Raw genomic sequence first — 50,906 nt, forward strand, 5'->3', positions numbered from 1 at the left:
TTGTAATGATCAGAGACAGCAGTTTGGATACAGATTGAATAATTAGTGCATTCATTATGGCACAACAAGGTGAGCACATGTATAAAGGTATATATTTAGAATATAAATGATTATTATATGACTAAAGAACTGGAAGGTGAGCTTGTTCTCAAAGATGTGTTTTTAATTCAAGTAGAAGCTGATTCAGACAGGTCAGAGTCAGAGTTTAACTCAACACTTTGTGGTGTTTAATTCAATTGACTGTATTTTTGTGAAATTGCAACAACAGTTTCCCCTTAGCCCTGTTGGGATCATTGATTGAACCAAGAAAAAGTTAGATTAGCAACATTCATAGTTAATGTTGTTAATGCTAAGCACTGCTCCTAGTCATGTGTTCACTTCAAGAAACAATTATATTTACATTTGTGGGAGTGTCCTTAGTGTGGAAAGTAAGTAATGACACATATATATGTGTAATTTAGTAGATGTCTTGGGTAATGTCCTTTTTAAGAGTATTAAAGATGTACTTGTAATTCAGTATAATTTCTAAATTAAAAGTAATTTGTTACATTTAAAAACACTGGGGTTGTCTTACAGTTCTGGTTGTCTCAGAGGCTAGCAGCCTGATTCACAAGCACACACACAATGACAGAACTTGGTCCAAGCAGGACTTGATCCTGTGATCTTTGGGTTGGGGGACCAACGCTGTAACCACTGAGCCACTGTCTCCCCACTAATAACAGTACTTAGTTTGATATTTCTATTAGGTGTTATATTTGCAGAATCAGTGGTCCAGATATATGTGATTTTATTCTTGTTCTGATGCAGTGTAACTGAATTGTGAAACTATTCAGGAAAAGTAAATATTTGTTCTGTGAATGTGGCTTTTTCAGTTTTGCTACTTGTTCAAAGAAGTAGGTAAATTCTATGTTTTATAATGATTTGTATGTGATTTTAATGAGTATCATTTCTAGTTTTTTGGTATATGTGTTTTTGACTACTCTAATGGAGTAATGATTTATGTGGTTTACTGTGCTGGATTTTCCAGCTAATTATTTCAATAATCTTACCTACATTGTTTTGTTGTAGAGGTAAGATCTTAAGCCCAAGCCCAAGTCCGAGCCTGACCCGACCCGAATTTCGGGCCGGGTCGGGCCTAAAATGTCAATCATTACGTTCGGGTCGGGTCGGGCCGGGCTTCTCTCTAGCTGACTTTTTTAAAATATTCTACAGGTTCAGTGAAGAGGTTTGTGGTTTCTCTTCTGTCATTGGCAGATATTTTTAAGGAGTGGTCATTAAAAACAAAACAAAAACATGTCTTTGAAAACAAGCAGAGGAAGCAAGTGTGGTGAAATTATCTGTGCTATAAACTCAACCAAAATTAAAACGCGCACATATTGAATTTTTTTTTGCGGCTGAAAAGTGATGTACTGCGGAATTAAAGAAAAGTACATTTGTCAGAGGAATTACATTTGATGCAAAGGACCAAGGTATTAGAATGAGAAGATATCTGTGTATTCATGAAGAATACAGTATAACATTAGTCATAAGAACAAGCTACTTTGTTCTTATATGTATTTTCTTCTATGGTAGTCTGAGGTTTTCTGTTTTTTTTTAATAGTTGCATTTGATACATTTATGATGATGTCTGTACAGTGCAAAACAGAAGTGTTGACATTAAAATGTCTGGTCAATGAGAATGACTTGGGGTTGGGGGGTAGAGTTGTGATAGGGCTATTTGACTTGTACTATTCATATGTAATCAGAGTCATTACAGCTGAGAGTTTGGGCCCAACAGCCATCAGCAGAGAATACAATAACACATTAGTCTTGTTTCCATGTGAATACAGGTCAAGAAGAATGTAGCAAGCTCATCTCCAAAGAGGCTGAAACTGAATTTGATTTAAGTACTTACATTAGAGTCTATTCCTAATTACAGTTTTGTAATTTACTGTAACTTTGTGGTTAGAATTTAATCAGTTTATTAAAGGTAAGGTAACATAAAGTTGCATTATGTGGAACGGTGGTGTTCATGTAAACCTGATCCTATTATTTTATGTGTAGTATATAGTATGTCCATTTTATATCATTATTTATGAACGTTGATATTGTGAGAGCAGTAGTGTTTGAACAGAGATAAACACTGTGTTTGTAGCAGGAGGAGTTCAGAAATGAAGGGCAAACACGTGTATCTTGCTTAAATATGTTGGTGTTGTCATGGTGTTTATCTTAATAATATTAGTTATTATAAGTTTGGATTTCTGTTGTTTTATAAACTTATGAGACAAGCATTTGTTCTTTTGAAAGGGCAGTTTTTCAGGATGATATTAATAACATTAATGTTTGTAAGGATAATGAACATATTATGATTATACTATGAATGTTGGCATCTTATTTAGAGTTCAGCTCAGTTTTTGAAACATAACTATCAACATGTATTGTACATGTGGCAACGAAGTTGTTGTAGTTTGCCAGAAGAAAATAGAAGAAAAATAAATAAGACAAAGGTGGAAATTTGCACCTAAAGGCTGCAAATATCTGGAAAAAAATATCTGAAAAAATGGGGCTGGGGGAAGGGGGCTGGGTTATCTGCAAGGGGTGTGGCCACACCTGGGAAGACCAGGTTAAAAGTCAGACATTCGAAAGAGCTCGTGTCTTTGATTGGCTTGCCATTCAGAAGACTCCCATTCTGCGAGGAAGTTTACTTTTTCTCAGTTTGGATACTTTCCCACTCTACGAGGAAGATTACTTTCTTTTAGTGTGGACCATTCACTTTTACTTTTTACTTTGATATTTTTGCGACGACTACTATCAAGTCACAGCTTCTTTTGACTGCATCAAGGTATGTGTACTACTTTGAATTATATACAGTTATTATGTCTGTTTTTATGTCTAAACTGTGTTACCTTTTTAATGGTCTACTATTATTATTGTCAGTCTACTTTAAAACTTGAAAAGGAACCATAGTTATGTTTTTGGGAAAGTGCATCTGATCTCATCAGAGCCAAATAAAGAACATGATGTTTCTTGGACAAATTACTAACCTCCTAGGTGTTTAGAGTTTGTCTTGACATTATAATGTTGATTACGTACTAATTTTGTATTTTCAACCATTTAAAATGTTTTATTTTTGTTTGTTGTTTCAGATGTTTTGAACAGGTGCTCTTCAGGTGTTCTGTTCTAAGCACTGCCAGAGTTTCGTGATGTCTCCTGTGTTTGGTATGGGTTTATTTTGTATTATATTATTACTGGTTGTGTTGTGTATGTGAGCAGTTTAATTACAAGTTGTAGCGATGAAATTAAGAATACAATGTTTTTGTATCTTTACAGTGGGGATTGGGACTGGTTGGCGTCCTGCCGTGCGCCACTGGACACGCTCCTCTTTCACCGGGAAACAGCTGAGAGTCTGCATCCCACCTGAATCCCCCAACAAGGAGGTATGTCCAATTTATTTTAAAAGTTTATAGTGTGTAGACACAGTGATGTGACATTTTTAAGAGGTTATTTTAGTCTGTCAGCCAGGTGTGTAAATGCAGTGCTGCCAGCCTATGCATATTAATTGTGCACATTAACCATGGCTCAACAGCCACCATCATCTCCATTAACATATGAACTGGCATCAGCAGAGTTGCGAAATGTTGTTTTGGGAGTTGTTAAAAAAGAAAACATGGTTGTATTTCACACTGTAGCAGCAGATGCAAACACATTGTACATTTATTGGTGTAAAACAAATTATGGATAGATTATTAGTAAACTGTTAACTAAAATTAAAAATAAATTGGGTTAATATTAAACACTTCAGTGTTTAATAAATGCTGTTCTTGTTTTCCAGTTGGTCTTGGTTATCGGGGATTCACATCTCAGATCCTTCGTGGAGAGAGATGTGGACATCAGAGCAGATGGCCCATACTCCTTTGGGTACATTTGCTCCCCTGGTGCTACATCTGACACCTTGGAGACTGACGTACGCCATTCCACTGTCGACCAACGCGTGTCAAAATGTGTGGTGCTGGCTACGGGCAACGACTCTTCCACCAGGGGCCAGACAGTGGAGCGGGCACAGAAGAACTTCCAGAGTCTTCTGTCTACAGTAAAACGTCTTTGCCCAAAGGTATGCACTCCCGACTGTGTCATATTTGTTATCACCAAAACACACTGTCACCTCAAATAGTTTGTGAGCTAAACTTTTGTATTTTTTTAGACATGTGTGGTGGACTTCCCTGCTCGTCATGTGGTTAGTGTGACCAAGCAGAACCAGTTTCGTGAAGCATACAAGGCAGCAGCAGAGGTAGAAGGTAAGACAAAGTACATGTGCTTGAGTAAAAGTGAAATATGGAAGAGTATATTTTAAATTGTATTATGTATTTTTGTAGGGCTGCAGTATGTCTCCTGTGTGCACCACTTCGCTATGAAGAACCTGCGTCTCTGGGCTAAGGATGGTGTAAGTAATACAAATACTGTTTGTGAGTTGACATAATGTATGTGTGACATAGCAGTGTAATAATTCATGTTATTGTCTTTATGCAGATCCACCTCAGTGTACCTGAAGGCATGCGAGTCTTGTCAGACTTGATCTGTAAGGCCATCAGGGATCTGTCTGAGAGCACCGTGGATTCTGCCCACCCAAGCCCGAAGACACCTGCCGCCCCGTGTGTGAAGCCCCTGCCGAAGACCCCAGATGTGGTTGTGACCTGTCCCACATCCAGAGCAGTCCATGTCCCATCTACCACTCCACAGACTGACTCTGAGGGCTGGGAATTTGGAAAGGTAGAGAAAGTGTACAATAGAAAATATATGCTCTGTTATATGTGCTGTGGCCAAATTTCTTATGTGAAAGTGCTAACTGACTTTATGTTTTCAGAAGAGTCTACAGTCGACTGCCACCAGCACAAGAAATGTTCCCCTGCGACAGGTTAGTAAAATGTTAACATTATTTTTCAATTCATCAATCAATGTTAGGTCTAAAAATCCTCACTGAAACCATATTTTTTCAGGTCACCGGTCTGTGTGCTATTCCCGTGTCTGCTGGCCGCTTTGCTGTTTTGTCTGCACCGCAGAAGACTCCTGCAACCTCAAAGAGCCCAACTACCCTGGCAACAAAGAAGGTAAAACAAATGGGCAAATCTATTGATTGTTTACATTTGTGAATGTAAAACATAAAAGTGTTGTTTAAATATAGTTTTTGTTTGTGAATCTAAAACATAAAAATGTTGTTTAAATATAGTTTTTGTTTGTTGATCTAAAACATAAATGTGTTATTTCAATATAGGTGAGTGAAGCAAGGACTGCCGTGCCAAGTAGAAGTCAGCCAAAGAGACAGGTATATCACAAGATCATGTTTATAAGTGCTGTTGAAAATGAAATTGAAATCTGTTTGACAATAACTACCAATATGTATGTTATTAGATGAAGCATGCAACCAGAGTTGAGGAAGCAGCGAGCTCAACATCAACCTGGCAACCTCGAGTTGTGCTGGAAAAGGTTTGATAAAAATATTGACTTCATATTTGGATAGAAAATACATAATACAAGATTTAATTTGTCTGATTGGTATTTGGTTCTTTTTTAGCTGGAGACAACTGTGGCAGAGACGCCAGTCAGACCTGCTATCAACACAGCACCGACAGAAGATCAGCAGGTATATATCATTTCAAAATATCTGTGGGTGGGGTGTCTGGATATATCTAAATCTGACATCTTCTGTTTTAGGTGCAGACTGATGCTGTTTCAGTGATACCACGTCCATCTACCTGCACAGAGGCTGAAGTGACTGTAGAGCTGGTATGTTCAGGCAAAATGTTTTATATCGAAGTAAGTATTATTTGATTAAGTCATGTTCATAACAATATCTATTCTGTGTGCAGGTGAAGCCTGATGTGAAGAGACCCAGGAGGACCTCCAGTCCTGTTCCCAGAGAAGCAGATGTGCAGGTGTGTTAATAAAGTGCTAATAATAAAAATTGACACGCAATATGATACTCATTAAACATTATTGTTTAATAATGTCTGTATGTGTCTGTATGTGCTGTGTTTCTGAGTGTGAATGCTACATGTGTGTATGAGTGTCTTTTTTAATAGAAACTGTTTCAAATTAAATGGTAATAACATTGTTGTTGATGTTTTTTTTAGGTCCCAATGAATAAGGTCTGCTGTGGAAAGCAAGTCCCTGTCGTCAGACTGCAGCGGCTGTCACCCAAAGCGGGCAAAGCAAAAGTGGCCAAGAAGGATTCCTGCCATGAAAAACAAGCATCTGTCCAACTGCAGCCTCTGCAGCATGAAGACAGCAAAGCTAAGTCTCCTCACTTTGATAATATTGTTGGGTCATTTCATCAAGGACACACAATATTTAATCCAGAAAGTAGAGGAAAGCAGTGCACGGCCATTGCTTTGGCTGCAATTGTTAAACACACATACCAGCGAGAGGTGTATAAATGGTCTCAGAAAGATCTAAACATGACTTTATTGGAAGGTGATCGCCTGTACAGAAGGAAGAAGCCAGCTATTACTGGGGGTCACTTTTATTTGGGAGCTTTTGATTTTAAAAATGAGGAGAAGTTGTTTGGCAAGACGTTTTGTTTGAATATTGTCCCTGTTATGGGACGTGTGCTTTCAGTCACCATCCCTTTTGAGAAAGTATGCTTTGTTACTTTGAAGACAGCTCTGGAAGAACATCTTGCTACTGACAACGCTTGTCTCTTCACCATGTTAGCCACTACATATGCTATTATTGCTAAAAATGGCATGTATGCTATTGTGGACTCCCATGCACGCAGTAAATCTGGGATGGTAGATGGTAATGGTTCAAGTGTTGTTGTCTTCTTCAAGCGCATCAGTGAAGTTTACTACCACCTAATCCAACTTGCAGGAGGATTTGGTGTGCCAAATGTTCAGTTTGAGCTTAATAATGTGACAGTGAGTTTGAAAGGTGAGAGTGAATGTGATGGTGTGCCTGCTGAACCTGCAGCTGTTGAGAGTGTATGCGAGAGTGTGTCTGCTGAGCCTGCAGCTGTTGAGAGTGTATGTGATGGTGTGTCTGCTGAGCCTGCAGCTGTTGAGAGTGTATGTGATGGTGTGTCTGCTGAGCCTGCAGCTGTTGAGAGTGTATGTGATGGTGTGTCCGCTGAGCCTGCAGCTGTTGAGAGTGTATGTGATGGTGTGTCTGCTGAGCCTGCAGCTGTTGAGAGTGTATGCAAGAGTGTGTCTGCTGAGCCTGCAGCTGTTGAGAGTGTATGTGATGGTGTGTCTGCTGAGCCTGCAGCTGTTGAGAGTGTATGTGATGGTGTGTCTGCTGAGCCTGCAGCTGTTGAGAGTGTATGTGATGGTGTGTCTGCTGAGCCTGCAGCTGTTGAGAGTGTATGCAAGAGTGTGTCTGCTGAGCCTGCAGCTGTTGAGAGTGTATGTGATGGTGTGTCTGCTGAGCCTGCAGCTGTTGAGAGTGTATGTGATGGTGTGTCTGCTGAGCCTGCAGCTGTTGAGAGTGTATGTGATGGTGTGTCTGCTGAGCCTGCAGCTGTTGAGAGTGTATGCGATGGTGTGCACAGAAAGCGAACCAGGGTAGAGTTAAAAAGTGGATCCTCTATTGTTCAAGGCAACCATATTGTGAAGAAATCCAAAGTGTATGATGCCAATGACATCACAGTTGTTGGTAGTGAGGAAAATACTTTGCAGTTTAATCCTCTTTCAGAAAACGTGTGTAAGACAATTTGCAAATTTCTCAGTGTTGAATTTGAAAATTGCAACGTTAAAGAGTCCTTATGCGCTGGTGATGCTGGGGTGCCATGTCATAATGAAAGCATTGTTGCAGATGGTAACTGTTTTTTCCGTGCCATTTCTCAAGCCATAAGTGGGACACAGAAACACCATAGAAGAATCAGACTGAACGCAGTGAAGCACTTAGAAAAGAATGCTGGAAAATACCACTGCCTTTTGAATCAAGAACATCAGCATTTGTCTGTGGCAGAGTACATCAAACTGCAAAAGATGTGTTATGTCAACACCTGGGCAACACAAGCTGAAATTCAAGCCACAGCTGATTGCATTGGAGTTGATATTTACGCTTTCTATCAAGGCAAATGGTTAAGATTTAGAAACAGTGAAAAACAACTGTCAGCTGAAGGCATCTACCTACAGAATCACGGAGCTCATTATGAACATGTTGTTTGTGTGAAACAAGGCCAAAGAAATGACTGTTATAAACTGTGTACGTTTGGTGAGCCCCAGGGATATATCACCAGATCAAGACATGCAAACGAAGGGGCCTTCAGTGCAATTCCTGACGATACTATTGGCAGATCACATGATAATAAAAAGATCATTTTGTCAAAGCATTTAAGGAAAAGGAAGGCACAGACGGACAGAGAATGTAAAATGGTGAAATATCACAACGAGGAGGAATATCGATTGAACGCAATAGAAAGCGGTATGGAGAAATACCAAAAAAATTTGGAATATAAAGACAAATTGAAAGCACACAGTTACAAAAAATACAAAACGGACGTGGAACATCAAGAGAAATTGAAAGGATACAGCAAGGAAAAATACCAAACCAACCTGGAACGTCAAGAGAACTTGAAAGGATACAGCAAGGAAAAATACAAAAGCAACCTGGAACATCAACAGAAAGTGAAAGCATACAGCAAGGACAAATACACAACTGACCTGGAACATCAAGAGAAAGTGAAGGCATACAGCAAGGACAAATACACAAAAGACCTGGAACATCAAGAGAAAGTGAAAGCATACAGCAAGGACAAATACACAACTGACCTGGAGCATCAAGAAAAAGTGAAGGCATACAGCAAGGACAAATACACAACTGACCTAGAGCATCAAGAAAAAGTGAAGGCATACAGCAAGGACAAATACACAACTGACCTAGAGCATCAACAAAAAGTGAAGGCATACAGCAAGGACAAATACACAACTGACCTAGAACATCAAGAGAAAGTGAAGACATACACTTGTGAGAAATACAGAAAAGACTTGATACACCAAAATAAAGTCAAATGTGAAAGTATCAAAAATTATAAAGCAAATCCTGATCTTCGACAAAAATTGAAATCAATAAATAAAGCCAAATACCACAAAGACAGTGCTTTCAGACATAATGTCCTGGCTAAAAAACGATTCAAAAGAAATCAAGATAAAGTACTAACTGATCAGATTAATTCTATAATGAATGAGTTTTTAAAGAAATCAAATGATGGACCTGAATTTGTTTGCTGTGTATGTTTCCGATCCATGTTTAAAGCAGCAGTAGTTCCATACAAACAAAAGAACTACAAAAACAAAGCAGCTCAATTAACGGCAGAAACATGTGTCTCGGATGAGTATTTGCATAAATGTACCTCTGAGTGCAATACACCATGTTCATTACAAGAATCAAGAGGTGAGCTTTGGATGTGCAAGGTTTGTCATTCAAAGATCCGAAGAGGTGTAACCCCAGCAGAATGGTGGGGAAACAATTTACAACTGGATTCAATTCCTCTTGAGTTATCTTGTTTGAATCATCTGGAAAAACATCTGATTTCTTTAAACATTCCATTTATGAAAGTGTTAGCTTTACCAAAGGGTGGTCAAAATGGATGCCACGGACCAATTTTTTGCATCCCTTCTTCAGTAAATCATACTTGTTCTGTTTTGCCTCGGTCAAATCTAGAAGGTTGTCTGTTACGTGTTAAATTAAAGCGCAAGCTGTCTTACAAAGGACATTATGAATATCACTTTGTCGACACAAATCACCCAAAAGAAGCACTTAAATATTTAAAGGAAAACAATCAATATTATCAAGACATAGAAATAAATGAAGAATGGGTGAATGAGTTTGCTAAAGAAGACGACTCTAATGATAATTCACAAAAAAGCAGTTCCCCTAAGGATGCACAAGACAAAACTCAACATGAAGAAGAAAAACATACAGAAGAAGTCTCGAACAATAATTCAAAACAACCTGAGTCTCCTGATGAAGAAGATGAAACTCTACATGACCGGCAAAACCACTGTATTTATCAAGATTCTTGTTCCATGCCTGTTGATCTTGGTCAAGAAACTCTTGATCAAGGTTTTGAAGATATAATCAATCTGGCACCTGCTGAAGGAAACAATCCTGTGCGTATTTTGTCAGATAAAGATAATGAAGCAAAATCCTTTCCATATCTTTTTCCATCAGGGAACAATACATATCATACGCCCAGACAGCACTACTTGACATTGGCACGATATTTTAATAACAGAATATTGCACGCTGATGGAAGGTTTGCAAAGTGCGTTGAATACATTTTTTTTGCACAGTACATGTCAGAAGTTCAGCAAGTTATTCAACAAGTATCAATAGCATCACGCAAAGGACACACAAACCCTGCAGGCAAAAAAGACAATGCTCCACAAAACATCGAGTCTTTGCAGGACATCATTAAGAGTGATGAAGGATATCGTTTTCTAAGGCCAATTAGAGGTACTCCAAGCTTTTGGCAAGGTGCACAAAAGGATTTACTTGCCATGGTGCGGAATCTGGGGAAACCAACTTTCTTTTGCAGTTTTTCTTCTGCAGATTTGCGCTGGGGAGGGCTTTTAAATTCAATTTTGAAGCAAGAGGGGAGAACTGAAACTTCTGAGAGTCTGGAGTATGCTGAAAGGTGTGAACTGTTGCGTAATCGCCCTGTCACTGCAGCACGCATGTTTGACTACAGGTGGCATCTCTTGTTGAATTACGTGTTACTATCTTCATTGAATCCAATTGGAAAGATTAAAGATTACTTTTATCGTGTAGAATTTCAACAACGTGGATCACCCCATGTACACGCTTTATTTTGGATTGAAGATGCTCCTGAAATTGGAAAAAACACAGATGAAGAAGTGGTGCAATTCATCAACAAGTACATAACGTGTGAAATACCCACACAAGATCAGCAATTAGCTGAAACTGTTACCTCCGTGCAGCAACATTCTCAACGGCATTCGAAAACCTGTAAGAAAAAGAATATAGCCTGCCGGTTCAATTTCCCACGCCCTGTATCTGAACGTACTTTCATCACCAAAAAACAGAAAATACCAAAGTGCCAAGGTGACACTGCAACAAACAGCCAAGAACAAAAAAAAGACACTGTTGAATGCATATGCTCTCAGAATGAACAGAACTTTATGAAAGAAGAGGATGCAATGAAAATACTGTCAACTGTTAAAAAAGCACTTCTGGATAAAGACAATCCCATTACGAGTATCCAGCAACTGTTTCAAAATGTTGGTATTACGCAGGAAGTATGGGAGAAAGCACTTAAATGTGTTGAAAAACGCATGCAAATTGTCCTGCAAAGAGATGTCAATGAAATTTGGATTAATCCATATAATCCACTTTTGTTGAAATGTTGTAATGCCAACATGGACATCCAGTATGTGGTTGATGTATATGCTTGTATTGTTTATATTATAAGCTATATGTCCAAATCTGAGAGAGAGATGGGGCTGTTGTTGAAACAAACACATCAAGAGGCCACAAAACAGGGAAATGCTGATGCCAAAGAAGCTATGAAGAAGATTGGTCAAGCCTACCTCCATAACCGTGATGTGTCTGCACAAGAAGCTGTGTACAGAATCACTCAAATGCACCTCAAAGAATGTTCAAGGAAAGTTGTGTTTATCCCCACAGGTGACACAATTTTCAAACTCACCAAACCACTAAATGAACTGAAAAAGTCAGGAAACAATGACATTTGGATGACTGGATTTGTGGATCGATATAAGAACAGACCACAGAATGACACTTTTGATAATATGTGTATAGCCACATTTGCTTCAGAGTATCGTGTGTTAAGTACATCAGAAAAGAAATCCAAAAATGTGATTAAGTTACAGAATTCATGTGGATATATTTCAAAGCGATTCAGAACCAAACCTGCTGTTGTGCGCTATGCACGGTTTTCAGAAACAAAGAATCCTGAGCTATATTACAAAAGCCTGTTACAGCTGTTTTTTCCTTATCGTCATGATAACGACCTGAAACCTTCATCATTTCATTCTTTTGAACAGTTCTACAAAGAAGGCACAGTGCAGCTTGGCAACCAGACCGTTTCAGTGATGTCAATTGTGAATTCAAATAGATCTCACTATGACATTGAAACTGAAGATTTGGAAGACATTAAAAATAATCTGGACTCTAATGAAATATTAGAGGATGCTTGGGCCATGCTTTGTCCTGAGCAAGAAGCAGAACGTTTGGAAGCCACTGATGACCTTGCACAGAGTAAACTGGATGATGAAGACCCCTTGCCCCATATTCCAGATTTGGGGATAGCTAACAGAGAAACTGCTCATTTAGAAAAACAACACAATGCGATGACTCGAGCTGAAGGTTTAGATTTAATTCGATCTTTAAATGACATCCAGCTGTCTATATTTTTCAAAGTACAAAAATGGTGCATACAAAAAGTCAATGGAAATGATCCAGAACCTTTACATGTGTTCATCACTGGTGGCGCTGGCACAGGGAAAAGCCACTTGATTCGGGCCATTCAGTATGAAGCCAATTGTCTGTTTGCTCCAATGCGACGCCACCCAGACAACATGAGTGTCTTAATAACAGCACCCACTGGTATGGCAGCATACAATCTAAATGCATCTACAATTCACAGTGCATTTAGCATTGGAACAGATGTGACACTTCCCTACATACCATTAGGTGAAGAAAAACTAAATTCTCTCCGTTCAAAATATATTGACCTTAAGTTAGTAATCATTGATGAAATATCAATGGTTTCTCATAAACTGCTCACATATATACATGGACGGCTGAGGCAAATCAAGCAAAGAGGTGATGTTTCCCCTTTTGGAAATGTCAGCCTTATAGCAGTTGGTGATTTCTATCAGTTACCACCAGTTATGGCAAAAGGTTTGTACACTGACAATCTACCTGTGAACTTTTGGTCAAATTTCCAAATGGCTGAACTGAAAACAATTGTCAGACAGAAGGATACCACATTTGCAGAATTACTGAACAGATTAAGAACACGATCGAAAGGGACACCCATGCTTCATGATGACATCCACATTCTACAAAGTCGTGAAACTGGAGAGGAGTCTTCTGCTCTACATATTTTTCCAACAAATTCACAGGTAAATGAACATAACTTTAACCAGCTCCAAGCCACTTGTCCTGACTATCAAACAATAGATGCACAGGACTATCACTACAACAGGAAAACTGGAAAAATGGAAAGCAAAGTCACACCTCACAGTAAAGACAACCTCACCAGTCTGCAGAAACAGCTATTTTTGGGTGTTCCTGCTAGAGTTATGCTGTGTAAAAACATTGATGTGGAAGATGGATTAGTCAATGGAGTCTGTGGAACTGTAACACATATTAGTGAAACAGAAATAAATGGACTTCCTGAAGCTGTGTATGTTCAGTTTGATGACATCAATGTTGGTACACAGAGACGAAAGAAGTACCCATCCACTGCACCTGCTTTAATAAACTCAACACGGATACAGCCAGAGGAGGAAAGGGCTAACAGCAAAGGGGGAAAACGTCGTCAGTTTCCTCTTGCACTTGCCTGGGCTGTTACAATCCACAAAGTACAAGGCCTGACTGTTGACAATGCTGTGGTGTCGCTAAAGCAAGTGTTTGCCTCAGGACAATCTTATGTGGCTTTAAGTCGTGTAAGAAGTCTAGATGGCCTTATTATCCAGGACTTTGATGAGAAGGCTATTTATTGTAATGACGAGGTAAAACATGCCTTGGAAGCTATGCCACGCTTCTTGGACGAGAATGTGTCACAAGCCAAACAGTCAGCTGATGTGTTAACCTTGTTTTTGATGAATGCTCAGGGTTTAGTAAAACATGTACCTGATTTGGTGTCAGTCACACAGCATTTACAGCCTGACTGTATAGCTGTGACAGAAACATGGTTAACATCTCAGTCTGCCCTTGATATTGTTGACATAGACGGTTACAGTTTTCACAGCTGTCCACGAAGTCTGGCATATGAACACAGCAAGCATCCGGCTCTTACTACACTCAAAAGTCAACATCACGGTGGAGTGGGTATATACTGCTCCTGCAACACAAATTATCACCTTCCTGATGTACCCCAATTTAATTTGGAGTGCTTAATTTACAAAAATGTAAATCATCAGGTTTTAGTTGCAGTTGTGTATCGTCCACCAACATATCCCATGTCTGTGTTCAAGCAGAATTTGAAAAATCTGCTAACTTGGCTACAGGCACAAAGTCAGTCCATTGTGGTTATGGGAGATTTCAATGACGACATATTGAAATCATCATCACTGTGCAATTTCATGAGCAGTTATGGATATGTTCAAAATGTCACATCTCCAACTACAGAACGAGGCACTTTGATTGATCATGTCTATGTCAAATCTGAACAATATGAGATTTCATCAGAAGTTGTTCCAACATATTTCAGTGATCATCAGGGCATAGCCTGCTCTCTTAAGCTGAAGTCTGTGTAGATTTTTTTTTCTAATCCAAATGTTTTTGTTTTTTGTTCCTATGAATTCAAACTGTATTTTCTGCTTATTGTAAATGTGTTTATTCCTTTCTATGTAAAAGTCTGTAAGTAACATTTGTTCTGTCAATTTATTTATTTATTTATTTATTTATTTATTTATTTCAGGGACAGTGCATATTAATCAACATTTCTGTAAATATGCCAGAATTAGCCAAAGGCTATTTTTCATCCATTGTCCCTTGACAGCAGATACTGTCCACCTAAAAATACCTAAAACAAGAGTAAAAATTATACTACAATAAATACATAGAAAACAGTCGAGAAATATATACACTCTTACATAAAATGGCAGACTCACAACAATCATTCAACTATACACCACCACTCATAAAGAAAGCACATACACACACACACACACACATGACAATCGCACACAGATACAGGGAAAGAGCCCAGCAGGGGCAGTGACAGTGGATAAAGTCAAAGTTCACAGATCTGGTTTGCATTTATACAAAATAAAATTTCTGTACATAAATCCATCAAATTCCAACATTTTTTAAACATTTTATAGTGACATGCATTGATGGATCTACACTTTACAATATGTTATTATGTTTAGTTTGAATAAATGTTGTGTTTAGAAGTCGTTCCACCTTGCTTTAGTGATCATCAAGGCATAGCATGCTTTCTTAAAATAATATATTAATGTAATGATATTTATGTTTTTTTCTCTTTTTTTATTGTGAAATTCGACATTGTATATCGCCAACAGTTTTTGGTTTTTTTTATTTGCAAGTTGTACATATTGTTAGGTAATATACATAGATCAACAAACAAAATGTGTCTACTGCTTTTGTAAGAATCTCACATTACATATATTGTGATTTTGAATATATTAATATATCTCTAAATAAATGGGAAAAAAAAAAATCCTCTAGTGCTTTTCTCAGCATCTTTTATTATATTTATGCACAAATTAAAGGTTTTCTTGGAATATTTATTGAGGTATACTCATTAGCAAACACTTTTTGGCATTTTAATTTTAATTTCTAACATATGTATTTCAATAGTATATATTTTTTTCCATTACCATGGCAACATGCTTGCAAATACGGATGTTCTCATTGGCTTTTTTGTTCAGTATTGCAAGACGGATGTCCGTGCCATATTTGATTTGTCTGCAATAAACAAAATATGGTGGCATCTTTCAAGGTTTCAAGGGGTCACTGTAGAACAGTTTTATATCATATCTATACAAGTTTAACATCGCTATGTTCAGGTCATCAATGCACACAAATTGGGTCTGGCTCAATTTGACATCATCTATGAGAAATACACACATTTTTATGCTTACAAATTCTCACTGGTTTGTGGATTTGCCACACCCACATTTCAGATTTCATCAAAAATCTACACATATTTAATTGGACATGGTTCTTGGTTAGTTTAACCAATTTTCAAGTCTTTTGAAAGACATTCCAAGGTGGAGATGTTACAAGTAAGACAAGTACAATTTTGGGTCATACAATTTTTACTCATCATTCCATGTGGTATTGTCATGACGACTTTAATTTTTGTAGGATTGAAAACATTTGGCCTCTTCTTCCATTGGCAGTTATTTTGACTTTTTAAGGGGATGCCACGGAAACCTTTTTCATCTTTTTTAATTGTGCTTTTGGATTACTCCTTCTGTTGGGAAAATTGAATTTTAGGCCAGGATTAATGTAGAGCATCTATTTAGTCTACAACAAAGTCCAGAACTCTGAACCCAATTCATTTCAATTACATATTTTTTATGGTACCACGGAAACATGGTTGCAAGTAGATGTATTTTCTCATTGGCTTTTTTGTTTAGTTTGCCAAGCCAGATGTCCATGCCGAATTTCCAATGTTTATGACAAAGTAATTTTTTTCGATCCAATTCAAAAGTTCAAGGGGGCGCTGTGGATCAATGTAATGTCTCACCTCTGTAAATTGTATACCACTGCGTTCAGATCAAAATTTTGAACAAAATGTATATTAATGCCGGGAAATAGGACACTGCATGTTTGAGTTACACGCAATTTAATATTTAAACAAATGACAGTTTTGTTTGCAGGCTGGCCACACCCACATTCTATAACTTAGAAAATTCCAAAAGAGTTGCTTATAACCCCACATCGGTCTACTTCATTTTGACCAATTTGCATGTTTCTTGAATGAAAATCCAAAGCATCAAAAATGCAAATGCGAGAGGTAAAATTTTAAAAAAATTGGGTTCCGCCCACAATGGCCGACTCCCTGTAGGGTTTAGGGTGGGGTCTCTCATTGCCGTAATGTATTTTGATTTTTGGGGTGGCGCTATTGACTCATTTTGAAACATTAATTTTTTTGTACATGAAAATACAACATTTTTCAAGCCAGATGTCCATGCCAAATTTCAAATGATTTTGACAAACTCATTTTTTTGGTCCTATTCAAAAGTTCATGGGGGCGCTGTGGAGCAATATAATGTCTGACCTATGAAATTTTATATAATTACATTAAGAAAAAGATTTTGAACAAAACTTATATTAATGTCGGGAAATAGGACATTGCATGTTTGAGTTACGGGCCATTTAACACTTCAAAAAAGATCTTTTTTGCAGGCTGGTCACACCCACATTTTATGATGTAAAAAATCCAATACAGTTCCGTATAATCCCACATGGGTCTAGTTCATTTTGACCAATTTGCATGTTTCTTGAATGAAAATCTGAGGCACAAAAAATTCAAATGTGAGAGGTAAAAAATGTTTTAACTTGAGTTCCGGCCACAATGGCCGACTTCCCGTAGGGTTTAGGGTGGGGTCATAATATAATTTTTTTCTTGTCTTGACATGTTCTATGTTTGTACCAAATTTCATTTGTCTACGATGAAAAAGGTCTCTCATTGGCGCAATGTATTTCAAATTTTGAGGTGGTGCTATTGAGTTATTTTGAAACATTAATTTTTTTCCACAAGAAAATACAACATTTTTTGCCAATCTTGAATTTTAGGCCATAGTTTGATGAGTGTAGAGCATCTATTTAGTCTACAGCAAAGTCCAGTACTCTGAACCCCATTAATTTATTATGTTACCACGGTAACATAGTTGAAAATAGAGGTATGTTCTCATTGGCTTTTTTGTTCAGTATGATGAGAGGAATATGTGTACCAAATTTAAATGGTCTGTGACAAAGTAATAATTTTTCATCCCAGTTATCCAAAACCCATGTATTTCAATGAGAAATGTCAGACGTTGCCATGGCAACACCTTTGAAAATAGAGATATGATGTCTTTGACTTTTTTGTTCAGTATAGCAATAGGGATGTCCATGCCAAATTTCAAATGGTTATATCAAAGTAATTTTTTTGGTCCAATTCAAAAGTTCAAGGGGGCGCTGTGGAGCAATTTATTGTCTGACCTGTGTAAATTGTATATCTATGTGTTCAGATCAACAGTTTGAATAAAAAAGTATATTCCTGCCGGGACATAGGACACTAACTGTGTGAGTTACATGCATTTAAAACATTTAAAAAACATCATTTTTCTTTGCAGGCTGGCCACACCCACATTTTATAACTTAGAAAATTCCAAAAGAGTTGCTTATAATCCCACATGGGTCAAGTTCATTTTGACCAATTTTCATGTTTCTCGAATGAAAATTCGAGGCGTAAAAAATTCAAAGGTGAGAGGTAAAATTTTGGAAAAATGGGGTTCCGCCCACAATGGCCGACTTCCTGTAGGGTTTAGGGTGGGGTCATAATATAATTTTTTACTTGTCTTGACATGTTCTATGTGTGTACCAAATTTCATTTGTCTACGATCAAAAAGGTCTCTCATTGCCGCAATGTATTTCAAATTTTGAGGTGGCGCTATTGAGTCATTTTGTTACGTTAATTTTTTTGCGACATGAAAATACAAAATTTTTTGCTAATCTTGAATTTTAGGCCATAGTTTGATGAGTGTAGAGCATCTATTTAGTCTACAACAAAGTCCAGTACTCTGAACCCCATTCATTTCAATGACACATTTATTATGTTACCACGGTAACATAGTTGAAAATAGAGGTATGTTCTCATTGGCTTTTTTGTTCCGTATGATGAGAGGAATATGTGTACCAAATTTCAATGGTCTATGACAAAGTAATTATTTTTCATCCAAGTTAACCAAAACCCATGTATTTCAATGAGAAATGTCAGACGTTGCCATGGCAACACCTTTGAAAATAGAGGTATGGTGTCATTGACTTTTTTGTTCAGTATAGCAATAGGGATGTCCATGCCAAATTTCAAATGTTTATGCCAAAGTAATTTCTTTGGTCCAATTCAAAAGTTCAAGGGGGCGCTGTGGAGCAATTTACTGTCTGACCTGTGTAAATTGTATATCTATGTGTTCAGATCAACAATTTGAATAAAAAAGTATATTCCTGCCGGGACATAGGACACTAACTGTGTGAGTTACACGCATTTAAAACCTTATAAAAACTTCTTTTTTCTTTGCAGGCTGGCCACACCCACATTTTATAACTTAGAAAATTCCAAAAGAGTGTCTTATAATCCCACATGGGTCTAGTTCATTTTGACAAATTTACATGTTTCTTGAATGAAAATCCGAGGTGTAAAAAATTCAAATGTGAGAGGTAAAATTTTGGAAAAATGGGGTTCCGCCCACAATGGCCGACTTCCTGTAGGGTTTAGGGTGGGGTCATAATATAATTTTTTACTTGTCTTGACATTTTCTATGTTTGTCCCAAATTTCATTTGTTTACGATGAAAAAGGTCTCTCATTGCCGCAATGTATTTCAAATTTTGAGGTGGCGCTATTGAGTCATTTGGAAACATAAATTTTTTTGAACATCAAAATAATTAATTTTTCACCAACCTTGAATTTTGGGTCCAATAAAATTGACTTTTCGTTAACGTTCAGGGGGTCAAAAGTGACTTCAAAGTCGCGAGCAAAATAAAGAATAATAATAATAATAATAATTAAAACTGCAAGCAGTGATAAAGGCCCTCGCCACCCCTTGCGACCGCGGGGTACACGCCACCGCGGAGATCCTGCCTTTCATTCCCGCTTACATCGTCCCCCCCCCAAAATCAGCGACTGAGTAATACTACTCCATTCATTCCAATGACACAATTTATCACATTTTCACGCCTGCACGGTTGGAAATAGAGGTATGTGTTCATTGGCTTTTTTGTTCAGTATGATGAGAGGAATATGTGTACCAAATTTCAATGGTCTATGACAAAGTAATTATTTTTCATCCTTGTTGACCAAAACCCATGTATTTCAATGAGAAATGTCAGATGTTGTCATGGCAACACCTTTGAAAATAGAGGTATAGTGTCATTGACTTTTTTGTTCAGTATCGGAATAGGGATGTCCATGCCAAATTTCAAATGTTTGTGACAAAGTAATTTTTTTGTGTACCATTTAAAATTTCAAGGGGGCGCTGTGGAGCAATGTAATATTTGATATGTGTAAATTGCATATCTATGCACTCAAAATAAGATTTTAAACTAAACGTATATCAATGCCGGAAAATAGGACACAGCATGTTCAAGTTACGGACAATTTAGAATTTCAAAAAACATCTTTTTTCTTTGAAGGCTGGCCACACCCACATTTTATAACTTAAAAAAATTTAGGAGAGTAGCCTATAATCCCACGTGTCTAATTTTTTTTGACCAATTCGCAAGTTTCTTGAATGAATATCCAATGCGCAAAAAATTCAAATGTGTGAGGTAAAATTTTTTAAAAATTGGGTTCCGCCCACAATGGCCGACTTCCTGTAGGGTTTAGGGTGGGGTCATAATATAATTTTTTACTTGTCTTGACATGTTCTATGTTTGTACCAAATTTCATTTGTCTACGATGAAAAAGGTCTCTCATTGCCGTAATGTATTTCAAATTTTGAGGTGGCGCTATTGAGTCATTTTGATACGTTAATTTTTTTGAACATCAAAATACAAAATTTTTTGCCGATCTTGAATTTCAGGCCATAGTTTGATGAGTGTAGAGCATCTATTTAGTCTACAACAAAGTCCAGTACTCTGAACCCCATTCATTTCAATGGCACATTTATTATGTTACCACGGCAACATAGTTGCAAATAGAGGTAAGATCTCATTGACTTTTTTGATCAGTATGTCAAGGAGGATGTATGTGCAAAATTTCAAATGTTTATGTCAAACTTTGTAAAAACAATGCATTGGAGTTTTAGGGGGCGCTACCGAGACATTTTTCAAAATTTTTATAAACGCAGGTAAAAATAAATTTTTTTTCACCAGTCTTGAATTTTGGGTGCAATAAAATTGACTTTTCGTTAACGTTCAGGGGGTCAAAAGTGGCTTCAATTCGGCCACCAAAATAATAATAATAATAATAATAATTAAAACTGCAAGCAGTGATAAAGGCCCTCGCCACCCCTTGCGACCGCGGGGTACACGCCACCGCGGAGATCCTGCCTTTCGTTCCCGCTTACATCGCTCCTCCCCCCAAAATCAGCGACTGAGTAATACTACTGCATTAATTCCAATGAGACCATTTATGATATTGTCACGCCTGCACGGTTGGAAATAGAGGTATGTCTTCATTGGCTTTTTTGTTCAGTATGATGAGAGGAATATGTGTACCAAATTTCAATGGTCTATGACAAGGTAATTAATTTTTACCCTATTTGACCAAAACCCATGTATTTCAATGAGAAATGTCAGACGTTGCCATGGCAACACCTTTGAAAACAGAGGTATGGTGTCTTTGACTTTTTTGTTCAGTATCGGAATTGGGATGTCCATGCCAAATTTCAAATGTTTGTGACAAAGTAATTTTTTTACGTGCCATTTAAAAATTTCAAGGGGGCGCTGTGGAGCAATGTAATATTTGATATGTGTAAATTGCATATCTATTCACTCAGATCAAGAGTTTGAACAAAATGTATATTAATGCCGGAAAATAGGACACTGCATGTTCAAGTTACGGATCATTTAGTATTTCAAAAAAAATATTTTTTTTTGAAGAATGGCCACACCCACGTTTTATAACTTAAAAAAATTTAGGAGAGTAGCCTATAATCCTACATGAGTCTAATTTATTTTGACAATTCGCAAGTTTCTTGAATGAAAATCAAATGTGCAAAAAATTCAAATGTGTGAGGTAAAATTTTGAAAAAATGGGGTTCCGCCCACAATGGCCGACTTCCTGTAGGGTTTAGGGTGGGGTCATAATATAATTTTTTACTTGTCTTGACATGTTCTATGTTTGTACCAAATTTCATTTGTCTACGATGAAAAAGGTCTGTCATTGCCGTAATGTATTTCAAATTTTGAGGTGGCGCTATTGAGTCATTTTGATACGTTAATTTTTTTGAACATCAAAATACAAAATTTTTTGCCGATCTTGAATTTCAGGCCATAGTTTGATGAGTGTAGAGCATCTATTTAGTCTACAACAAAATCCAGTACTCTGAACCCCATTCATTTCAATGACACATTTATTATGTTACCACGGTGACATAGTATCAGACAGAGGTATGTTCTCATTGGCTTTTTTGTTCAGTTTGCCAAGCCAAATGTCCATGCCAAATTTCAGATGTTTACGTCAAAGTAATTTTTTTGGTCCAATTCAAAAGTTCAAGGGGGCGCTGTGGAGCAGAAAAAAATCTGACATATGTAAATTGAATATCATTTTGTGTAGATCAAGATTTTAAACAAAATGTATATTAATGCCGGGAAATAGGACACTGCATGTGTGAGTGATGCACATTTTAACACTTCAAATTATTGATTTTTTTTTTGCAGGCTGGCCACACCCACATTTTATGATGTAGAAAAATCAAAGACAGCTCCCTATAATCCCACATGGGTCTAGTTCATTTTGACCAATTTGCATGTTTCTTGAATGAAAATCCAAGGCGCAAAAAATCCAAATGTGAGAGGTAAAATTTTGAAAAAATGGGGTTCCGCCCACAATGGCCGACTTCCTGTAGGGTTTAGGGTGGGGTCATAATATAATTTTTTACTTGTCTTGACATGTTCTATGTTTGTCCCAAATTTCATTTGTCTACGATGAAAAAGGTCTCTCATTGACGTAATGCATTTTGATTTTTGAGGTGGCGCTAATGAGTCATTTTGAAAGAATAATTTTTTTGAACATCAAAATAATAAATTTTTCACCAAACTTGAATTTTGGGTCCAATAAATTTGAGTTTTCGTTAACGTTCAGGAGGTCAAAAATGACTTAAAAGCGGTAAGTATAATAATAATAATAATAATTAAAACTGCAAGCAGTGATAAAGGCCCTCGCCACCCCTTGCGACCGCGGGATTTATGCCACCAAAAACCATACCACCATCCTACATACATACATACATTACTTCCATTGTATATGTCACACTGCTGTTAGTACACCTGGAGAGGTAGCAGCCTGATTCCCGAGCAGGATTTGATCCTGCAACCTTTGGGTTGGGGGACCAACGCTGTAACCACTGAGCCACTGTCTCCCCACTAATAATAGTACTTAGTGTGATATTTCCATTAGGTGTTATATCTGCAGAATCACAGTGGTCCAGATATATGTGATTTTATTCTTGTTCTGATGCAGTGTAACTGAATTGTGAAACTATTCAGGAAAAGTAAATCTTTGTTCTGTGAATGTGGCTTTTTCAGTTTTGCTACTTGTTCAAAGAAGTAGGTAAATTCTATGTTTTATAATGATTTGTATGTGATTTTAATGAGTATCGTTTCTTGTTTTTAGGTATATGTGTTTTTGACTACTCAGGACTCAGAGTTGGGCCTGTCATATGTAACATTCTGGAGCCATTCAGAGCTTTGACGTTGGTCTCCTGCACAGTCCATCCACACATCAGCAGTGTTTTACATATGTATGCAGATGAAGCTCATCCTGAGAACATGATAAACTACTAATTTATAAGTATTTGGAGTATGTTTGTTTCACTATGTATTACTGGTTTCAGTAGCTTATAGTCTGCAACTGTATTTAAGAGTAAATGGTAACATAGAGCTGTAGGTACAGTCTATAGGCAAACATGATGAGTCAGTAACTGCTCTGAGGCTGTGTTAGAACATATATTTTTAATGTTTGTATTGGCCTTGTAATGATCAGAGACAGCAGTTTGGATACAGATTGAATAATTTGTGCATTCATTATGGCACAACAAGGTGAGCACATGTATAAAGGTATATATTTAGAATATAAATGATTATTATATGACTAAAGAACTGGAAGGTGAGCTTGTTCTCAAAGATGTGTTTTTAATTCATGTAGAAGCTGATTCAGACAGGTCAGAGTTAGAGTTTAACTCAACACTTTGTGGTGTTTAATTCAATGGACTGTATTTTTGTGAAATTGCAACAACAGTTTCCCCTTAGCCCTGTTGGGATCATTGATTGAACCAAGAAAAAGTTAGATTAGCAACATTCATAGTTAATGTTGTTAATGCTAAGCACTGCTCCTAGTCATGTGTTCACTTCAAGCAACAATTATATTTACATTTGTGGGAGTGTTGTTAGTGTGGAAAGTAAGTAATGACACATATATATGTGTAATTTAGTAGATGTTTTGGGTAATGTCCTTTTTAAGAGTATTAAAGATGTACTTGTAATTCAGTATAATTTCTAAATTAAAAGTAATTTGTTACATTTAAAAACACTGGGGTTGTCTTACAGTCCTGGTTGTCTCAGAGGCTAGCAGCCTGATTCACAAGCACACACAGACAGAACTTGGTCCAAGTGGGACTCGATCCTAAGACCTTTGGGTTGGGGGACCAACGCTGTAACCACTGAGCCACTGTCTCCCCACTAATAACAGTACTTAGTTTGATATTTCCATTAAGTGTTATATCTGCAGAATCACAGTGGTCCAGATATATGTGATTTTATTCTTGTTCTGATGCAGTGTAACTGAATTGTGAAACTATTCAGGAAAAGTAAATCTTTGTTCTGTGAATGTGGCTTTTTCAGTTTTGCTACTTGTTCAAAGAAGTAGGTAAATTCTATGTTGTATAATGATTTGTATGTGATTTTGATGAGTATCATTTCTTGTTTTTTGGTATATGTGTTTTTGACTACTCTAATGGAGTAATGATTTATGTGGTTTACAGTGCTGGATTTTCAAGCTAATTATTTCAATAATCTTACCTACATTTTTTTTGTTGTTCGTTGTTACTATGTCTAGTGTTTCCTCTGTGGGAGCTGTTTGCACCAGGAGTCATTTGCACAATGGGCCTGTCATCAAACCATTATTTTGGAGTCAATACTTTTGAGCAGTGTTTTTTTTAAAGTGAAATAAAACTCTTGAGGGGGATCTTTTTTGTAGTTGTAGTAGTTGTAGTAGTAGTAGTTAGTTCTAGTATGTCGTGCTCCTTTCTGTTAAAGGGGAAATTTTGCTTCTTACATAAAAGTTAATACTACAGCAGACACAGGTGGAGAAATGTAAATGTGAATTGAAATGAGCTGAACCCAGGACCTTGTTGGACAACAACATCAGGCCCTGTGCATTAGTGAAGCTCAGTGAAGACTTCACTTAATGTGACTGTGCTTAGATGTGTAAAAAAGAAGACACTGAAATTAGTTTAAATTGAAACTGCATTTGTATTGTCTGTAGTAGTACTGACAGAGATGAGGCTTTGAGTGTTATTGGGGGAGGACTCAGAGTTGGGCCTGTCATATGCAAAAGTCTGGAGCCATTCAGAGCTTTGACGTTGGTCTCCTGCACAGTCCATCCACACATCAGCAGTGTTTTACATATGTATGCAGATGAAGCTCACCCTCAGAACATGATAAACTACTAATTTATAAGTATTTGGAGTATGTTTGTTTCACTATGTATTACTGGTTTCAGTAGCTTATAGTCTGCAACTGTATTTAAGAGTAAATGGTAACATAGAGCCATAGGTACAGTCTATAGGCAAACATGATGAGTCAGTAACTGCTCTGAGGCTGTGTTAGAACATATATTTTTAATGTTTGTATTGGCCTTGTAATGATCAGAGACAGCAGTTTGGATACAGATTGAATAATTAGTGCATTCATTATGGCACAACAAGGTGAGCACATGTATAAAGGTATATATTTAGAATATAAATGATTATTATATGACTAAAGAACTGGAAGGTGAGCTTGTTCTCAAAGATGTGTTTTTAATTCATGTAGAAGCTGATTCAGACAGGTCAGAGTTTAACTCAACACTTTGTGGTGTTTAATTCAATGGACTGTATTTTTGTGAAATTGCAACAACACGGGGGTTGTTACAGAGTTGTCTTACAGTCCTGGTTGTCTCAGTCCATGTGTGTCCCACCTCTGTGGACTTCACTGCTGCATTGATCAGAGTTTAGAGAATATGTAGATATATATTTGAACATCTGAATACAGGTTTAATCAATGAAGTATAGCACAAAAGATGTATGTAAAATGTTAGTAGACACATGTAGCATATATATTTGGCAGTAGTACTTGTAATTCAGTGCGTTTTAGCCAAGTAATTTTTTCAGGAGTACAATTCTGTAGTACCTTTTCTGCATTGTGACTTACCAGTAATCATTTCAAATGTTAAATATTCTACAGTTTCAGTGAAGAGTGTTGTGGTTTCTCTTCTGTCATTGGCAGATATTTATAAGGAGTGGTCATTAAAAAAAACAAAAACATGTCTTTGAAAGCAAGTAGAGGAAGCAAGTGTGGTGAAATTATCTGTGCTATAAACTCAACCAAAATTAAAACGCGCATGTATTGAATTTTTTTTTTTTTTTTGCGGCTGAAAAGTGATGTACTGCGGAATTAAAGAAAAGTACATTTGTCAGAGGAATTACATTTGATGCAAAGGACCAAGGTATTAGAATGAGAAGATATCTGTGTATTCATGAAGAATACAGTATAACATTAGTCATAAGAACAAGCTACTTTGTTCTTATATGTATTTTCTTCTATGGTAGTCTGAGGTTTTCTGTTTTTTTTTATAGTTGCATTTGATACATTTATGATGATGTCTGTACAGTGCAAAACAAAAGTGTTGACATTAAAATGTCTGGTCAATGAGAATGACTTGGGGTTGGGGGGTAGAGTTGTGATAGGGCTATTTGACTTGTACTATTCATATGTAATCAGAGTCATTACAGCTGAGAGTTTGGGCCCAACAGCCATCAGCAGAGAATACAATAACACATTAGTCTTGTTTCCATGTGAATACAGGTCAAGAAGTATGTAGCAAGCTCATCTCCAAAGAGGCTGAAACTGAATTTGATTTCAGTACTTACATTAGAGTCTATTCCTAATTACAGTTTTGTAATTTACTGTAACTTTGTGGTTACTATTTAATCAGTTTATTAAAGGTAAGGTAACATAAAGTTGCATTATGTGGAACGGTGGTGTTCATGTAAACCTTATCCTATTATTTTATGTGTAGTATATAGTATGTCCATTTTATATCATTATTTATGAACGTTGATATTGTGAGAGCAGTAGTGTTTGAACAGAGATAAACACTGTGTTTGTAGCAGGAGGAGTTCAGAAATGAAGGGCAAACACGTGTATCTTGCTTGAATATGTTGGTGTTGTCATGGTGTTTATCTTAATAATATTAGTTATTATAAGTTTGGATTTCTGTTATTTTATAAGCTTATGAGACAAGCATTTGTTCTTTTGAAAGGGCAGTTTTCCAGGATGATATTAATAGCATTAATGTTTGTAAGGATAATGAACATATTATGATTATACTATGAATGTTGGCATCTTATTTAGAGTTCAGCTCATTTTTTGAAACATAACTATCAACATGTATTGTACATGTGGCTACGAAGTTGTTGTAGTTTGCCAGAAGAAAATAGAAGAAAAATAAATAAGACAAAGGTGGAAATTTGCACCTAAAGGCTGCAAATATCTGGAAAAAAATATCTGAAAAAATGGGGCTGGGGGAAGGGGGCTGGGTTATCTGCAAGGGGTGTGGCCACACCTGGGAAGACCAGGTTAAAAGTCAGACATTCGAAAGAGCTCGTGTCTTTGATTGGCAAGCCATTCAGAAGACTCCCATTCTGCGAGGAAGTTTACTTTTTCTCAGTTTGGATACTTTCCCACTCTACGAGGAAGATTACTTTCTTTTAGTGTGGACCATTCACTTTTCTTTTTACTTTGATATTTTTGCAACGACTACTATCAAGTCACAGCTTCTTTTGACTGCATCAAGGTATGTGTACTATTTTGAATTATATACAGTTATAATGTCTGTTTTTATGTCTAAACTGTGTTACCTTTTTAATGGTCTACTATTATTACTGTCAGTCTACTTTAATACTTGAAAAGGAACCATAGTTATGGTTTTGGGAAAGTGCATCTGATCTCATCAGAGCCAAATAAACAACATGATGTTTCTTGGACAAATTACTAACCTCCTAGGTGTTTAGAGTTGGTCTTGACATTATAATGTTGATTACGTACTAATTTTGTATTTTCAACCATTTAAAATGTTTTATTTTTGTTTGTTGTTTCAGGTGTTTTGAACAGGTGCTGTTCAGGTGTTCTGTTCTAAGCACTGCCAGAGTTTCGTGATGTCTCCTATGTTTGGTATGGGTTTATTTTGTATTATATTATTACTGATTGTGTTGTGTATGTGAGCAGTTTAATTACAAGTTGTAGAGATGAAATTAAGAATACAATGTTTTTGTATCTTTACAGTGGGGATTGGGACTGGTTGGCGTCCTGCCGTGCGCCACTGGACACGCTCCTCTTTCACCGGGAAACAGCTGAGAGTCTGCATCCCACCTGAATCCCCCAACAAGGAGGTATGTCCATTTTATTTTAAAAGTTTATAGTGTGTAGACACAGTGATGTGACATTTTTAAGAGGTTATTTTAGTCTGTCAGCCAGGTGTGTAAATGCAGTGCTGCCAGCCTATGCATATTAATTGTGCACATTAACCATGGCTCAACAGCCACCATCATCTCCATTAACATATGAACTGGCATCAGCTGAGTTGCGAAATGTTGTTTTGGGAGTTGTTAAAACAGAAAACATGGTTGTATTTCACACTGTAGCAGCAGATGCAAACACATTGTACATTTACTGGTGTAAAAGTAATCATGGATAGATTATTAGTAAACTGTTAACTAAAATGTAAAAGAAATTGGGTTAATATTACACACTTCAGTGTTTAATAAATGCTGTTCTTGTTTTCCAGTTGGTCTTGGTTATCGGGGATTCACATCTCAGATCCTTCGTGGAGAGAGATGTGGACATCAGAGCAGATGGCCCATACTCCTTTAGGTACATTTGCTCCCCTGGTGCTACAGCTGACACCTTGGAGACTGACGTACGCCATTCCACTGTTGACCAACGCGTGTCAAAATGTGTGGTGCTGGCTACGGGCAACGACTCTTCCACCAGGGGCCAGACAGTGGAGCGGGCACAGAAGAACTTCCAGAGTCTTCTGTCTACAGTAAAACGTCTTTGCCCAAAGGTATGCACTCCCAACAGTGTCACATTTGTTACCACCAAAACACACTGTCACCTCAAATAGTTTGTGAGCTAAAATTTGTATTTTTTTAGACATGTGTGCTGGACTTCCCGGCTCGTCATGTGGTCAGTGTGGCCAAGCAGAACCAGTTTCGTGAAGCATACCAGGCAGCAGCAGAGGCAGAAGGTAAGACAAAGTACATGTGCTTGAGTAAAAGTCAAATACGGTAGAGAGATACATAGAGTATATATAGAGAAGAGTATATATAGAGAAGAGTATATTTGAAATTGTATTATGTGTTTTTGTAGGGCTGCAGTATGTATTCTGTGTGGACAGCTTCCCTATGAAGAACTTGCGTCTCTGGGCTAAGGATGGTGTAAGTAATACAAATACTGTTTGTGTGTTGACATAATGTGTATGTGTGACAGAGCAGTGTAATAATTAATGTTATTGTCTTTATGCAGATCCACCTCAGTGTACCTGAAGGCATGCGAGTCTTGTCTGACTTGATCTGTAAGGCCATCAGGGAGCTGTCTGAGAGCACCGTGGATTCTGCCCACCCAAGCCCGAAGACACCTGCCGCCCCGTGTGTGAAGCCCCTGCCGAAGACCCCAGATGTGGTTGTGACCTGTCCCACATCCAGAGCAGTCCGAGTCCCATCTACCACTCCACAGACGGACTCTGAGGGCTGGGAATTTGGAAAGGTAGAGAAAGTGTACAATAGAAAATATATGCTCTGTTATATGTGCCGTGGCCAAATTTCTTATGTGAAAGTGCTAACTGACTTTATGTTTTCAGAAGAGTCTACAGTTGACTGCCACCACGAGAAATGTTTCCCTGCGACAGGTTAGTAAATGTTAACATTATTTTTCAATTCATCAATCAATGTTAGGTCTAAAAATCCTCACTGAAACCATATTTTTCAGGTCACTGGTCTGTGTGCTATTCCCGTGTCTGCTGGCCGCTTTGCTGTTTTGTCTGCACCGCAGAAGACTCCTGCAACCTCAAAGAACCCAACTACCCTGGCAACAAAGAAGGTAAAACAAATGGGCAAATGTATTGATTTGTGAATGTAAAACATAAAACTGTTGTTTAAATATAGTTTTTGTTTGTGAATCTAAAACATAAAAATGTTGTTTAAATATAGTTTTTGTTTGTTGATCTAAAACATAAATGTGTTATTTCAATATAGGTGAGTCAAGCAAGGACTGCCGTGCCAAGTAGAAGACAGCCAAAGAGACAGGTATATCACAAGATCATGGTTATATGTGCTGTTGAAAATGAAATTGAAAACTGTTTGACAATAACTACCAATATCTATGTTTTTAGATGAAGCATGCAGCCAGAGTTGGGGAAGCAGCGAGCTCAACATCAAGCTGGCAACCTCGAGTTGTGCTGAAAAAGGTTTGATAAAATATTTACTTCATATTTGGATAGAAAATACATAATACAAGATTGGATTTGTCTAATTGGTATTTGGTTCTTTTTTAGCTGGAGACAACTGTGGCAGAGGCGCCAGTCAGACCTGCTATCAACACAGCACCGACAGAAGATCAGCAGGTATATATCATTTCAAAACATGTCTGTGGGTGGGGTGTCTGGATATATCTAAATCTGAAATCTTCTGTTTTAGGTGCAGACTGATGCTGTGACAGTGACACTACGTCCATCTACCTGCACAGAGCCTGAAGTGGTCGTGGAAGTGGTATGTTCAGGCAGAATGTTTTATATCAAAGCAAGTATTATTTGATTAAGTCATGTTCATGACAATATCTATTCTGTGTGCAGGTGAAGCCTGATGTGAAGAGACCCAGGAGGACCTCCAGTCCTGTTCACAGAGAAGCAGATGTGCAGGTGTGTTAATAAAGTGCTAATACTATAAAATGGCATGCAAAATAATAGTGATTAATCTGTATGTGTAAGCTGTGTTTCTGAGTGTGAATGCTAGTGCTGCTGAGTGTGTATGAGTTTTAATAGAAACTGTTTCTAATTAAATAGTAAATTGGTAAAGTGGGTAATTTCAAAACTATGGGGGGGGGGGGGGGGGGATATCAGTGGAAGTATTATGTATTATGTGATTACACCATGTTCATAACAATATCTATTGTGTGTGTGCAGGAGGAGCCTGATGTGAAGAGACCCAGGAGGACCCCTAGTCCTGTTCACAGAGAAGCAGATATGCAGGTGTGTTAATAAAGTGCTAATAATAAAAGAAAATAGCATGCTATAACATAACATAATAGTGATTAAACATTGTGGTATGTAATCTATATGCACGCCGTGTTTCTGATTGTGAATGCTACATGTGTGCTGCTGAGCGTGTATGTCTATGTCTATGCGTGTATGTGTATGTATGAGCGTCTTTTTAATAGGAAACTGTTTCAAATTAAATGGTAATAACATTGTTGTCTTTTTTGTTTCTTAGGTACCAATGAAGAAGGTCTGCTGTGGAAAGCAAGTCCCTGTTTCCAGACTGCAGCGGCCGTCACCCGAAGAGTGCAAAGCAAAAGTGGCCAAGAAGGATTCCTGCCATGAAAAACAAGCATCTGTTCAACTACAGCCTCTGCAGCACGAAGACAGCAAAGCTCCTCAGTTTGACAATATTGTTGGGTCATTTCATCAAGGACACACAATATTTCATCCACAAAGTAGAGGAAAGCAGTGCATGGCCATTGCTTTGGCTGCAATTGTTAAACACACACACCTGCGGGAGGTGCATGAATGGTCTCAGAAAGATCTAAACATGGTTTTACTGGAAGGTGATCATCTGTACATAAGGAAGAAGCATCGTATTCCTGGGGATCAGTCTTATTTGGGAGCTTTCGATTTTAAAAAGGAGGAGAAGCTGTTTGGCAAGACGTTTTGTTTGAAAATGGTCACTGTTATTGGACGTCTGCTTTCAGCCACCAACCCTGTGGAAAAAGTATGTTTTCTTACTTTGAAGACAGCTCTGGAAGAACATCTTGCTACTGACAACGCTTGTCTCTTCACCATGTCAGGCACTACATGTGCTATTATCGCTAAAAATGGCATGTATGCTATTGTGGACTCCCATGCACGCAGTAAATCTGGGATGGTAGATGGCAATGGTTCAAGTGTTGTTGTGTTTTTCCAGAGCATCAGTGAAGTTTATGACCACATAATCCAACTTGCAGCAGGATTCATTGATTCAAATGTTGAGTTTGAGCTCAATAGCGTGGCAGTGACTTTGAAAGACTGTGACTGTGATGGTGTGACTGCTGAGCCTACTCTGGGCTGTCCTGAACCTCATGCTGTGACTGAACTTAAAAGTAACCCCAATTCCTGTGTTACTGAAAGTACTGCTGCAACTGACACGGCTGGTTTGAAAGCTTGTGATCCTGGATTCAAGACAAAGGAAAATTTACCAGAAGTAGGACACAAATGTGCCAGAACACAAATGAAATCTCCATTGCACAAAAAGCGGTCCAGGGTTGACACAGAGTTAAAAAGTGGATCTCCAATTGTCAAGAAAGCCAAACTGCATGATGCAAATGACATTACAATCGTTGGTCATGAGGAAAATGCTTTGCAGTTTAATCCTCTTTCTGAAAAAGTGTGCAAGGCAATTTGCAAATTTCTTCATGTTGAATTTGAAAATTGCAATGTTAATTTTATTTTATTTTTTTTTATTTATTTATTTGATAGGGACAATGCACATTAATGAACATCTGTTGTAAACAAATGTAAATATGCCGGATTATAGCTACAGAGCTAATTTACATCCGCAGTCCCCAGGCAGGTAAAAAGTACAACAAATACATCACATTCGTACAATATACAAGAGTTAAAAAGTGAGAAGTAGAGTTAAAAAAAAAAAAAAAAAAAAAAAAAAGGTAAGAAAAGTAAGAAGGGAGGTCCATGTATTGATTAGTGATCACATGACTGATTTGATTTCAGCCAGCGTTTGAGTTGAGTTTTAAAAGTGGATAATGTGGAGCACTCTCTTATTTGAAGTGGAATGCCGTTCCAGATCTTACTCGCCTTCACAGAAAGAGCATTTTGTCCAAAGGCAGTTTTTCTATAGGGCACCTCACAGTCTCCTCTGGATGAGGCCCTGGTCCTCATGCTTCGGGTGTTTTTTGTTTTGAAAAGGTCTGACATGGGAGGCGGGGCTAATCCATGTAGCACTTTGTAGATAAAACATGCATATTTAAAATGTTTAAAATTATCAAAACTAAAAAGATTATGCTTTTTTAAAATATTACAAACATGGAAAGAAAGCGGTTTCCTATCAAAGACCTTTAGGGATTTTTTGTAGAGTGATTCCATTATTTTGAGTGTATTTAAATTTGTTAAAGACCAACTTGTGATACAGTATTCAATGTGAGATAATATCATTGAGTGGAGAAACACTCTGGCAGCATCAAGGGTTATAAATGGCCTGATTTGCTTAAAATTTAGGAGATTGAATTTAACTGTTTTGGTAATTCTTTTAACATGATTCTTAAAACATAAAGTAGAGTCAAGTGTGACACCAAGGTACTTAAATTCGGTTACAATTTGTAATTCTTCTCCTCTCAAGAACACTCCTGAATGTTTTAAATCTTGTGGCTGCTTTGTAAACATCATACAAACAGTTTTTTTAGTATTTAGCAACAGACAAGATTTAAGCAGCCATTCATTTACAGACTCCATTGCTGTAGTTAAAATGGAGGATGCCTCTTTTATACTCCTCGCATGCGTGTAAATCACGGCGTCATCGGCATACATTTGAAAGTCAACATTTAAACAAATTGAAGGTAAGTCGTTAATATACAGTGAGAATAAAAGCGGGCCAAGTATTGATCCTTGAGGCACACCAACTGGAACATCTACAAGGGACGATTTGACACTGTCAATATGTACACATTGCTTCCTGCAGAGTAGGTATGATTTAATCCATTCAATTGCATCTGGAGAAAAATTGAAGTTTGTTAATTTTGTCAATAGTATGTCATGATTGACAGTGTCAAACGCCTTTTTAAGATCCAAAAACACTGCACCAACACATGTATTATTGTCTAATTTGCTTTTCACCTGTTCAATAAAAAAACTATTTGCCGATTCAGTGGAATGATTTACACGGAACCCAAACTGCATCGGGTGTAGAGCAGAATGGCCTTTGTTTAAGTGTTCATTTATAATTTTTGCAACCCACTTTTCAGCAACCTTGGAAAGTACTGGAAGGATACTAATTGGCCGGTAGTTGGTTATATTTGATCTGTCACCAGACTTGTAAATTGGGGTGACTGTAGCCAGTTTCCAAGAAGATGGGACAGCTTTTTGTTTAATTGATAGGTTAATCATATGTGCTATTGGTGCAACAAAAGAGTCTTTGCATAACTTTAAGAAATGTGTATCCAGCCCATAAATGTCTTTGGTTTTAGAGTTTTTTAATGAACCAATAATATTGGCAACTTCTAGCTCTGTTATTTCCTGTAGATTAAAAACAGGCAACGCTTGGTCAATGGGTCTAATGCTGAGCTCAGGTGGTGGAAACAACTTTGTTATCTCTAAGACAGAGTTAAGAAAGAAATTATTGAATTCAGTGACTAATTGATTTGAATTCGACACTATAGTATTGTTTATTTTAAGCTCAATTTCTTGTTTTGTGCTTCTCTTTTCTTTTCCAAGTAATTTGTTAAGATTTTGCCAGACCTTTTTGCCATTTCCCTTTGCTTCAGAAATAATGTTCATGAAAAATTTAGCTTTCGCTTTACGCAGACATTGTGTCACTTTATTTCTCAAGGAGGTGAATTTTTGTCTATCTGTAATAAATCGAGATTTTAAATATTTTTTAAGTTGCATGTCTCTGGCTTTCATAAATTTCCTGCATTCATCATTTATCCAAGGTAGTGAATTTTTCTTTCTATTGTGTTGATGCCCTCTTTTGGTAAAGTTTGATATTATTTCATTAATTTTAGTCATAAACCAACAGCTACTTTTTTCTGTGTCCTCACTTTGTATTATTTCATTCCAGTCAATTTCTTTTATTGTTGTCACAAGACTTGATAGTTGATTTTTTGGAATAAAACCTATATTTTTTGATAAGTCTTCTGAAGGCCTATATGAATTATTGTAACGTTTTTTTGAAAGTTTTCTGGAGAAGAAAATGGCATTATGATCAGACAATCCTGTCATATAGTTAAAGGTTTTAAGAATCCTTTCAGGATGATTTACAAAAAGTAGGTCTATCAATGTTTTAGAATGTGAAGTAATTCGAGTGGGTTGTTCAATTAACTGACAAAAATTAAAATGGTCTGTGACTTGTTTCAAGTGCTTTCTGGCCTTCTTATCAATCCAGTTTATGTTAAAATCACCAATAATTATTATTTCTTTGTTTAAATCACAATTATTAAGAAGAAGTTTTAGTTTATCATAGAAATCCAACTTGGCAGATGGCTTACGATACATACAAATTATGGTGAAAGACATTCCTGTTGACAATGAGATGTCTACACCAACACACTCAAGTTGGACTTCTTCTGGCCATTCAATCTGTTTACATTTTAGAGTGCTTTTAACATAGAGTAAAACTCCTCCGCCCCTCCCATTTGCCCTGTCATTTCTGTACACATTATACTCAGGCATAGTAACCACGGAATCAGGAGAATTATGCGTTAACCATGTTTCAGAGAGACCCAAAAAGTCTATGTTGGAGTTGCAGAGCAAATGTTCCAGCTCTTCTCTTTTAGGTGTCAAACTCCGTATGTTCAGATGACCGCCTAATAAGCCTTTGGGTTTGGCTTGCGGATCCCAGATTGTTTTTGCTTGATTCAGTGTATGAGAAATTTTTGATGCCCTGTGCTTTTTAAAGACGGGATTTCTAAAAGTTTTCGCTTTTATTGTCTGAGAAACATGTGAATGCAACGTGGGACACTTACCACTAGAGGTCCCGGTCCCCTCTGGGCGTGTGTCTGACTGTGTCTCTGGTAAAATCCGAGCAGTTTGAGTTTGTGAAGCGTGTGAAAAGTTCCTTGACATCTTGTGCTGTGCCGGTACACTCTGCGTGCCGCTATCCACAAATCCTAAAGGCGCTGTAGAATAATGTAGAATCCCACGCGATCCGGAATCATATTGTGGACAGCAGGAGGTGGTTGTTCCCGGATCAGCTGACAGTGTGAAATCAGCTGACAGATAGTGCAGCGGTGCCATGAGTGTTGCCCCGACATTTACCACAGAGTGTAATGCTGCAATCCCGGGACGATTACACCTCTCTGTTATCACGACGGGCAAAGCAGAGTCTCCTCGCAGGCACGGGAGTCCTGTCACCGCCTGATCCACACCCAGCCCACCCTGCACGGGGCCACTCCACACCAGGGTGCCTGTTGTCACCGACGCCGCAGGGTACGGAGTCCACGGGCCAGCCGCTCCACGTTCATGAAGAGCAGGCCACTGCAAGGCGGGAGGTGATTCCACGTTACTCATAGGTGAGTGAGCCCAAACGGCCGCAATGGGATGATAGTCCCAGAATGGAATCACAAAGGATGTCGGGACAGTGCCTGGAGTTGAAGGCTTATCGTACTGTTGTGGACCCGGATTCAGTTCGATGTCACCAGCAAGAAGTAGTATAATTGCGAGCTGAGAAAGCACACGGGTCCAGTTGTTTGAGCGTTCTTGTTTGGTTAATTGTGCCTTTGCGCGTAAGTCTGCGCGCCCTTCTTTCAGAAAGACTGAGAACAGAACATGCTGGCTCCTCAGGTTCGGTAGATAGACCTCGTCGGTGGTCCTTTTTATCAGGCAACATCTTAGGGTTAACAAACATGTCGCAACCACAAACAAGAGGGTAAACCAGCATTTAGATGACCCAAGCAGATAAGAAAAAGCAGCAGACACAGCACCTGCCAGACCGTGCGAGCGCCCAGCGGCCATCTTGAGTCCGTTCTGTCAGGACACAGACCTAATTAAAGAGTCCTTATGCACTGGTGATGCCGGGGTGCCATGTCATAATGAGAAGATTGTTGCCGATGGTAACTGTTTCTTCCGTGCCATTTCTCAAGCCATAAGTGGGACACAGAAACACCATAGAAGAATCAGACTGAACGCAGTGAAGCACTTAGAAAAGAATCCTGAAAAATATCACTGCCTTTTGAATGAAGAACATCAGCATTTGACTGTGGCAGAGTACATCAAACTGCAAAAGATGTGTTATGTCAACACCTGGGCAACACAAGCTGAAATTCAAGCCACAGCTGATTGCATTGGAGTTGATATTTACACCTTCTATCAAGGCAAATGGTTAAGATTTCAAAACAGTGCAAAACAACAGTCCGCTGAAGGCATCTACCTACAGAATCACGGAGCTCATTATGAACATGTTGTCTGTGTCAAACAAGGTCAACAAAATGACTGTTATAAACTGTGTACGTTTGGTGAGCCCCAGGGACACGTCACAAGATCAGCACATGCAATGACTGTCTTCAGTTCAAATCCTCTTGATGAAAATACTATTGACAGATCACATGAGAACAAAAACATCTTATTGTCAAAGTATTTAAGGAAAAAGAAGGCACAGAAGAAGAGAGAATATGAAAATGTGAAATATCATGAAGAGGAGGGATATCGATTGAAAGAAAGAGGAAGGAGTAGTGGAAAATATAAAACTGATCTGCAACATAAAGAATGTGTTAAAGCATACAGTGTGGAAAAATACTGTCATGATGTCAGTTTTCCCTGTCCTCCCGTGCTCTCTCCCCCTCCCCTACCTGTGTGTCTGGAGCTGGGTGGAGTGCCTGACTCCTCCCGTGCACACCTGGGGTGCATCAGCCTAATCACCACCACCTGCTGCTGAGTACAAGAAGGCTTGGCAGTCTACACTCGGTGCCAGACCGTCCGCGTGTAAAACGTGAATGTTTCTTGCTAAGCTTTGTTATATGGTACTTTCCTGCAAATGCTCATTTGGATTTATGCACCCTCCAGATTCCTGCCTCTACTCGCCCAGCTCCTGCCGCCACGTTCCAGTCCCGGTATCGCTTCCAGCTCGTCTTGTCTCCTGCTCGTCTCGTCTCCTGCTCGTCTCGTCTCCAGCTCGTCTCGTCTCCTGCTCGTCTCGTCTCCTGCTCGTCTCGTCTCCTGCTCGTCTCGTCTCCTGTCCGGTCCTGGTCTCTGGTTTGTCACCCGCTCCCCGCTCTGGTCTTCGTCTGATCCGCCTGCCCTGGTACCGCACCTGCTTCTATCCCCGTCCTGGTCCTGTCCTGCCCGCCTCTACCTGCACCGCACCCGCCTGACCCGTCTCCCGCTCCCCGGTTCCTGTACCTGCTCTTGTGACCTGTTTAAAGACTGCATTTTCACCGCTGTAAATAAACACTGTTAAAACTGCTCTGGTCTGCATCTTTTGGTCCTATCCGCACCGTTACGACAGAACGGTCTGGCCACTATGGACCAAGCAGGCTCAGATCCGGACCAGACGCGCCGCCTCACGCACTCTCACCCCGAGGCGGTGCTGGGTCAGCACGAACAATCCATTCGAACTCTATTGGAGCTAAATCAGACATTGTCCCAGCAGGTGGCACAGCTTAACCACCAGGTGGCCGCGCTCCTCGTCACCCCGCCTGCTGCAGCTGGAGCGCCACCATGCCTCCCGGAGCCGAGAGGCACGGATCCGGAGCCGTATGCTGGACAACCTCACCTCTGTCGCGGATTCCTGTTCCAGTGCGAGTTCATGTTCCAGCAATGCCCTTCTCGTTTCAGCTCGGGGGCCACCAAGATCCGATATATATGTGGATTACTCCGGGGCAGAGCTCTCCAGTGGGCAGAGGCGCGCCTAATGAAGACGTCTGTGGATAGCCTGGATTTTAATGAATTTGTGTCCACGTTTAAGCTGGTGTTTGACCACCCGCACTACCAGGACAATGCTGCCTCCCGGTTATTGACTCTCAGCCAGGGCTCCAGGACGGTAGCGGATTATTCCATTGAATTCTGGACACATGCGGCGGAGCTGGACTGGACGGACAGCGCGCTGCGGGCTGTGTTTGTGCGGGGCCTGAACGAGACTTTGAAAGATGAATTGGTTTCCCGGGACGAACCCCCCGACCTGCGGACCCTCATCTCCCTCACTCACCGTATAGACAACCGCCTACGGGCTCGTCGCCGAGAGAGACGCCGGTCACCGGCCCCGCCGGAGCCACGCGCTGCCCCGCCCCCGCCGGATGAGCCCATGCAACTCAACAGGACCCTTGTGTCGGCCGAGGAGCGTCAACGGAGGCGTCGTCTGGCCGGGGCTTGCCTCTACTGCGGTGAGCGCGGACATTATGTGGTCACTTGCCCAGTTCGGCCAAAAGGGGGGGCCCACCAGTAGCGCTGGGAGTACTGGTGGGCGAGCAACACATCCTGGACTCTTCTAATAGACTGCGGCTCAGCGCCACCCTGTGCGTTCGCACAGAGACCTTATGCGTTTCCGCCCTTATCGACTCCGGGGCTGAGAGGGACTTTATTGATGCCCAAGTCGCGGAGCAGCTCGGGGTCTACCTGGAGCCCCTCGAACGCCCCTTAAATGCCCAGGGGCTCAATGGACGTTTTCTGGGGCACATCACTCACATCACAGAACCTGTCACCGTGATTCTGTCCGGCAACCACCAAGAGAACCGTCAGTTTCATGTCCTGTCCTCCTCCGCTTCTCCTCTGGTCCTTGGTTACCCCTGGCTACGGGCCCACAACCCTGTTTTCGATTGGGCCAGGGGCGGAGTTTCGGGCTGGAGTCCCGATTGCCACGCCAAGTGCCTTCGGTCCGCCCTCCCTCCGGCCGGGAGGTCCGTTCCTGTCGCTGATCCGTCCCCAGACACCCCCAATCTGTCCTCGGTGCCTGCTGAATATCACGACCTGGGGGAGGTTTTTAGCAAGAGCAAGGCCCTCTCTTTACCGCCCCACCGCCCATATGACTGCGCCATTGACCTCCTGCCGGGTGCCCCACTACCATCTAGCAGGCTATATAACCTGTCTAAACCTGAACGCGAGTCAATGGAGGACTATATCCGTGGGTCCCTGGCTGCCGGAATCATCCGCCCGTCCACTTCACCCGTGGGAGCGGGGTTCTTCTTTGTGGCTAAGAAGGACAAATCCCTGCGGCCTTGCATTGATTACCGGGGTCTGAACAATATAACTGTAAAGAATAAATACCCGCTTCCCTTACTGGACTCGGCATTTACGCCCCTCCACGGTGCGACCATCTTCTCCAAGTTGGATTTGCGGAATGCGTACCACCTGGTGCGCATCAGGGAGGGAGACGAATGGAAGACGGCCTTCAAGACACCCCTGGGACATTTCGAATACTTGGTTATGCCCTTCGGTCTCACCAACGCCCCTGCCGTATTCCAAGCCCTCATCAACGATGTGCTCCGTGATTTCCTTAACCGATTCGTCTTTGTTTACTTGGATGACATCTTGATTTTCTCGCGGTCCCCCCAGGAGCATCACCAGCACGTTCGCCAGGTTCTCCAGCGCCTCCTCGAGAATAAACTGTTCGTGAAAGCTGAGAAATGCGAGTTTCACGCAGAGGAGGTCAGCTTTTTGGGCTTCATTGTGGGGCGGGGCCAAGTAAGAGCTGATCCTGAAAAGATCCAGGCTGTCACTGAGTGGCCCGTTCCTACCAGCCGGAGACAGCTCCAGAGATTTATCGGCTTTGCCAATTTTTATAGACGTTTCATCCGGGATTTTAGTAGGGTTATCTCGCCCTTAACTAAACTCACCTCTCCTGCTTTGCAGTTTGCCTGGTCTCCTGAGGCGCAGACAGCCTTCGAGAAGCTTAAGAGACTATTTACCTCCGCTCCCATCCTGCACCAGCCCGACCCTTCACGGCAATTCATCGTGGAGGTCGACGCCTCCGACTCGGGAGTGGGGGCCGTGCTTTCGCAGAGGTTCGACCCCCACAACCGCCTCTGTCCCTGCGCCTTCTTTTCCCGGCGATTGTCCTCGGCCGAGGTCAATTATGACGTGGGGGATCGGGAGCTCCTTGCCGTAAAGCTGGCCTTGGAGGAGTGGCGCCACTGGCTCGAAGGGGCGGAGCAACCATTCATCGTCTGGACCGACCATAAAAACTTGGAGTACATCCAGTCCGCCAGGCGCCTCAATCCCCGTCAAGCTCGTTGGTCCCTCTTCTTCAGCCGCTTCAACTTTCTCCTCACCTACCGCCCCGGATCTCGGAACGTCAAACCAGATGCCCTCTCCCGCCAGTTCGCCCTGGAGGATAGCCCGGTCACCGCAGAAACAATTATCCCCTCCTCGTGTGTGGTGGCCGCGGTCCATTGGGATATCGAGGACACCGTCCGAGAGGCCCAGACCAACGACCCCGACCCAGGTAACGGCCCTCCAGATAAACTGTTTGTTCCCGATTCTGTCCGGTCTCAGGTGCTCCAGTGGGTCCATGCCTCCCGTTTCGCCTGCCATCCTGGTGCCGGTCGCTCTCTCTCCCTCCTCAGGAGACGCTTCTGGTGGCCCACGATGGACACAGACACCCGGGCTTATGTCGCCGCCTGCCAGGTATGTGCTCGGGCCAAGGCCTCCCACTCACCCCCTTCTGGTCTCTTGCATCCTCTCCCAGTTCCTCGTCGCCCTTGGTCCCACATCGCCTTGGACTTCGTGACGGGCCTTCCCCCTTCCCAGGGGAACACGGTGGTTCTCACCATTGTGGACCGCTTCTCCAAGGCCGCCCATTTCGTTGCCCTGCCTAAGCTCCCCACAGCCAAAGAAACTGCCGACCAGCTGACCAGTCATGTCTTCCGACTCCACGGCATCCCGGTGGACATCGTGTCCGACAGAGGGACCCAATTCACCTCTCAGGTATGGCGGTCTTTCTGCAACAGTTTGGGGGCCACGGTTAGCCTCACGTCCGGGTTCCATCCACAATCTAATGGGCAGACGGAGCGGGCCAACCAAGACCTGGAGTCGGCCCTACGGTGCACAGCCTCCGCCAACCCCGCGACCTGGAGTACTCACCTGCCCTGGATAGAGTACGCTCACAACTCCCTCGTGAGTTCCGCCACTGGTATGTCTCCCTTCGAGGCATCGCTGGGATATCAACCCCCTCTCTTTCCCACGGAGGAGAGGGACCTCGCCGTCCCGTCTGTTCAGCGCCATCTCCAGCGCTGTCGCCGGATCTGGAAGAAGGCCAGGGCGGCCCTTCTTCGGGCTGGAGCGCGCACTAAGGCGACGGCCGATCGCCACCGTGTCCCGGCGCCCGTATACCAACCTGGCCAGATGGTTTGGCTCTCCGCCAAGACGGTCCCGCTGAAGACGGACTCCCGTAAGCTGTCCCCCCGATTCCTGGGACCGTTTAAGATCATGAGGATCATAAATCCATCGGCGGTGCGCCTCCAGTTACCCCCGTCTCTCCGGATTCATCCGACCTTTCACGTCTCCCAGGTTAAACCAGTCCGGACCAGCGACCTGTGCCCTCCGGCCGATCCCCCACCGCCCGCCCGAGTCATTGACGGCCACCCGGCGTTCACCGTCCGCCGCCTGATTGACGTTCGTCGCCGTGGTAGGGGCCTCCAGTACCTCGTCGATTGGGAGGGTTACGGTCCGGAGGAGCGATCCTGGGTGCCCAGGGCACGCATTCTGGACCCCGACATGGTGAGAGACTTCCACCGCGCTCATCCTGACAAGCCTGGGGGTCCACCAGGAGGTGGACCTTAGGGGGGGGGTACTGTCATGATGTCAGTTTTCCCTGTCCTCCCGTGCTCTCTCCCCCTCCCCTACCTGTGTGTCTGGAGCTGGGTGGAGTGCCTGACTCCTCCCGTGCACACCTGGGGTGCATCAGCCTAATCACCACCACCTGCTGCTGAGTACAAGAAGGCTTGGCAGTCTACACTCGGTGCCAGACCGTCCGCGTGTAAAACGTGAATGTTTCTTGCTAAGCTTTGTTATATGGTACTTTCCTGCAAATGCTCATTTGGATTTATGCACCCTCCAGATTCCTGCCTCTACTCGCCCAGCTCCTGCCGCCACGTTCCAGTCCCGGTATCGCTTCCAGCTCGTCTTGTCTCCTGCTCGTCTCGTCTCCTGCTCGTCTCGTCTCCAGCTCGTCTCGTCTCCTGCTCGTCTCGTCTCCTGCTCGTCTCGTCTCCTGCTCGTCTCGTCTCCTGTCCGGTCCTGGTCTCTGGTTTGTCACCCGCTCCCCGCTCTGGTCTTCGTCTGATCCGCCTGCCCTGGTACCGCACCTGCTTCTATCCCCGTCCTGGTCCTGTCCTGCCCGCCTCTACCTGCACCGCACCCGCCTGACCCGTCTCCCGCTCCCCGGTTCCTGTACCTGCTCTTGTGACCTGTTTAAAGACTGCATTTTCACCGCTGTAAATAAACACTGTTAAAACTGCTCTGGTCTGCATCTTTTGGTCCTATCCGCACCGTTACGACAAATACAAAACTGACCTGGAACATAAAGAGAAATTGAAAGCACTGAGTGTGGAAAAGTATAAAACCGACCAGGAACATAAAGAGAAGTTGAAAGCACTGAGTGTGAAAAAGTACAAAACTGAACAGGAACATAAAGAGAAATTGAAAGCACTGAGTGTGGAAAAGTACAGAACCGACCTGGAACATAAAGACAAGTTGAAAGCACTGAGTGTGGAGAAATACAAATCCGACCTGCAACATAAAGAGAAGCTGAAAGCATATAGTTGTGAAAAATACAGAAGTGATTTGATACACCAAAATAAAGTTAAAGCTGAAAGTGTCCGGAACTATAAAGCAAACCCTGATCTTCGACAAAAATTAAAATCAATAAATAAAGCCAAATACCACAAAGACAGTACTTTCAGGCGTAAAGTCCTGGATAAAAAACAATTCAAAAGAAATCAAGAAAAAGTGCTGGCTGATCAGATGAACGTTGTAATGAATGAGTTTTTAAAGAAAGCCAACGATGGACCTGAATTTATTTGCTGTGTATGTTTCCGATCCATGTTTAAAGCAGCAGTAGTTCCATACAAACAAAAGAACTACAAAAACAAAGCAGCTCAAGTAACGGCGGAAACATGTGTCTCAGATGAGTATTTGCATGAATGTACCTCTGAGTGCAATGCACCATGTCCATTACAAGAATCAAGAGGTGAGCTTTGGATGTGCAAGGTTTGTCATTCAAAGATCCGAAGAGGTGTAACCCCAGCAGAATGGTGGGGAAACAATTTACAACTGGATTCAATTCCTCTTGAGTTGGCTTGTTTGAATCATCTTGAAAAACATTTGATTGCTTTAAACATTCCATTTATGAAAGTATTAGCTTTACCAAAGGGTGGTCAAAATGGATGCCACGGACCAATTTTTTGCGTCCCTTCTTCAGTAAATCATACTTGTTCTGTTTTGCCTCGGTCAAATCTAGAAGGTTGTCTGTTACGTGTTAAATTAAAGCGCAAGCTATCTTACAAAGGACATTATGAATATCACTTTGTCGACACAAATCACCTGAAAGAAGCACTGAAATATTTAAAGGAAAACAATCAATATTATCAAGACATAGAAATAAATGAAGAATGGGTGAATGAGTTTGCTAAAGAAGAAGAAAACCAAGCACAAGACGACTCTAATGGTAATGCACAAAACAGTTCCCCTGAGGATGCCCAAGACAAAACTCAACATGAAGAAGAAAAACACACAGAAGAAGTCTCCAACAATAATTCAAAACAAACTGAGTCTCCTGATGAAGAAGATGAAACTCTACATGACCGGCAAAACCACTGTATTTATCAAGATTCTTGTTCCATGCCTGTTGATCTTGGTCAAGAAACTCTTGATCAGGGTTTTGAAGATATAATTAATCTGGCACCTGCTGAAGGAAACAATCCTGTGCGTATTTTGTCAGATAAAGATAATGAAGCAAAATCCTTTCCATATCTTTTTCCATCAGGGAACAATACTTATCATACGCCCAGACAGTACTACTTGACATTGGCACGATATTTTAATAACAGAATATTGCACGCTGATGGAAGGTTTGCAAAGTGCGTTGAATACATTTTTTTTGCACAATACATGTCAGAAGTTCAGCAAGTCATTCAGCAAGTGTCAATAGCATCACGCAAAGGACACACAAACCCTGCAGGCCAAAAAGACAACGCTCCACAAAACATCGAGTCTTTGCAGGACATCATTAAGACTGATGAAGGATATCGTTTTCTAAGGCCTATAAGAGGTACTCCAAGCTTCTGGCAGGGTGCACAAAAAGATTTACTTGCCATGGTGCGGAATCTGGGAAAACCTACTTTTTTTTGCAGTTTTTCGTCTGCAGACTTGCGCTGGGGAGGGCTTTTAAATTCAATTTTGAAGCAAGAGGGGAGAACTGAAACTTCTGAGAGTTTGGAGTATGCTGAAAGGTGTGAACTGTTGCGTAATCGCCCTGTCACTGCAGCACGCATGTTTGACTACAGGTGGCATCTCTTGTTGAATTATGTGTTACTATCTTCATTGAATCCAATTGGAAAGATTAAAGATTACTTTTATCGAGTAGAATTTCAACAACGTGGATCACCCCATGTACACGCTTTATTTTGGATTGAGGATGCTCCTGAGATTGGAAAAAACACAGATGAAGAAGTGGTGCAATTCATCGACAAGTACATAACATGTGAAATACCCACACAAGATCAGCAATTAGCTGAAACTGTTACCTCCGTGCAGCAACATTCTCAACGGCATTCAAAAACATGTAAGAAAAAGAATACAGCCTGCCGGTTCAATTTCCCACGCCCTGTATCTGAACGTACTTTCATCACCAAAAAACAGAAAATACCAAAGTGCCCAAAGTGCCAAGGTGACACTGCAACCAACAGCCAAGAACAAAATAAAAACACTGTGGAATGCATATGCTCTCAGAATGAACAGAACTTTATGAAAGAAGAGGATGCAATGAAAATACTGACAACTGTTAAAAAAGCACTTCTGGATAAAGACAATCCCATTACGAGTATCCAGCAACTGTTTCAAAATGTTGGCATTACGCAGGAAGTATGGGAGAAAGCACTTAAATGTGTTGAAAAACGCATGCAAATTGTCCTGCAAAGAGATGTCAATGAAATTTGGATTAATCCATATAATCCACTTTTGTTGAAATGTTGGAATGCCAACATGGACATCCAATATGTGGTTGATGTATATGCTTGTATCGTTTATATTATCAGCTATATGTCCAAATCTGAGAGAGAGATGGGGCTGTTGTTGAAACAAACACACCAAGAGGCAACAAAACAGGGAAATTCTGATGCCAAAGAAGCTATGAAGAAGATTGGTCAAGCCTACCTCCATAACCGTGATGTGTCTGCACAAGAAGCTGTGTACAGAATCACTCAAATGCACCTGAAAGAATGTTCAAGGAAAGTTGTGTTTATCCCCACAGGTGACACAATTTTCAAACTCACCAAACCACTAAATGAACTGAAAAAGTCAGGAAACAATGACATTTGGATGACTGGATTTGTGGATCGATATAAGAACAGACCACAGAATGACACTTTTGATAATATGTGCATAGCCACATTTGCATCAGAGTATCGTGTCTTAAGTACATCAGAAAAGAAATCCAAAAATGTGATTAAGTTACAGAATTCATGTGGATATATTTCAAAACGATACAGAACCAAACCTGCTGTTGTGCGCTATACACGGTTTTCGGAAACAAAGAATCCTGAGCTATATTACAAGAGCCTGTTACAGCTGTTTTTTCCTTATCGTCATGATAACGACCTCAAACCTTCATCATTTCATTCTTTTGAACAGTTCTACAAAGAAGGCACAGTGCAGCTTGGCAACCAGACCGTTTCAGTAATGTCAATTGTGAACTCAAATAGATCTCACTATGACATTGAAACTGAAGATTTGGAAGAGATAAAAAATAACCTGGACTCTAATGAAATATTAGAGGATGCTTGGGCCATGCTTTGTCCTGAGCAAGAAGCTGAACGTTTGGAAGCCACTGATGAACTTGCACAGAGTAAACTGGATGATGAAGACCCCTTACCCCATATTCCTGATTTAGGGATAGCTAACAAAGAAACTGGTCATTTAGAAAAACAACACAATGCGATGACTCAAGCTGAAGGTTTGGAGTTAATTCGATCTTTAAACGACATCCAGCTGTCTATATTTTTCAAAATACAAAAGTGGTGCATACAAAAAGTCAATGGAAATGATCCAGAACCTTTACATGTGTTCATCACTGGTGGCGCTGGCACAGGGAAAAGTCACTTGATTCGGGCCATTCAGTATGAAGCCAATCGTCTGTTTGCTCCAATGCGACGCCACCCAGATAACATGAGTGTTTTAATAACAGCACCCACTGGTATGGCAGCATACAATCTAAATGCATCTACAATTCACAGTGCATTTAGCATTGGAACAGATGTGACACTTCCCTACATACCATTAGGTGAAGAAAAACTCAATTCTCTCCGTGCCAAATATATTGACCTGAAGTTAGTAATCATTGATGAAATATCAATGGTTTCTCATAAACTGCTCACATATATACATGGACGGCTGAGGCAAATCAAGCAAAGAGGTGATGTTTCCCCTTTTGGAAATGTCAGCCTTATAGCAGTTGGTGATTTTTATCAGTTACCACCAGTTATGGCAAAAGGCTTGTACACTGACAATCTACCTGTGAACTTTTGGTCAAGTTTCCAAATGGCTGAACTGAAAACAATTGTCAGACAGAAGGATACCACATTTGCAGAAGTACTGAACAGATTAAGAACACGATCGAAAGGGACACCCATGCTTCATGAAGACATCCACATTCTACAAAGTCGTGAAACTGGAGAGCAGTCTTCTGCTCTACATATTTTCCCAACAAATTCACAGGTAAACGAACATAACTTTAACCAGCTCCAAGCCACTTGTCCTGACTATCAAACAATAGATGCACAGGACTATCACTACAACAGGAAAACTGGAAAAATGGAAAGCAAAGTCACACCTCACAGTAAAGACAACCTCACCAGTCTGCAGAAACAGCTATTTTTGGGTGTTCCTGCTAGAGTTATGCTGTGTAAAAACATTGATGTTGAAGATGGATTGGTCAATGGAGTCTGTGGAACTGTAACACATATTAGTGAAACAGAAATAAATGGACTTCCTGAAGCTGTGTATGTTCAGTTTGATGACATCAATGTTGGTACACAGAGACGAAAAAAGTACCCATCCACTGCACCTGCTTTAATAAACTCCACACGGATACAGCCAGAGGAGGAAAGGGCTAACAGCAAAGGGGGGAAACGTCGTCAGTTTCCTCTTGCACTTGCCTGGGCTGTTACAATCCACAAAGTACAAGGCCTGACTGTTGACAATGCTGTGGTGTCGCTAAAGCAAGTGTTTGCCTCAGGACAATCTTATGTGGCTTTAAGTCGTGTAAGAAGTCTAGATGGCCTTATTATCCAGGACTTTGATGAAAAGGCTATTTATTGTAATGACGAGGTAAAACATGCCTTGGAAGCTATGCCACGCTTCTTGGATGACAATGTGTCACAAGCCAAACAGTCAGCTGATGTGTTAACCTTGTTTTTGATGAATGTTCAGGGTTTAGTAAAACATGTACCTGATTTGGTGTCATCCACGCAGCATTTACAGCCTGACTGTATAGCTGTGACAGAAACATGGTTAACATCTCAGTCTGCACTTCATAGTGTTGACATAGACGGTTATAGTTTTCACAGCCGTCCACGAAGTCTGGCATATGATCACAGCAAGCATCCGGCTCTTACTACACTCAAAAGTCAACATCACGGTGGAGTGGGCATGTATTGCTCCAACAACACTAACTATCACTTTCCTGATGTACCCCAATTTAATTTGGAGTCCTTAATTTACAAAAATGTAAATCATCAGGTTTTAGTTGCAGTTGTGTATCGTCCACCAACATATCCCATGTCTGTGTTCAAGCAGAATTTGAAAAAACTCCTAACCTGGCTACAGGCACAAAGTCAGTCAATTGTGGTTATGGGAGATTTCAATGACGACATATTGAAATCATCATCAGTGTGCAATTTCATGACCAGTTACGGATATGTTCAGAATGTCACGTCTCCAACTACAGAACGAGGCACTTTGATTGATCATGTATATGTCAAATCTGAACAATATGAGATTTCATCAGAAGTTGTTCCAACATATTTCAGTGATCATCAGGGCATAGCCTGCTCTCTTAAGATGAAGTCTGTTTAGAGTTTTTTTCTAATCCAAATGTTTTTTTATTTTTTGTTCAATATGAATTCAGACTGTATTTTCTGCTTATTGTAAATGTGCTCATTACTTGCTATGTAAAAGTCTGTCTGTAACATTTGTTCTGTCAATATTTTTTTGTTTTATTTCTACAAAATAAATTCTCTGTACATAAATACATGCAATTGTAATTTCTAATTTCTAACATATGTATTTTAAAAAGCCAGATGTCCGTGCTGAATTTCAAATATTTGTAACAAAGTATTTACCTTAGGCCCCATTCAAAAGTTTATGGGGGTGCTGTGGAGAAATGTACTGTCTGACCTATGTAAATTGTTTATAATTACATTCTGATCAACATTTTGCACAAAATGTAGATCAATGCCAGCAATAGGACACTGCATTTTTGAGTTAAGTGTAATTTAATACTTAAAAAAAAATCTTTTTTTTGCAGGCTGGCCACAACTACATTTTATGACTTAGAAAAAGTCAACAGAGTCGACTATAATTCAGCATGGGTCGAGTTAATTTTGCTGGAAGAAAATCCACAGCGCAAAAACATAGAATGTGAGAGATAAAATATTGAAAAAATGGGGTCCCACCCACAATGGCCGACTTCCTGTAGGGTTTAAGGTGAAGTCATAATATATTTTTTTTACTTTTCTTGAAATGTTCTATGCTTGTACCAAATTTCATTTGTCTGCAATGAAAAAGGTCTCTCATTGCCGTAATGTATTTCAAATTTTGAGGTGGCGCTATTGAGTCATTTTGAAACATAAATTTTTTTGAACATCAAAATAATACATTTTTCACCATCCATTTTTCCATCCATTTTCTTCGGCTCATCCGGGGCCGGGTCGCGGGGGCAGCAGTCTAAGCAGGGGCTCCCAGACTTCCCTCACCCCGGACACGTCCTCCAGCTCCTCCGGTGGGACCCCAAGGCGTTCCCAGGCCAGCCGAGAGACATAGTCCCTCCAGCGTGTCCTGGGTCTTCCCCGGGGCCTCCTCCCGGTGGGACATGCCCAGAACACCTCCCTAGGGAGGCGTCCAGGAGGCATCCTGAGCAGATGCCCAAGCCACCTCAGCTGGTTCCTCTCAACGTGTAGGAGCAGCGGCTCTACTCCGAGCTCCTCCCGTGTGACCGAGCTCCTCACCCTATCCCTAAGGGTGCGCCCGGCCACTCTGCGGAGGAAGCCCATTTCAGCCGCTTGTATCCGCGATCTTGTCCTTTCGGTCATTACCCAAAGCTCATGACCATAGGTGAGGGTAGGAACGTAGATTGACCGGTAAATCGAGAGCTTCGCCTTCCGGCTCAGCTCCTTCTTTACCACAACGGACCAATACAGCGACCGCATCACTGCAGACGCTGCACCGATCCGCCTGTCAATCTCACGCTCCATCCTTCCCTCACTCGTGAACAAGACCCCGAGATACTTGAACTCCTCCACTTGGGGCAGAGACTCACCACCCACCCGGAGAGAGCAAACCACCTTTTTCCGGTCGAGAACCATGGCCTCGGATTTGGAGGAGCTGATTCTCATCCCAGCCGCTTCACACTCGGCTGCAAACCGCCCCAGTGCCTGCTGCAGGTCCTGGCTCGAAGAAGCCATCAGGACAACATCACCAACCTTGAATTTTGGGTCCAATAAAATTGACTTTTCGTTAACGTTCAGGGGGTCAAAAGTGACTTCAATCCGGCCACCGAAATAATAAAGAATAAAAAAAATAATAATGGAAACGCATTTTCCACCCATTATTTTTCTCCTAAACCATAACAGCTACAGTTATGTGACTTTCTCACATTGTGCCCCATCACAAATAAGGCCCCTGTGAATTTTTTCACACATCCACGTCAAAGCG

The 50,906-nt window shown here is 40.6% G+C and overlaps 2 protein-coding genes across 2 annotated transcripts; both read left to right on the top strand.

The window, feature by feature from the left end:
- Positions 1–3,182: 3,182 nt before the first annotated feature.
- LOC117377271 (uncharacterized) lies at positions 3,183–14,444 on the top strand. Its single transcript, XM_033973654.1, has 14 exons — positions 3,183–3,198; positions 3,310–3,416; positions 3,812–4,090; positions 4,181–4,274; positions 4,353–4,420; positions 4,507–4,746; positions 4,841–4,891; positions 4,974–5,084; positions 5,549–5,617; positions 5,689–5,760; positions 5,844–5,909; positions 6,108–6,953; positions 8,199–9,843; positions 9,904–14,444. The coding sequence occupies exons 1-14, from the start codon at positions 3,183–3,185 to the stop codon at positions 14,442–14,444; spliced, it is 8,205 nt and encodes a 2,734-aa protein (XP_033829545.1).
- A 13,561-nt stretch (positions 14,445–28,005) lies between these two features.
- On the top strand, positions 28,006–49,049 carry LOC117377272 (uncharacterized). The gene is made up of 19 exons (XM_033973655.1): positions 28,006–28,021; positions 28,133–28,239; positions 28,635–28,913; positions 29,003–29,096; positions 29,219–29,286; positions 29,375–29,614; positions 29,709–29,756; positions 29,837–29,947; positions 30,103–30,153; positions 30,240–30,314; positions 30,402–30,470; positions 30,544–30,615; positions 30,699–30,764; positions 31,029–31,094; positions 31,336–32,301; positions 39,714–41,072; positions 42,150–42,488; positions 43,329–44,439; positions 44,494–49,049. The coding sequence occupies exons 1-19, from the start codon at positions 28,006–28,008 to the stop codon at positions 49,047–49,049; spliced, it is 9,693 nt and encodes a 3,230-aa protein (XP_033829546.1).
- Positions 49,050–50,906: the final 1,857 nt, after the last annotated feature.

This window comes from Periophthalmus magnuspinnatus, chromosome 10 (genome assembly GCF_009829125.3).
Source record: "Periophthalmus magnuspinnatus isolate fPerMag1 chromosome 10, fPerMag1.2.pri, whole genome shotgun sequence".
Classification (NCBI taxonomy): Eukaryota; Metazoa; Chordata; class Actinopteri; order Gobiiformes; family Gobiidae; genus Periophthalmus; species Periophthalmus magnuspinnatus.

Coding starts and splice junctions, on each gene's coding strand:
- LOC117377272 (XM_033973655.1), top strand. Junction 31,095..31,335: donor ACAGAGAAGCAGATATGCAG/GTGTGTTAATAA, acceptor TTTGTTTCTTAG/GTACCAATGAAGAAGGTCTG. Junction 32,302..39,713: donor CAAAGGAAAATTTACCAGAA/GTAGGACACAAA, acceptor TCCTCGGTGCCT/GCTGAATATCACGACCTGGG.
- LOC117377271 (XM_033973654.1), top strand. Junction 4,275..4,352: donor GGCAGCAGCAGAGGTAGAAG/GTAAGACAAAGT, acceptor GTATTTTTGTAG/GGCTGCAGTATGTCTCCTGT. Junction 5,618..5,688: donor CACCGACAGAAGATCAGCAG/GTATATATCATT, acceptor CTTCTGTTTTAG/GTGCAGACTGATGCTGTTTC.